The 72,089-nt window shown below is 48.3% G+C and overlaps 2 protein-coding genes across 4 annotated transcripts in view; one reads left to right on the top strand and one right to left on the bottom strand.

Moving 5' to 3' along the window:
- WDR25 (WD repeat domain 25) overlaps positions 1-7,338 on the top strand; it is a 17,474-nt gene extending 10,136 nt beyond the window's left edge. For 2 of the 3 annotated variants that reach the window (XM_078870410.1, XM_078870409.1), the window contains 2 exons: positions 1,138-1,278; positions 5,950-7,051. In XM_078870410.1, coding sequence (XP_078726536.1) covers positions 1,138-1,278; positions 5,950-6,174 — 366 coding nt within the window. In that variant the 3' untranslated portion in view covers positions 6,175-7,051. Of the gene's footprint in view, positions 1-1,137; positions 1,279-5,949; positions 7,052-7,272 lie in introns of those variants that run through there. The other variant, XR_013639466.1, reaches the window with a different exon arrangement.
- A 32,217-nt stretch (positions 7,339-39,555) lies between these two features.
- Positions 39,556-56,301, bottom strand: LOC144943358 (uncharacterized). The gene is made up of 7 exons (XM_078870732.1): positions 55,526-56,301; positions 54,962-55,149; positions 51,832-51,901; positions 46,990-47,063; positions 42,185-42,356; positions 39,777-39,917; positions 39,556-39,676 (listed from the first exon to the last, which is right to left on the bottom strand). The coding sequence occupies exons 1-7, from the start codon at positions 55,534-55,536 to the stop codon at positions 39,556-39,558; spliced, it is 777 nt and encodes a 258-aa protein (XP_078726858.1). The 5' UTR covers positions 55,537-56,301.
- Positions 56,302-72,089: the final 15,788 nt, after the last annotated feature.

Genomic DNA, 72,089 nt, shown 5'->3' with positions numbered 1-72,089 from the left:
GATGATATTGGTCGCGAAAACCTACGTGTTTAACCAACTCAAACATGTTTAAATACAATTATTTAAAAGATGTGTTTGTGTCAGCATTCCTGTCCCAGCAATCCTGATGTGATCTGGAACAGAGTTCCAGAGGCAGGCGAGCGCCTCCGATTAGCACGCTTGACGACGTATGTGTGACAGAAGTTCAACATACACACAGCTCACTTTCTGACGTGTCTGTGGCTTTCGATTTAAAGCTTTCGTGACTGCAGGGATTCATCTTCTTGGTTCTTTCGGTAAAGTCACGTAGAAGGAAAATAATAAAATAATAAAATAATAAAAATAAAACATAATAAAATAATTCTCACGACGTTTCGGCCACAACGCAAGCAGCCGTCTTCAGGTGGAGAACAGGTCTGTCGAGAAGGCAGAGTCATTCAGCCATGGATAACACTGGTCAACACACTTTTTCTGGCATAAGGTATTTCAACGGTTTTAAGGTAATTTTGGGGTGCTGATTCCAAATCTGGCATCAGATTTTGTCTATCACACCAGGTTTTTGAGATATAAAATATTGCATTTTCAATAAAAACTGCAGAAGAAAAAAATTAAATAAATGTGAATATCTACATAAAATGATAATATAAACACACTATCCTAAAAATACAGCACCATATTTTAACACTAAAGCAGTCACTGACTCGCAACAACTTGCAATCATAAGTGACAGAATTAATTTCGGGTAAAATCAATGAAAATGGGTTATGCCGATAGCATAAAAATGAGATGTGATTGAGCAAATCTGAGATCAGATTTGGAATCAGCACCCTGAAATTAGTCTAAAACAGCTGCAAAAGTCCAGGCGAGAATTTTTTTTTTTTTTGTTGACCAGTGTAATCAATAATGAACTGTAGGTAGAATGCACAATTTCAACATCAATGCTGCATTTTGCAGGAAGCCAGTGCAATGATCAAAGAGCCGGAGTAATGTGTTGGCATCTCTTGTTGTTAAGAATGGTGATGTTTCCTGAACTATCCCCCCCCCACCTTACCCCTGGCCTGGCCTGTGTGGACAGGGGTTAGGTGAACATCTGTGAAAAAAGCAACTTCATAGCTCATGGGATCCATCCAGTATAAATACATATTTTGATTCTGACAGGAAAGATACACGTGTCCCAGCCTCTGCCTCCACCCGCGCGAGCCGGTGTTTGCGGCGCAAACCAACGGCAACTACATCGCGGTGTTCTCCGCGCAGCGACCGTACAGCATGGACAAGAAGAAGCGCTTCGAAGGCCACACGGTTAGTTCTCTGGCTGGGGTGTGGGGGTCGTAGGTCAAAGGGCAAGGTGAATTTGGCGAAAGGGACATCGGTGTTCCTTGCGAGTCTCTTTTCTGCGTGAAGACATTTCTACTGCGTTGCTGTAATTTGTATGATTGTGTTAAGTGCGTTTGGTGAATTGTCACGCTACGCTGGCTGCAATTTAATTCTGCAGTTGATTATTCTGGTGTCGTCTTTACTCTCTCATTTATATCATCGCCCATATTTTTTTTCTCATTTGACTTTTTTATGCCATTAGCCAATATGTTTAATTTACATATCACACTATTTGCATACAATTTGCATAAGTATTGTACAAATTACACACAACATCAAGATGCATGTATCAGTTGACCATAGGCATTTACATATACCAAATAAACGACAATTCACCAGAAATCACCAATTAATGAAGATAACCAACTGTATTTTTTTATCACCCAATTCATTCATAAATGAATAAAAAAACTAATTTCAGACTCGGTCAAAATCACAACAAGCCCGGTAATAATCCCCTGCTTAGTATTCCAACGCTACCTCGGCCACGTCTTTTCTAATAATTTGCTGGCAATTTGGTGTCAAGGATGCATACTTGCCATGCTTGGCTTAACATATTAGCAAGCCGGCTGAGCAGGTATTTAAATTTTAATTGAACTGGACAGGTCTTTAGCGCGGGCCAGGATGCAGCCGCACAAACTGATAGATACTCGATGGCAGGCGTGGGACGTGCGGCCTCTTATCTTTAATGAGAATCATTCTCGCCAGAAATGAGTAAGAGTGATTGACGAGGCCCAGGTGCGCTGGAGGTAGTTATCGCGCGACGGGCTGTCACCCAGCGCTGTCATGTTGCCGTTGTCACGGTCAGCCACTTTTAATGGATTGCACAGTCTGCCTTTAAACCATCGCTTTGGGAATATTCTTTAAGGACCTCTTTGCCTCTGTCGGTGACCATAACAACTTATATTTTTCCCGCGTTTTGTTTTTTGTTTACGTAAAACTTCAGTACTTGTGCGTGTACAGTAATAGCTCGATGTACGAAGTCTATGGGTTCCTTGAGCTTCGCCCGGATAATGAAACTTCGTATATTGAATAACTTAGAACATTAGTGCATGAGAATGCGTTCCTACCCTTAGTAACTTACAATTTCACACTATAAACCCTTCATAACTTACCATTCATATTATAAATAAAGATAATTTACATTGAAAGTAATATTATATTTCATACTCTACATGATTAAAATGAAATAAAAAACTGACAAATAAAAGAAACATTGTGGAGAAACATAATTATATTCTTAATTATAGAGCACTATAGATCTGGTCCTGCCAACCCAGACTGACCTGCATGACGGTTGAACAACCCCCGTAACCAACATGGCTTGGGGTGGTGGTGGCCTTCATCCATTAGTGGATTGACAAAGGGCTGTATATTTTCTCTGATGTGTTTCGGATTTTTCCTGAATGTCTGAGAGACACATGAGACATCGTACTGAATAACGCATGGTATAACCCAATAGCAGAATCAGATTATTTATTTCCACTGGAGGAATCTGAAGAGCTCTTTTTTCTGGAGATGTTCAAGTACAGCATAGAGCTACACAGCGGAAAAACTGCAGCAACTTTTTATTTCGATGTTAGTGTTTATGAAGAAGAATTTAGTTTGTTTGTTATGATTTATACGTGCACAACAGTAAACCAGCAACCAAACAAATTAAAAACAGACGCACACGCCACGCAGAATCGGCATTTGCACGCATTAGGTCAACCGCAGCACCACTAAGGCGTAGAGTGGTGGGTGTTGCTGGGGGAGGTTTAATTTTCACGAGGTTGATGGGGTTGGGTCTGAACGTTTTTTAACGCACATGGTTGAGTACAGAAAGGGGGCGGGGGGGGTTGGGGGGGGGTGCAGGTTGAGAAGACGGTGGGAGGCGGAGAGCGAAGGGCACAAGATAGCCCTTGTACACCCCTCGCCCGCGCGGGGACACGGGAGACGCTCGGAAACTCGGAAGCTCTCGTGAGCCGCGCGATGAGCCCCGTGATTAAGAAAGCCGCCACTGCCATTAGCGTGACGGATGGGCGCGACAGGGACTTTGGGTGCTCGGTTATTCTGGCTACCGTCGTGATTGATGGCTCCCTTCGTACGCAAGAGAACAGTTCTGTGTCATCCTCCCAGGCTCTCTGGCTCGCTCCGACTCCCCCCGCCCTACCCTCGCCCGCCTCCGCCGCAGAGTCCCGCTTGCCTAATTGTGTTACCCCCTGCAGTGAAATGTAATATGTAAAATAAGAATTGTAAATGCACACGAAAATATACAATTGTTTTTTTGTTGTCGCTGCTGATGCTGCTGCTGCACGCGCCACTTTACTTCTGTTGTAGGCTGCTAGAGAAGTGTTGCGATGATCCGAATGGTTTAAGCGGTTCCAAGAATTGCGAGGGTCGTTGCCATTCAAGGGTGGCTCCACATTTTAGTGGAGCTGAAAAAGAGGATTACGCGCTCATCCAAAAGGAAATTAAATATTCATTAAAGTCTTGCACTTGGCTTGGGGGAAATAGATTTTGCCCTTTGAAAAATAAGCCTTTTAAGAGAATTAAATTGTGGCTTGGTAGACTTTTGAAATATAAATACACAGTGTGACCCAAAAGTCAGGGCACTATCGAGTTATTTTATTTCTTTTAATGCTGGCATTAAAACATTTAATTGTTTAAGTTAATATTTGATCTATTATCATTATTAACATATACATATATATATATATTTCTTCCTTTTCAGGTGACATTTACAAATGGAATTTTAAGTGACTAATGACGAACGAGTTCAATCCGTTTTTATGTATGCAAAAGAAGGCAGCTGTAATCTTCTTTTTTTAAGTCCTGCATTTATGTCAAAAGAGAATTCATGCATGCATTAATGTTCATGGAAGGCAGCTTGAATATTTGTTAAAATAAATGAAATCGCTTTATGTGAGTTGTTAAAATAAACATAATCACCCCATGTCCTCACTTTTGGACCACTGTGTATATATAGTCACGTGATATAATTTTCCACTTGTTCATGATACCTAAAGAACTAGGCAAGGGCCAAAGTTCTTACAATGTTACCACAAATTAAATTGCTGATTGCTTGACATAAATGTGAAATGGACCAAAAAATGTAATTCATTCATCCAAATTATAGCAGCGTGCAACAATTCTAGGGTGTTGCCTTCGTCTATACGGTTAGAGTAATGGACTTGCAGTCCAGAGGTTGTCGGTTCGATTCACTTGAAACAATCCCCAAATATCTTAAATGTCTGTCCGCCTCAGAGGTCGCAACGGGTACCCGATACCCGTACCCTACCCGTACCCGGCCGGGTACGGGTACGGCCGGGTACGGGTACCCATTTGCGACCCTGGTGCGGCCGGGTACGGGTAGACCGTGAGTCACTGGTGAGTAACCGTTTGTCACTCATTTCCCAACGTCTTGTCTCTTCTCACAATTCAAGTTCCTAGAATCAACCCACCCGCGCCTGCAACATGGCTTCATCCCAGAGGTCGCAATCAGGTACCCGAAACCCGTACCCTACCCGTACCCGGCCGGGTACGGGTAGGGTACGGGTACGGCCGGGTACGGGTACCCGTTTGCGGCCCTGGTGCGGCCGGGTACGGGTACGGGTAAGGAATCAAAACCCGTTTGTGACCTCTGGTCCGCCTTGAAGTATAAATAGATTACACCACAGTCGGTGATAGCAGGTTGCTTGTGATGGGGTAAACTGTGGGTACTCCCACCTTCCTCCACAATTCCTGGCCAGCATGGAAGGAGGCCATTCCGCCAGCAGTGGCATGAGCTAGTCATTGAAGAGTTGAACCTTTACGCATTCGTTTAGAAAGTATCGCGCACTGGGAATATTAAATGTGACGCCTTTTTGGCTTCAATCTTGTGTTTGCGTTTCTGTTGAGTTTGGGGCCATATGAAATAAAATAAATAAAATAATTCAGTTGATTTCATTGGGCGTGCAGTCCCACACGAATGTAAAGGAAAACACCTCGAAGTGGTGGAATGTCTGAAAGTTGCCAATTGTATATTTGCCAACAGAGGCATTTGGTGTCGAATCTACGAATGAAATCTGTTTGGGTGGCACTGCGGCAGAGCACCCAACTAACTTCAGAAGGTCACGGGTGTCAAATTCTAGATGTGTGGCTCAACTCGTTCCATCATTCCTCCAGGGTGGATAAACTAGGTGCATAATGAATGAGCCTTTAGGAGCGTTATCACTTTCCCCCTGTTATGGATGGACAGACATATCTAATTGAATAACGCTTTCAACGTGAGAAAGTGTTACTAAAAAGACACGTTAAAACATTTGTCAATTAAAAGCAACACTTTGCGTCCTCCCCCCGGCGGGTTTTCTGGTCGCACCGCGCGTTGTTCAGCGCGGCGTTCGACATTTGGCTCCATGCGCTTGGAGCTTCGGTAGCCGAAGGTGCTGCTCTCCAGCATGCGTTTGTCTTCGTCGGCACGATTTCATCGGCAGAGCAGACCTGAAGATGGAGCGAAGCGCGCGGACATCGAGCCGAACAACGACACGTGGGGCGCTACCCGAAAACACAGACCGCGGAGGCGCCACAACGCAACCGCATAATACAACATTTGCATTCTCGCCCGTCGCGTGCCAGGTGGAGGGCTACGGCGTGGCATGCGAGTACTCTCGCGATGGCTCCCTGCTGGGCACGGGCAGCGCCGACGGTTCCGCTCGCTTCTACTGCCCACGCTCGGGGCGCCTGCTGGCGTCGCTGGCGGCGCACGCCGGCGGGCCCTGCCTGGGCGCCACCTTCCACCCCGTGCTGCCCCGCACGCTCGCCACCGCCGGATGGGATGGCGGTGTTCGCGTCTGGAACTGAGACGGTGGCGAGAGAGAGGGAGGGAGGCAGCCGGACGGATGGCGGGGCAGCGGTGAATTCTTTATTTATTTGTTTGTTTTTATCCATGCGGAGCGCTGCCTGAGTGTTGTCCTCTTGCGTGGACCGTGGGTTTTTTCCCGACAACTACAAGCTCATCCTGTGTGTGAAATTGGCCGAACATCCCAATGCAGAACCCGACCTGAAGGAGAGTCCTGAGCCTCCGTGAGGCTGTTCTGGATAAAGAATTTGACACCTGTGACGTTCTGAAGCTAGTTGGACGCTCTGCCATAGTACTACCCAACGAGATTTAATTTACAGCTCTGACACCAATTGCCTCTGTTGGCAAATATACAATTGGAAACTTTCAGACATTCCACCAGTTCGAGGTGTTTTCGTTTACATTCGTGTTCGACATCACGCCCGATTAATTCAACTTTTTTTACGGCTCCAAAGCTGAAACAAACAAAACGCAGGATTCATGCCAACGAAGCGTCACATTTAAATGTGCATAGTGCGCGATGCTTTGGAAAGAATGGGCAAAGGTGCAGACCTGCAATTTATTTCTCAATCCACCGCTGGTGGAAGAGCCTCCACCAGAGGGAGCTCTGGAAAGCTCCTTCTCGTTGGGCACTTTTGGCCTTCTGTGCCATGCTGCGGGAAGAGGTGGAAAGTGCCCACACGGATAAAGGCGGAACGGTGACGGCGCATACGAACGGGGCATGAAAGTGATGATGAGCAATCTGAGATCCTTGCGTTCAAGATTTCCCGACTTTGTTGCATTTCAGAAGTAATCCTGATATGTTTACAAGCAATATCTGAACAAGTGTCTACAAGTGAAATGCAATCTTACATGTTGCCAATTTCATGAATAAACGTATTTAACTCATTATTTAAGGTTCTTTGTGAATTATGCGTGCTGACAAGCAGATCATTGATTAGATTATTATTGCTAAGATGTATTCCTGGATAGGTACATTTGCTACAAAAAGTAGCTTGTAATAAATGCTCCGACCATGTGCTAATCTGCAAGCTGAGTGAACAGATGGATGCTATTGTGTTGGATGCTGCTGGTTTAATGTTATTGTTTCACTGCTTTAGGATAACGATTGTGAAGCCGTTAGGGGATGGATGATGACAGAAGGATCGGCTGCACAGAATATGTGATGGTCTCCAAGGGTAGGTTTCTTACACCATGTATATTTCTGTGCACGTGACGATTATTTGAATCAGTCTTAGGCCTCCCCTAGGTCCATCAGCCTCAAATGAGTACCTGATGCAGTGTGTAAATATCGCCACTGTGGAGACAAAGGCGGCCGGGCGTGGTGCTGGCCACCCACCCCCTCGTGTGCTGTGCCAGCCTTCATATGTGCTCGCTAACAGCACTTGCCCCAACAGTCTGTTAAGGCTATGCGGGGGATCTTTGTCTTTGTTGCATAGCACTGTGCACAGTAGTTGGCACATTGCACTATTGAACATGGTGACCTCATTTTGATTCAACCTAATTATTTAGTGATGCTCCTGCTGCGTTGGCAGTGGTGCACAAGCGCAAAGAACAAAAAACAACGAAACACATTTGTCACTAACACTGCCTTAAAATACAAAAAATATATAAATAATATGCGACATCCTATGAAGAAGGGCTGTTGCCCAAAACGTCATGCATGGTTCCCTTTTAAAGCAGTGTTATTGGCAAATGCTTTGTTTTCATTCCGGGGCTTGATTAGCATTTTTGGCTAATTATATCTGAACTTTCCTTGACCTCCCCCTGGGGGTCAACTTAAGGGAGGTGGCACAGTGGCCCAGCGGTAGCGTATTTGCCGCTTGTTGCAGAGGTTCAATTCTATAAATATTGTAAAGCTCATTGGACAGCCTGGGAACAAGCAACCGTGACCCATCATGAACAACGATCTCCAGCGACAGTGAGGGCAGCTGGAGCAGCACCAACCAACTCTTAAGAGCAGCCAGGGACGCTGAGTCCATGGGCATCCTGAAGTGCCATTCCGGACCGGTCTTAATACAGTAGAACCTCGGAGATCGAATGCACCAGAACTCGAACAAATCGGTGTTCGAACGATATTTCCGAAAAAATGTTGCCCCGGAAACCGAACGAAATTCGGAGGTCGAATGGGCAATCGCGACTTGAAAGAACCTGTACGGCTGAGACGCGTATGGCCAGCGTGCATGACGCTTGCCCAGACAAATGTTTTGCCGTGTGAGAGGCTCAGTTAACACGTAGCTCTCACCCAGTGCAGACCCGCAAAACATCGTTCCTTAACTTTTTCGTTGATTTCCTTTACTTTAGTGTTTTTTGGTGTTTATCCATACACAATGTCTCCTAAGAAGGTTAGTGGTAGTGATAAGCCAATGATAATACAATGTGTCATTTTCGAAACATCCTAAAACGGAGGCAGAAACAAACCTATAAGTTTTTAGTCAGAAAGAGCTCAAGTGACTCACAGTTAGTGGCAGAAAAGAGGCACAAAAGAGAAAGAACCCCAGAAGGGCAGTTACCTGACGTTATTATGGAAGGGGACTCCCAAACAATAACACCACCACCTCCTCCTCCTCACCACCTTCCACTCAAGCCATAAACTCTCCTTACTACAGGTAAAGTGAAGTTCAATGTTCATTTATTTCATTTATTCCATATTTATTCCATTTTTTGTAATGCGTTTATGCATGTAATTACTGTAAACTTGTAAAATGCTTTATAATGAGCGATTTCTTGTGTCTGGGACCAATTAATGTATTTTACATTCATTCTTATGGGGAAAATCAATTCGCTGTTCGAACAAATCGGTGTTCGAATGGCCTTCTGGAACGAATTAAGTTCGATCTCTGGGGTACCACTGTAGATGCTCGCTAACAGCACTCGTCCCAGTCGTCCATGCAGGCTGTAATAAGTGGGATCTTTGTGTGTGAATATCTGCGCTTTTGTGTGAATAAAATACCAGTGTTTATGATTTTATGCAGGCAAAATGAAAAAAAATAATTGGCACAATATATCCTGCCACTGCAACGCATTGCAATGCTGCACTGCTCTTTTATGAGGGTTGCCTGACCTTGCAGTCGTGTTGGCTGAACCTCTGTGCCCTGAGCTAATGCTCATTTCAGAAAACGATCTTTGTCCGGGCGCAGTGCAAATTCTGTGATTTACATAATCTCAATTACTGGGGAAAACGCAGCGATTTCCGTCCCTTGAATGGGCCACAGTGGCAAGACGACAGTGGTGGTGCTACAAATAAAAGCTAAAATAGCAAAAGCGTTGACCCACAAGTAGCTCAAGTGGACCTATATTCATGAAAACTCTAGGGGTGAACCAAAAGTACATTGAAATGCCTGTGAACATGAATGCTAACCCCATCATTGCCTCTTGTTGACATCTGTCTCATTATCTCCCTTATGTCATCTTGCTACATCTCTTATTTATTGTTCAAAGCCTACGTGTTAAATCTATCACTTATGTGTCTAGATAAATATATTCTGTCATCTCTGCCCAGGCTCCCCCCCCCCCTCACCAAAGGGCCAGCACCACCAATGCAGGACTCAATGGACCTTAAGTAATTAAATCGTGGCACAACTGCTGTGCACGGGCGGGCAGGCAACCTAGCGTATGGGGCGTTGAGAATGCCGCGTGATTCCATTCAGCAAATGACGAGAAAAAACATGGGTGGAGTTTGCGTGGCGGGGGGGGGGGCAAAATAGGGGAAAGCCCCCCCCCCCCCCCAAACTGGACACCTTTATTATTTTAGTTTCAGTAAATATGGCTGTCGCCTGATGATGCTAGTTGTAATTACTGACTAAACGTCGTACTCGAATTGTAAATGTGGATTTACTCTCCAACACCGGTTAGTGCTGTACTAATAACCAATTGCCATGTTTTGTTTACGTGACAAACCTTACTAATTGGCTATGTCGGGTGGTGACGGGTTAACGACACATTTACCCCAAATATATAACTCAAACTCCGCCTATGGGGGAAAAAACAATCGCAGCAGAATACAAATAAAAACAGCACCGGCTGGAAAACCATGCAGTTAAAATAACAACAGCAACAACAACAGATGGGTACATAAAGCACACAGCCTTTGTGCAAACATATAATTATTGTCAGCAGTTCCTGAAGAAGTACACGGTGGTCGTCTTGTCTCTGGATCGTGATCTGACAAGAGCAAGCCCAGGACAAGGGGACCGCAGTGCACTTGATCAAGAAATGCTGACGGTTTTTCGCACGCGCACAATGGCTGTGTGCTTACTACGCGTGTTCGAGTTGTGTTTAAAACTTGATGTGTGATCCCCCCCCCCACTCTTTCCCGTCCCCCTTCCCTTTTATGTTAGTTATCTTCCCCCTTACCTCCCCCACCCCATATAATCTTTCACTTGTCTGCTGGAGACTCCCCAAACCAAACCCTGCCTTGCCAATCTCGGGGCTTTTGCTTTCGGGATTTATCCCCCCCCCCCGCACACTTCTTATTCTGTGATCGGTGCTATGTACCGGCCTCGCGTTGAGTTGAAATGAAAACAATTGAAAGCTTGCCATGTAGTGATTTTGACAACGCCATCAACTCACGAGCCAGCCGCAAGTCCCCGGGACAGGACGGCATCACACCTGAGGTACTGAAATGTGCGAAACCCGCCATCCTCACAAAACTCCACAAACTTCTCTGCCAGTGCTGGGAAGAAGGAGCAGTGCCTCAAGACATGAGAGACTCCAACATCATCACCCTGTATAAAAACAAGGGTGACCGTGGGGACTGCAATAACTACCGTGGCATCTCCCTGCTGAGCATCGTGGGGAAAACCTTTGCCCGAGTGGTCCTCAGCAGGTTACAGATACCAGCTGAGAGGACGTATCCTGAGGCTCAGTGTGGCTTCAGAACAGGAAGGTCCACGATTTACATGCTCTTCTTGCGTCAGCTACAGGAGAAATGTCGAGAACAGAGAATGCCCTTGTACTTGGCATTCATTGATCTTACAAAGGCCTTTGACCTCATCAATAGGGGAGGCCTCTTCAAACTCCTCAAAGTGATCGGCTGCCCACCGAAGTTGCTGGCAGTCATCTCCTCTTTCCATGACAACATGAAAGGAACAATACAGCACAGCGGCACCACCTCAGAGGAATTTCCCATACTCAGCGGTGTAAAGCAGGGGTGCGTGCTTGCCCCAACACTGTTTGGCATCTTTTTCTCACTTATGCTCATACATGCCTTTGGGACAGCAGAAGAGGGAGCCTTTCTCCATACAAGATCTGATAGCAAACTCTTCAACCTTGGCCGTCTCAGATCCAAAACCAAAGTCCGCAAAGTCCTCATCAGAGAACTATTCGCTGATGATGCCGCGCTGACAGCTCACACAGAACAAGGTCTGCAGACACTCAATGCCTGCAACAACTTTGGCCTGACATTCAGTTTGTAAAAGACCAATGTCATGGGCCAGGATGTCAGAGACACCCCTTCCGTAAACATTGGCAGCTACACCCTGGAAGCCGTTCAGGACTTCACCAACTTGGGTTCCACCATCACTTGCAATTTGTCCCTTGTCACAGAGATTGACAAGCGCATTGGGAAGGCGTCTACAGCGATGTTCAGGTTGACCAAAAGAGTGTGGGAGAACAAGTCCCTAATGCTCAACACCAAAGTACAGGTGTACCGGGCCTGTGTCCTTAGTCCTGAACAACATACGCCCATCAAGAACATCGACTAAATACATTCCACCTCTGATGTCTCAGGCGCATCATCGGTATCAGATGGCAAGATCGCATTCCCAACACATCAGTCCTCAACATGGCCAACATTCCCAGCATGTACTCTCTACTCAGTCATAGGCGCCTGAGATGGCTTGGGACACGTGCGCCACGTGCAGGATGGCAGAATACCCAAGGATGTCTTGTACGGCGAGGTGGCATCAGGCACACGGGCCACTGGTCGCCCAGTCCTGCACTTCAAAGATGTCTGTAAACGGGACATTAAGAGCTGCGACATCAACCCAGGTGACTGGGAGAAAACTGCCGGCGACCGACTCAGCTGGCAGCAGGCTGTGAAAACAGGCCTCAGGAGAGGCGAGAAGAAAATACACACTGATTGGCAGACCAAGAGGGAGCGATGTAAAGAAAAAACAATAAATACCTCTGGAGCTGCCACCGCATTCATTTGCAATTGCTGTGGCAAGGATTGCCACTCAAGGATTGGCCTACTAAGTCATTTTAGGCACTGCAAAACCTACAGCTGACCTCGTAAGGTGCAAACGAATTGCCTCTCAAGACACAGGCCTATTGATTGATTGAGTGATTTCGCTCTGTGCCTGCGTTTCGTGTCGTGGTGGGGGTGGTTGGTGGCGGTTGGTGGTGGCGGTTGGTGTTGGCCGTTGGTGGTGGCGGTTGGTGGTGGCGGTTGGTGGTGGCGGTTGGTGGTGGCGGTTGGTGGTGGCGGTTGGTGGTGGCGGTTGGAGGTGGCGGTTGGTGGTGGCGGTTGGTGGTGGCGGTTGGTGGTGGCGGTTGGTGGTGGCGGATTCAAGTCCCATTGTATGCCGCATTTTCATTTTTTAATGCTCGTCGACGCAACTCGAAAGCGTCCGTTGTTTATATGGTAATTCATGTAATTTTTTATTATGTGTTTCCAGCGCCCGTGTGTGTTATTGGAGAGAAAAAAAAAAGATGTCCATTTTGCCGAGCGATGGCGTTTCGTCGAATTTCTTTAACCGTGTCAGCCAGCGGAATGGTAATTGCATCGAGTGTTTGTACACATGCTCTCCATCGGTCCCTAAGGTAGACGTTTATCAATGCTGCCAGACAGCGGGGAACTCGGTCGCTTTAAGTAACACGCCAGCATCACGATGTCTGATGGACATTGCTTCTCCGGTGGATAAGAAAGCGAAATAAATAAAATGAATCAAGGCTATGCATTTCTTGCAAACAGGTGACATTGTATCGGCTGAGAGTATTTTGTAACAGTGTGTGCTTCTGTGTCTGGACATACGGTTGCATTAGCTGCTGCACAGATTTAAATTGCTCTTCTTGGTTCTATTATTTTATGAATCCCTGCAGTCACAAAAGCTTTAAATCTAAATTTAAATTGCTGTTGTACGGGTGTGTGTGTGTGCATGTCGTGTCGCAGTTCGCGCGCTGCCCTACAAACCCAACGGCCCGACTTCGATTCCCGCTCTCGGCCAACACCAGTGACGATTATTTGAACCGGTCCTGGGACTCCCCTAGGTCGACTCAGCCTCAAATAAGTACCTGGTGCAGTGTGTAAACATCGCCACTGGAGAGACGAAGGCGGCCGGGCGTGGTGCTGGCCACCTACCCCCGTGCCGGGCTTCATCGGTGCTGCCTCACTGCACATGACCCATCTATCTATGAATGGCTAACCGTGGCGTCTTATCCCCTGTACGCTTCAGAGAACAAACCCGTGAACGTGTGAAGCTTGTGCCTCACTTGTTATTTCCACACTGGTCACACCGCTGCTGCTGCTGCGCTGCTGCATCCATGATTTTTAAACTCTTGAATTTTTTTTTCAAAATTCCTAGGGCATAAATTGTTGTTATTAAATCCGTCCCCAGCATCGCAGCCACGTCTTCCTCTCACCTCTACCCCCCCCCCCCAGGCATGTGATTAATATGCATGAGAGCGCAGTGAAAACATTCCCAAGGCTTTCTGGTGTACGTGGCGCTGCAGCGGTTTGTGCAACTCGCGCCGTTAATTCGAACCCGGCGCCCTCCCCCAGATTCCGATTCCCGCTCACGAACAATGTCAATGGCAGTTCTTTTGAAAATGTTCTGGGTCTCCCCTAGATTGACTCAGCTTTAACAAATTTGTGCGGTGTTGTTAACCCACTTGTTTGCCGTGCCGGCCTTTATAGGTGCCCGATAACAGCTGTTTCCACAACAGTCAGATAAAGGCTACACGGGGATCTTCATCTTTGTGGGCACGACAGCGCGTCGTCTGCCCCGGCTGCATCAATTCACGAGTGAATTGATGCAGCGCAGGTGGGGAGGATGGAGCGGTGTCGCCGTGGCCAGCGCGCTGTTCGACGAGCGCAGCGGCCAGAGTTCGATTCCTGCTCACAGCGGACACCAGGGACGATTATCTGAACCGGTCCTGAGCCCCTCCCCGCATTGACCAGCAATGGTTGAAGTATGGGCAAGCAATCCACGTAACAGGGACGGCGTCGGGAGGCCTTCATCCAGCAGTGGCTTGACAAAGGGCCTGTGCATGGTAATGAACTGGAGGCAGGAGAGACGGGAGGAGGTGGCGTGTTGTCGTCATGACTTTATGGTGACAACTGTAATTTAATGAAAGTGGCACACACTTAACAGATTCATATAATTAACAGCGCCCCTAAAAATAAAAAAGGTAAACCTTTGCGGCCAATAGCCCTTCTTTATCGCAGGCAGATAAGAAGACGGGTCATGGCCTAAAACGTCGCCAATGATTTATTTATTTTGGTCTGATTTAGGGCTACGGCGTTCCTGACGAGTGCGTCGAAGTTTTTTTTAATTTTGCCAACGCTGATTGGACCGCACAAAACACGATGTGTTTAATCAACTTGAGTGGTTCTGACAGCAGCCATCGTGCAAACGGACGGCACAATCGGCTGAGCACACGTGGAGGGGAGCGGTGGTGGTGGGAGGGGTGACACACACGGAGGGAATCTCATCGGCGCTGCGAAATACATCTCAAAATCTCATAACGAAAACGCTTTATTAAACACATTCCTTCAAAGGTTTCAAGGCACTTCGTTAAAACACTCCGTGGGCGAGCGGGGGAAGCGTGATTGTTCGGATCCAACTCCCAATTTCTCAACGATCATCGCAGGGAACATATTTTATTCCTTGTGTCGCCACCGTCGCTGCCGTTAGGATTTGAACCGTGGAGCTCATAGCCCCATGGTTCGAATCCGAACCTCGCCGTTAGGATTTGAATCGTGGAGCCCATGATCCCACGGTTGAGCTATCATTTGGCCACATTTGGCCACAAATGATAGCTCAACGAATTGGCTTATCACGTGTTGATTCTAAATGTGGAGGGGAAACCCGGAGGATCCGGAGAAAAATCGACGCGACCACGGGAAGAACATGCACACTTCAAATATACAGCAGGCGTCAGGGTCGGGATCGAACCCACAATCTCCTGTATACCAGGCGAGGTAGTTAACATCTCGCCACCGTGGCGGAGAAAGCCCATGCAGAACAGGGGGCTAGAGAGAACACACAAACTCCACACGGAAGGGGCCGGAGGGGGGCATCAAACCCGATAAACTCTTAGCTATGAGGCTCCAGTCTCACCACTGCACCACCGTGTTATTCAGGATACAGTACATTTCATTACAGCTGAAGCCATTCGCTGTGGGCTGCTGCTTCTGCTGCTGCTGCTGTGAACACGGCCTCTGCATAATCCGATAACCCCGAGCGCGGTGCCCTGTGCTCCTCGTTCCCAGTCATAACTGAGACCCTGAGATGCGCGCGCGCGTTCGCTCGGGTTCCCAAATCCGTGCTCACTCCCCCACCTGGATGGACGGCAGACTGTCCCCACCCCCACACTCCAGCAGCATCATCATCAGCAGCAGCAGCAGAAGCCACCGGGTCGTGGCTCATGTCAAAGTGTTCACGCGTGTGTTCGTCGGTGTACAAGGATGTGACCTCTTTCAGATACACAAACTTGCGTGCGTGTGTGTCGGTGCCTCAACAGTGTTGTTGTCTCTGTCTCAGCCCGTACGTGTAGCGGGAGCGTAGCGGTCAGCACACTGCACTACGAACCCGGCGATCCAAGTTCGATTCCCGTTCACTGCTAACAGTGGTGACGATTATCAGAAACGGTCTTGGGCTTCCTCTAGATCGACTCAGTCTCAAATGAGTACCTGGTGCGGTGTGTGAACATCGCCACTGCGGAGACCAAATCGGTTGGGGGTGGTGCTGGCCATCCGCTTAGGGGCCGTCCATAAATGACGTCACGCACCTAGGGGGGGGGTCAGACATTTGTGACGATGTGTGACGGGGGGGGGGGTGAGAAATGTGACGTCACATCAAAATGCGCAACTTAAAATTAATGTTTTATCCTACAACATCAGAGTGCAGCGCCACATTAAATACGCACTACAATGCCAATAGTTTAAAGCGATTTGAAGCATGTTTTATTTTTTGTTGGGGGGGGGGGCAGAGCTTTGTGACGTCATATTTGAGGGGGGTCTGACTTCTTGTGACGCCGTGTGACGACGAGGGGGGGGGGGTCAAAAATCGTCCAAAATCGCGTGACGTCATTTATGGACGGCCGGGCTTCATAGGTCCTCGCTAACAGCACTGTTCCCATAAATATATTGCCCACGTCACAAATAACTCGCCGTGACGTGCCCTCATGTCATTGTTAACTCATTTCTTTTTAACTGCTTTTTTGTTGTTTGGTTTGTTGTCCTTCCCCCGCTTAGCACGAGGAATATAATACTAATACAGGGTTATTGTAGATAGGTGAAACTTTGTACTCTGGTGATATTGCCTTCTGCCGACAATATAATCCTTACTACAAGCCAAGCCTAAGGCCACATTGCGGAATATATCAAGTGAGGATTTAAGGCCTTGCTAGAGCCACATGAAATGTTGCCTCATGGCAGTTTGGCCCAGCGCCGTGTTGTTAATCGAATTAAAAGATCGAGGGTTTTGTGTTGACAGCGTTGTGCAAGCACAATAAACAACATGACCAAAAACGACAACTCTCGCGCTTGTGTCAGCTGTGGCAGGGAATTGAACTCAGGGTCGTCTCGCCCAGCGGCATGCATTTAACGGTTTGAATACATTTTTTTTTATAATATTATGTACTGCTATTTATTTCACGCTAACGACAGGAGCTACACGAACAATGCGCATGCATAATGTACGTAGATTACCATATGAATAACCCAACCTGCAATGGTTACCCATTGTAATTAAAATGCATTCACTAATCACCCCCCTCCCCTTCGCACGTGAAGGGCTCACAAGTGACGTCATCACATCTACGCCTCTATTCAAGGAACGAAACAGGTGGACTTCTCCACAAATCTGGCTGTCGCCTGATGAAGCTAGTTGTAATTACTGGCGAAACGTCGTACTCAGATTGTAAATGTTGTGGATTGGCTCTCCAACACACCGGTGTGCTGTACTTGTGACGAATTGGCCACGTTCTGTTTACGTGACAAACCTTGTTAATTGGCTGTGTCGGGTGGTGGCGGGTTTAACGACACATTTATATTTACGCGAACTAACCCCAAAATCCTATGTTATGGATGATATTGCTCGTGAAAGCCAACGTGTTAAATCATCTATCAACATGCCTACGCGTTCAGACGCCATCGATTTTTGTTTTACCTATAGGGCAAATTACACGCATAATTGGATTGCGAAAACAACAAAAACTTCAATGGATTATTTCAACGATGGCAATGATTTGAATTATTCCATCAGTTGGATCGTAATTGCCTGACCTTTGCTGATTTTTTTTCCGTTACATACTCGAACCTCCGTCACGAAAATCGCACGCAATTAAAAGGAAACCACGGGGAGAGTTGCATGGGGGGGGGGCGGGTTACGGGGTATTTAAGATTGTGGCGTCCTAATTAATGCGACAGCTCCTCTACAGATGATTGTCCGGCTGCTCCAGTGCGGTTAAGAGCGAGGGTAGCAACGTTTCACTGACATTTGTTTAATTGCTCCGTTATATCGACTCGTCGCTTCCACATTTTTTTACACCAAGAAATCGTACGCCGGTGGTCTACGCATCGGCGCTGGTTCGTGTGTTTTTTTTTCTGTTTCGATGGGATTTGTACACCGATTTATGCACGAGATAAGTCCGGTGCTCGAGACAGGATATCTAGCAAAACAGGATCAGTTTCATAGGGATAGGATTCATGTTGGACACGCACGATAAGTGTTCGCGATATAGGGAGCAATGATCGAAATTGGATTTCGTGTTAGGGATAGGATTTGTTGTTAGAGATAAAGCTCAGTGGTTGAGATGATACGACCCCCTCATTGGCTGCCGGGCCTGGGGAAATCCTCATCCAGCAGTGGAATTTCAAAGTGACGATGGACACGTTAGAGATATGCTCAGTGTTATGAATAGTATTAGTTTCACACAACTATTCAATTTATCCACTAGCCTAAACCAATCGTATATGTGCTGCAAAGTCCACCTATTTTTTACGGATGGCAATACGTTCAGGAGCTGAAAGCCAATATCCGTTTGTGTCTCGAATGAGGTATTCATTTTGGACATCCGTGTTGTTCCAATGTTCTCCAGCGTTCCTCCACATCTTTGAAATTTCGCAAGAGCTGCAGCTGATCTGCAGCTGATCTTGCGACCCATCTGGTGACTTGCGACTAAAACCTCGCCTCTCCGATGGGTCTTGGCAGCTGATCTGAGAGACAGCCGCCCGGTTCACGGTCGCGGGATTAAGGGGATAAATCCCCCCCCAAATCCCTCCCCCCCTGTCCCACTTCGCAAAGTCCCAATATCCAGGTGTAATCGAAGGGCTTGTGATTTTCCACAGGCGTCAGACTGGCCCATTGGCACGTGAAACCAGAGAGACAATGATTACGCAGTCGTACGAGATCTACCCTGGTAACACAACAACAACAACCGCCCTGCACCACTAAGTGGCAGTGACGTCACCACGGCGCTTTGTGCCATGCTAGGTGCACTTTGAAGCCGCGTGAAGTGTCAAAGGCCCGCTGGCAGGAGGTCACGGAACAGACCCAAGGTAGCATGGGTTGACTGACTGAGGTGACACAGACAAAGATCCCCCTTATAACCTAAACAGACTGCTCTGTCAAGTGCTGTTAGCGAGCACCTATGAAGGCCAGGACGGCACACGAGAGGGTGGGTGGCCAGCACCACGCCCGGCCGCCTTTGTCTCCCTAGTAGGGATGTTTACACACTGCACCATGTACTCATTTGAAATTGAGTCGACCTCGGGGAGGCCCATATAATAAAAATAATCGTCCCGTGCACATGAATATACAGGGTGTGTGAAACCTACACAATCCTTATGTCATCATCCATTCACAATCGCTATCCTAAAGCAACGAAACATTAACATTATTGTTACCAGCAGCAGTCGATCTCACAGGCCAACTAGTGTTGGCCTGTGAGCGGGAATCGAACCCGGGTCGCCGGGTTTGTAGCGAAGCGCGCTAGCCACTACACTACCGCTCCCCAGGTGACAAACGTCCACACACACACACATAACAAAGACACACACATGAAGAAGTGCTATGAAGGAGGGCCATTGCCCGAAACGTCGCTTTGCAAGTATTTATGTTAAGGGAATGTGTATTTTATTAAAGTTGTGCTTGTGCATCACTGCCATCGCAACAGAATAATCAAATAATTTGTCATAAATACACACACACACACGTGTTTTGCAAAAATATATATACACATCCACATGCCCACACGTTCACCTAGGACTCTCGTTTATCTGTCAGTCTTCTTGCCGCCTCCACAGCCGGCTTCTGCAACACCGCGCCAAGGATCGCGACAGCTCCTGGATGAATAATTCATGGCGTGAATTGGATGGAGGCAGCCATCCGATTCAAGCGAGTGCTGAAACGCGCACACCCACATACACGGGCGCGCGCACGCACATACCAAAGGCAAAGAAGACAGATGCTCCGAATAGCCTTGGAGACTGTTGGGTAGGGGGGAGGGCAAGTGGCTGTAAGCGAGCACCCATTAAGGCTGGCACGGGGCACGGGCGGGTGCGTTGTGTGGACAGCACCACGCACGGTCGCCTTTGAACTCACAGGATCAGTTCAGATATTACTCGCCATTGACGTGAGCCGTGGCCGGGAATCGGACCTGAGGTGGCTGGGTTCGTAGTAGCGCAGCACGCAAACCACTGCGCCACCGCTCCCCCACGGCGCCGCGCGTAGACACGCGCGCTCACCTGGCTGGAAGACAACGATCCCCCAGTAGGATTTAACACACGGCACACGATGGGGGTGATGCATGTATGGTGAACTTCTTTCGCACCTTCTTAGGTTTTTTCGGTAAAGTCACGTTGGTAAAAAATTAAAATTAATAAAAGTAAAATAAAATGATAAAATATTTTTATTTTATTTTACTTTTATTAATTTTAATTTTAATTTTTTACCTACGTGACTTTACCGAAAAAACCTAAGAATATGAATCCTTGCAGTCACGAAAGCTTCCAATCTAGAATTCTTTCGCACCGTACGTAGCCAACCGTCCTAATCGCATCGCTAGCACCACGCCGGACCGACGTTTTTTTTCTCCCCCAGTGCTGACGTTTGCGAACTCTGCACCCTGTACACGTCTAAGGCTGAGTTATGGAGGCCCTGGATCGGTTCTGGTATTCGTCACCGATGTTATCCGTGAGCAGGAATGGAACTCGAGTTGCCAGGTTCGTAGCACAGCGCACTACCACTCCACATACATTTGCCCAAGCGACACACATTCAACTACCAACATATGCATGGTCCACTCCCAGCACTCATACAAACACAACGATTCCCCCGATAGCCTCAACAGACCTTTGTGGCAAGTACTGTGAGCGAGTACTTATGAAGGCCGGCACGGCACACGAGGAGGGATGGTGACCATCACCACGCCCATCTGCCTTTGTCTCCTTCATCTCGATGCGTACACACCGGACCGGGTACTCATTTGAGGCTGAGTTCGATCCAGGGGAGGCTCACGACCGGAGCAATGAACAGCATCGAGAGGGCAGAGCTCTTTGTTGCAAGGCCCGTGGGCCATTGGCGGTCCCTGGTGGCCTTTAGTAAGCCCCCCACCACCCCCCCCCGCCCGACTTTCAGCACCCCGACAATACACAAGTGGTGAAAACACTCCCCATCATCATCATCGTGCTGCTGTCAAACCCCCCAATGGTTTCAAAAGCCCGGCGGCCGTCACACTGATGATGTCTTATCGACGAAAGTGCCCCCCCCGCCCCGCTCTGAAAATATAGCGAAGAACACTGCTCTCTACACGGTGTGCAGATGCCGGGTGAATTAGTGGATTGTTGAATTGCACGACCGTGAGAGGTGGTTGCGGCTAGGGTGAGGCTTTCATCTACCAGTGGATTGATCATGACTGGTGATGATGACAGACGTATCCACACACACACACCTGTCAGAGCCAAGTTAGAACGCACACACACAAGCATTATACGTACATTTACATCCCGTGTACACACACACACACTACTTCTCAGACCCGTGCTCGCTCGAGGTCACTGTGAGTAATTATGCGATGAGATTTGCATTGGGGCGTTTGAAAATATCACGAAACCAACGGGTTTGGAAGATGCGGAGAGGAGGAGGCGATGGCGGATGTGTGTGTGTGTGAGTTTCTGCAAGGATGGGTGGGTGAATGAATGAATGAGTGATCGGGTAGGGTGAGTGGGTGTGTGTGGGTGTGTTAGTGTGTGATTTGCAGCCCCTCCAGCCACTCATTGATGTGCTCCCAAGGTCCAATTGCCCCCTGCGACCCTTGGACGACTTCACTCCGCACGGCACCACTCACAGCTTTGACAAAGTGCGCGACAAGTGACTGCGGCTCCGAGCGAGTGAGCGTCACTGGCAGTGGTGGTGGTGGTGGTGGGGCCGGCCAATTTGGGGGCCCTAAGCAGGGACCCCTTCCCCCCACCCCCCTCTTAATTCCTCACATCCTAGTGAGATGACGGAAGAGATATAGACACGAGATTTTGTGAGATGAGAGACATGTAGACAAAAAAAGATATGGATGTTGTATGTATTCTGATTTTTTTTCGCATCGTGCATAGCCAACCGTGCTAATTGGAGGTGCTGCGAAGGGCGAACAACATATGTCGTTCGATGCGACGATAGAGATACAGACCAGATAAAGATGAGATAGGTTAATTGAGCGCATGTATATGTAGACATAAATAGAGATGTAGTGAGATGAGAGTTGAATTGGTGTTATACGTTAATTATCTCAAGTTTATTAATCTAAGCTAATTTTACGTTTTTGTAGCGCCTTCACTCAATGCGCTTGACAGAGTAAGAAACGGTGCCAAAATAGATTTAATTAAATTGGCAGGGAGGTGAATTCTGAGCCGATATTTGAAGAACCAATATTTTTTTCTCATTAGACCCCCCTCCCTTGTATCTCCTTGGGTGCCCTCAGCTTTTGCTTGGTTTCACTTGTGCCTAGCGCCGCAACTGAACACGGGAGCTGGCTACTTTGTTACATTTAAGCCCTTCATCTATTTCAATACATCGTTATAGTAGTACACTCATTGTTTAGTCAGTCAGCCTCAGGCCCTTTGCACAACAGAATGTAAACAGAGCCCAGGTGGTAAGACAATATTATTTTTGGAATGGTGTCCCCTATCGTCTCCGTTCCCAGATTCTCATTAGCCGTGGCTCAATCCGTGAACATGTTCCAACTCTTAACGATAACAACCATCAATCTTGAATATTGTTACTGGGCCCGTTTTGGGCATACGCTCAACAACAACAACAAAAGCCCAACCAAGGCCTGTAACTTTAAACCATGCATGCTGTGCCAGACGAGGAGCAACAAAAGCACCAATGGGTTAAGCTGCACTTGAGAAGTCTGTGTGTTTGCAAACACCCACCCAGAGGGGGGAAAATAATAATAGGAAGAAGAAAAAAACCCTCCCTGAGTGAAAGATTCAAATATCGTGCGACGGGTGTGCAATAAAACTGTGGCGATGTCTCGTGAAATGTGATTCTGGCCCCCCGCGTCACAGAGTCTTGTACTCGGGGCTGCTTCCCATCTCCCGAGGCTTCGTGTCCATGTGGAGCACTGGACGTGACGGACTTTTTCAGAATCAGAATATTTATTTATACTGGAGGAATCCGATGAGCTGCAAAGCTCTTTTTTTAAAAACACAGATCTCCAGAAGGGGCACGGGGTCAGAGCGTTGGAACAACAAGCGATACAAAACACGATAGTAGTACGAAGTATAGGAAAGGTAAACAAATCAATTAAAAATGTATACAAATACAACTAAACGATTTGTTTTAATCTTACCAACTAAAGCCCACTGAGCTATTAGATCATTTTTCGGAAGCGACCTGGCCACAAATGACAGCTCAACGAAGTGGCTTTTCACGTGGAAATTTACAGCAGAAAAATAATCTCAGATAATTTGGCTGTCAATCCTCACCTCGCACATCCTTGGTGCAATGTGAATTGACGTGGTTTGGCCGTCCACAAGATAGGCTCAGCCTAAAATGACGAGTCCAGCCCTGGTGCGCTGTAGTCAGTCGCCTGGGGTGTGTGTGTGCTAGCATTGACCTCCACGGACCATGTTTAATTCCAGCTCAAAGCCAACACCAATGATGATTATTTGAACCGGTCCTGAGCCTTCCCTAGGTCGACTCAGCCTCAAATGAGTACCTGGTGCGGTGTGTATGCATCGCCACTCGGGAGACAAAGGCGGCCGGGCGTGGTGCTCTCTCTCTCCACTCACCCCCCTCGTGTACCGTACCGGCCTTGATAGGTGCTCGCTAACAGCACTTTCCGCAACAGTCTGTTAAGGCTATACACGGGTGATCTTTGACCTTGTTTTTGCATTCACTCATAACCTTCTTGCATACTCCCGTGTCGGTTTTAATAGGCGCTCGCTAATGGTGCTCACCCTGGGCTGCCTGTGAAGCAAAGCACGTGGCATGTGTCTGTGTGTGCTGTCAGCCGACTCGTCTCGTGTGACATCGCGAATGCACGGCTCGCTTGTGATTATGAGTTGAGCGTTCAAGAGAGAGAGAGAGAGGCGGGGGTGGTGGGAGCGAGAGCGTAATCGTGACAAGGGGTTTGTAATTTCGCTGCCACCAGGGTCGCTCCTGTACAATTTTAAGTGTGAGGGAAAACTTGGGTAGCAATTATGCTCATAGAATGGTTCAATTAAATTCAACTTCCTTCATTATAAACCAGGTAAGGAGCGGGTGGGTGGCGTCGGTTTGAGCTCTGTGCTCAGGAGCACACGGTAACCTGAGTTCGAGTCCCAGCCATGGCTATAGCTGACATCAGTAGCGATTGGTGTTTAAATTCCAGCTGCAACAGTCCAGGAACAAAAATTCCGGGGAATTCTTTTCAGAATCAGAATACTGTATTTATTTATACTGGAGGAATCCGATGAGCTATGAAGCTGTCTAGATTCTAGCCACGCACGCATCCATCGCAACCCATTTTGTCCTTGCGACACAACATGGGAAGACATTCATCGCGTATAAATATTCATTTATTTTCCGAAAACATGTTAATGCATGGAGGACTGCAGAGCTTGGGCAATTGTTGGTAACGCCGACTCACCACCTGTGCTGCTGCCTTCCAGCTTTGCCTGCTGGTCCTCGGTGATTGTTGTGAGATGCTATGTGCTATATAAGAATAAACATTATTATTATTATCCAGCAGTGGAGTGACAAAGAACCGTCAATTGCAAAAATCCTGTGACTGATGTCAAGCAGTTTAACACGTCGGCTTAAAATGTGTCGTTAAACCCGCCACCACCCGACACATCCAATTAGTAAGGTTAGTCACGTGAACAAAGCATGGCAATTCGTTACTAGTACAGCACTAACCGGTGTGTTGGAGAGTAACGATTTGGTATGTTTTGTTTACGTAACAAACCTTAATAATCTTCTTGGTTCTTTCGGTAAAGTCACGTAGAATGGAAATAATAAAATAAAAATAATAAAACATAATAAAATAATTCTCACGACGTTTCGGCCACAACGCAAGCAGCCGTCCTCCGGTGAAGAACAGGTCTGACGAGAAGACAGAGTCTGAATTTCCGACAGACCTGTTCTTCACCTGAGGACGGCTGCTTGCGTTGTGGCCGAAACGTCGTGAAAATTATTTTATTATGTTTCATTTTTATTATTTTATTATTTTCATTATACGTGACTTTACCGAAAGAACCAAGAACATGATTCTCTGTAGTCACGAAAGCTTTAAATCGAAAAGAAACTTTAATAATTGTCGGGTGGTGGCGGGTTTAACGGCACATTTATATTTACGCAATCTAACGCCCATAAAAAACCTATATTACGGATAATATTGGTCGCGAAAGCCTAACTACGTGTTAGACTGATGTCCAGCAGTTCACTGCAGACACATTTAGCAACTGTGAAGCAAACACGAACCGAGATCATTCCGGGGGGTGGGGTGGAACAAATCGCGGTCGCAACATCTGTCACGCTGGCGCGCGCACGCGAGACGTCGCAATCGTTCACACACCGCACACAGCATACCACACACAGCACACCACACACAGCACCACCACACACAGCACACAGCACACAGCACCACCACACACAGCACACCACACACAGCACCACCACACACAGCACACAGCACACAGCACCACCACACACAGCACACAGCACACAGCACACCACACACCACACACAGCACACAGCACACAGCACCACCACACACAGCACACAGCACACAGCACACCACACACCACACACAGCACACAGCACACAGCACCACCACACACAGCACACAGCACACAGCACACCACACACCACACACCACACACCGCACACCACACACCGTGCACCACTCACCACACACCACACACCGCACACCGTGCACCACTCACCACACACCACACACCGCACACCGCACACAGCACACCACACACCACACACAGCACACAGCACACCACACACCGTGCACCACTCACCACACACCACACACCGCACACCGTGCACCACTCACCACACACCACACACCGCACACCGTGCACCACACACCACACACCACACACCGCACACAGCACACCACACACCACACACCACACACCACACACCGCACACAGCACACCACACACCACACACCACACCACACACCACACACAGCACACCGCACACCACACACCACACACAGCACACCACACACCACACACCACACACCACACACCACACCACACACCACACACAGCACACCACACACCACACACAGCACACCACACACCGCACACCGCACACAGCACACCGTGCACCACACACAGCACACCACACACAGCACACCGTGCACCACACACAGCACACCGCACACAGCACACCACACACAGCACACCGCACACCGCGCATCGCACACTGTGCACCGTGCACCACACACAGCACACCGCACCACGCACACCGCACACCACACACCACACACCGCACACCACACACCGCACACCGCACACCGCGTCCTCCTCGAGCGTGCGGGGTGTGCGGCGGCGGCGTTGTGGTGGTTAGCGCACCGCTCAACGAACCCCAGCGCCCCCGGAGTAAAATTTCACGGCGAACATTAGTGGCGATTATTTGAACCAGTTCTGTGCCTTCCCATAAATGAGGCCGACCCTGCCTTACATGACTCGACTCAGCACTGCTACGACTTAAAGAGTGCTGTTTGTTGCTGGCTGTTTGTACCTGGTGCGGTGTGTAATGCATCACCGCTGGGGGAGCAATATGGAGCCAGGCGAGGTGCTGACCACAGCACGTGGCAGCCGGCCTTCATAGGTGATCCCCTATAACAACACTTGCCCCGACGGTCTATGCAAGACTGCACGGGGGATCTTTGCCTGTTGTGTGTGTGTGTGTAATGTAAAGCATGAATGTGACGTGATGCGCCGTGTAATTGCTAGGACACGAGCGTCGCTCTCTCTCGAGCTCTTCGGTAAAGGGGGGAGGAGGGGGGAGGGGGACGTCGATGTGATTAGAATTCAGGGCAAAAGCTCGAGTCTCGGGGACAAGGGCTGAGTAAGTGATGTTTGCCATATTCTTAGGTTTTTTTCGGTAAAGTCACGTAGGTAAAACATCAAAATTAATGAAAATAAAATAAAATACATTATTTTATTTTCATTAATTTTGATGTTTTACCTACGTGACTTTACCGAAAAAACCTAAGAATATGATTCCTTGCAGTCACGAAAGCTTCAAATCTAGAATTGATGTTTACCAATTAATCATCGAGCTCTGGGCTGTATAATCTGAGCAGCTGCTACTGTTGCTGCGACTGCTGCTGCTCCTGTTGCTGCTGCTGCTGCTCTTGTTGTTATTCTAATAAAGTTGCCTTTAGTGGGGACCATACATCATAGCGTTCGTTTGTGTAACGAGGCGAGCCCATAAGCAGAACATTGCATGAAGCGCTGTCGTGGCGGAGTATAATGAAATGCAATATCGGTTCTAATCTCTGGGCCGATGGGACGTGTAGATTACCCTTCGGTCGAGACGCGGAGCAAGGCCAATTTGTTGCGTTATTGTATTACTCTGGTGCTTCACATGTGGCATGTACGTGTGTTGTATTTACGTATGTATGGTGAACTTCCTTTGCACCGTACGTAGCCAACCGTGCTAATAATGTGGCGTGACTGGCATGTGGCCTGACTCAAGCCTACTGAGCTTCCGAGATCTCAAGCGACTCAGTTGCATTGCGGGTGATTAGGTAACAGGCAAAACAATATAATTTCTAGATGAATATTTAAACATTATTTGGTGGTGCTGCTGGTTCTGCTGCGTTGGCAGTGGTGCACACGCACAATGGACAACAACAACACTCAACTGATTCGTCCACAGCCCTTTTGCCTTGAAAAGAAAACGTATATAATCGGTGACGTTTCGGGAAATGGCCCTTATTCACATCGCACAGAAAGAGGTCTGAGAGGTAGAGGCAAGAGTAGATAATCGGCTTTTGAAGCGGATGATTTAATCATTCCGGTGGCCAAAGGGTGCTAACCAGCAAAGTCGCGCCATAGCATTTAAAATTTCACTGAGAGCTCCTGCGATTTCGGCAGAGGTGATGGTGGTGCATACCTGTCAAGAGAAGCTTTTGAGGCAGAAAGGGGGTTGGTGGATCAGGAAAGGGATTCTCTTGCGTGTCCTGAGAGAGTTCCAAACCTACCGATGAGTTGTGCGACCGGCGCTGCCAGCATACGACAGCAGAGCGAGTGTGTGTCACGAGCCTCTCTGTGCGGACCTTTGACTTCGATGGTTTCATATTATAATGATTATTTTCTGAACGAAAAAAAAACCGGGGAAGTTGGAAAGTGAAAATTTGCGAGGGGGTCTGGAGGTGGGGCATGCTCGGGATGGCACTGAAAGGGAACTGGGGACATAGGGTCAGCGAGCAAATGCGAGTTGAAGAAGGCAGCATTCGAACATTGCGCCAAGACGACAAGTTGGAACAGCGTTGAGTCGAGAACACACACAGCAGCTTCGAGATGACAACTTGCAGCTCAGCACACGGCAGATGCCTGCGCAGCGCGACTCACGACCTCCTCTTGATACCAAGATCCAGGATGGTCATGTCTATGCGCCGCTTCTCGGTGGCAGCCCCAACAGTCTGGAACGCCGTCATCCCTCTGCACATTCGCAGCATCACCTCAATCGCCTCCTTCAAGAGAGACTTAAAAACTCACCTCTATAACCACGCTTTCGAGCGACTCTGAGCTTGGCTCCGCGCCTCTGAGTTGCGGCCACTACGTCTGCACATTTGCGCGCGTTATAAATGGAACTATTATTATTATCTTCTTGGTTCTTTCGGTAAAGTCACGTAGAATGGAAGTAATACAATAATAAAAATAAAACATAATAAAATGAAATAATTTGATTTTATTATGTTTTGTTTTTATTATTTTATTACTTCCCTTCTACGTGACTTTACCGAAAGAACCAAGAAGATGAATCCCTGCAGTCACGAAAGCTTTAAATCGAAATATTATTATTATGTCACGGTGACTGCCAAGAGGAGTAAGCAGGCCTCGGGCGGGACGCGTCACTCGCATGGATGATGACGACGATGACGACGGTCGAGACTAACTGCGGACAGGCAAGCAAAGTCGAGAACACGTCCTGCCCCAGAGGACGCTCATCGCAGATCGTTGCGGTAGGCCATCATCCAGCAGTGGATAGGTCATGGCCGAGAATCATTATGAATTTAACAACGACATTGTCTTAAATTAGTCAAAGTGAAACAAAGCGATGTTTCACGAGATGTGGCCTCTAAGGTGCTACGGCATCGGTTACCAGCCCACTCCGACGTGAATCGTGGCCGGATAATCCAACTCAGATGGCCGGGTTCGTATCGCAGTGCCGCTAACCACTGTGCCACCGCTCCAAAGGCAAACATGCCCCCACCCCGACCGCCCTCGTGTGCCGTGCCGGCCTTCAAACGTGCTCGCGAACAACACTTGCCCCAACAGTCTGTTGAGGCTATATGGGGGGAGCAGTGTCTTCGTGTGCATACTTGAAATGTGTATGTTTAACACGTGTGAGGCTTTCGCGACCAATAGTATTCATAATCAACGTTTTTGGGTTTAGATCGCGTTATTTATAAATGTGTCGTAACCCTCCACCACCCGACACGGCCAATCAGTAAAAAAGTGTCACGTTGACAAAAAACAAATAGTTCACTGCTTTAGCCCACCGGTGTGTTGAAGCGTGAAACCACAACATTTACAATTTGAGTACGACGTTTCGCTGGTAATTGCATCCAGCATCATCGGGCAATTCGTCGTACTCAAATTGTAAATGTTGTGGTTTCACGCTTCAACACACCGGTGGGCTAAAGCAGTGAATTATTTGTCTTTTGTCAACGTGACACTTTTTTACTGATTGGCCGTGTCGGGTGATGGAGGGTTACGACACATTTATAAATAACGCGAACTAAACCCAAAAACGTTGATCTTGAAATGTGTATGTTGTAAGCGCACGGGCAATACACAAAGACAGAGATCACCCCGTATAGCCTTCAACAGACTCTTGGGGCGAGTGCTGTCAGCGTGCACCGATTTGAATGAAGGCCAACACGCCACACAAGGGGGGCGACTGGCCAGCACCACGCCCTGCGGCAAGTTACCGCACCAGCAACTCATTCGAGGCTGAGTCAACCTAGGGGATGGCCACGACCGCGTAAATCACCAGGAATCGATATCGTTAGCCTAAACACAGTTGGACACTCAACGCTGTTAGAAAATCGAAGCTGTCTGGCTCTGCGTAATGGCCCGCGAATGATGCAGGTGGGACCTCGCCTCTCGTTACTGGGAGCTGTTGACTTCATTGCAGCTTATGCAGACCGTTAGGCTAGGCCAGGGGTCGGGAACCTTTTTGACTGGGAGAGCCATAAAAGCCAAATATTTCTAAATATATTTCATTGAGAGCCATATAGTATTTTTAACGTATAATAAATTTAATATGTCTTACTTTTAATGCGACTTCTGGTCACGGGACCCGTGACCCGAGAAATTTTATCTTCAAAACTAATTTCTGTTTACTTTAAAATGACACAGTAGTATTAAGCAATATCGCAAGTATTTTAAAATCAGTTCCAAACTGATTTTATTTTATTATTATTATTATTTTCAACTCAAAATTGTCTGGGAGCCATATGCCGTCACCGGAAGAGCCATATATGGCTCGCGAGCCATAGGTTCCCGACCGCTGGGCTAGGCTGTAAATAAATATACATGCAGTATGTGAGTGCGTGTGCTGTGGGGAGAGTTATGTGTAGTGTAGCGGTTAGCGCGCTGTGCTACGAACCTGGCCACCCGAGTTCGATTCCAGTTCACAGCCAACACCGGTGACGATTATTTGAACTGGTCTTGAGCCTTCCTTAGGGAGACTCAGCCTCAAATGAGCACCTGGTGTGCTGTGTAAACATCACCACTGGGGAGACAAAGGCGGTCGTGCGTGGTGCTGGCCACCCACCCCCTCGTGTACTGCTCCGGCCTTCATAGGTGCTCGCTAACAGCACTTGCCCCAATATTCTGTTCAGGCTATATAGGGGATCTTTGTCTTTTTTGTGCGCCTACTATTGATCTCAAGCCAAATCGGCAGATTTCCAAAAAATAGTCTTAAGACTCAGTGAGGCCATCCTAATTAAGCGTGCGTTATAATAATCATCATGATATAACAAAAAAATGAATACGTAACGTTGCGTCTCATTTTGCACGTCTCCCACCGCGTTGCGTAGGTCCGATAAGTAAACGTTTTAGCATATGAAACGCATATTATTTACACGTCATTTGCATTAAAAACACACACACACAGTCACGTGCCATCGTTTCATTGCACACATCTATCGTTTGGGTCAACCCTCTAGCATCTATGTGTGTGACAGAGTGACAGATTGTAACGGGAGGGTGTGAAGCTGAGTGGACTTGTCGACGACCGGTACCAGCGGTGTCAAGATCGGCCTTTGTGGAGGAGGCTCGTGAAGGACGCTGCTGCTACTGCTGCTGCTGGGCAGTTGGAGGCAGTCGCCCCATCCAACAACAACGGAGGGCAGAGGAGCGACGCTCACAATAACGTGCGGAGCGCCGGGTGGGGAAACACAGCATGTAGGGGGTACAGCTGGTGTGCATCTACCAGTCGTCTCAGTCAGCCAGCCCATGGCACCTGAGTCTGTCCCGAGACCTCCTGTCGGCAGCGAGTCATCGACACTCCACGTGGCCTCTAAGTGCACCTGGCCTGGCACAGGCGCCGTGGTGACGTCACCGTCACTGAGTGGCGAATGGCCGGGTGTGTATTGTTATTGATTGTAACATGTGTGTCCAATTGTGTGCGCTGTGAACCCGACGACTTAGTATCAGTTTTCAGTTTCATGTATTAGGTATATAACCCTGTAAGCCATGCGGCTCTTGATTCGGGTGCAACCGCAACAAACAAAAACATGAACAAGAAACATCTTGAAGTGACTACGCTCAAAATAAAAATCCAGGAAAAAACAGCAAGACTCGAGTTCGATTCCCGCTCACGGCCAACGCCGGTGACGATTGTCTCAATCAGTCTTGGGCCTCCACTATTAGGTCGACGCAGCCTCTGATGAAGTACCTGTCGCGGTGTGTAAACGTCAGCACTGAGGAAACAAAGGCGGTCGGACGGGGTGCCGGTCACTACCCTACTTGTGAACAGCACTTGCCTCAACAGCTAAAGACTATAGGGGGCGGGGCGGGGGGTGATCTTTGTGTACGCGTGTGTAATTTAAACTATGCTGTGCGTCTTCTTGGTTCTTTCGGTAAAGTCACGTAGAATGGAAATAACAAAAATAATAAAAAATAAAACATATTTTGTTATGTTTTATTTTTATTATTTTATTATAACAAAAATAATAAAAAATAAACATATTTTGTTATTTTTATTTTTATTATTTTATTATTTCCATTCTACGAACCAATAAGATGAATCCCTGCAGTCACGAAAGCTTGAAATCGAAATTTATGCTGTGCGTGTTTGTGCCTGCGTGAGTATGTATGTGTGTATGCTTCTGTCTATGTCCGTGTAAAGTGTTCAACCTGGCCATTGTGCGTTCCCAATAGAAGCACCCTGTTCTTCTTGGCCCAGTGAAAGCGTCAGGTCGACGAACGGTGAACTCTCTCGCACTCACGCACCCCGCATCTCTCACCTTCGCACTCTCGCGCTGTCTCACTGGATCTTATTAGGAGCAGTTCGTGGTACAACGTCCAGAGAAAGAGAACATTGAGAATCACCAGCCCCACCGAATGTTCCAAGCAAAATTACTTTTTATATATCTAAAAAAACACAAGTCATCCACGAGTCGGTGTATTTCGGCATGCGACGACTTGCAATAGATTGATAATAATGTCAACTCGTAACACTGCGCTGCGGCATGTGAATCGCTCGCTCTCGTAGAGAGAGAGAGAGGACGACTCAGAGGCGTCAGGAGGAGGAAGTACATATGAGCTGGAAGGCAGCAAGCAGCAGCAGCAGCAGCCACGCGGTGAGCTACAGACAACAATTGCCCACGCTCTGCGGTCCTCTATATATTGAGGTGTTATCAGCCAGAGGAAACCCACGCGTGCGAGGGGCCAACACTCTATCCCATACAGACTTTATCCAGCAGTGGATTGATCTAGTTATATAAATTATACAATTGTTGTTTTATAGTTATCATTATCACCAATAATTTCATTCTTTGTTTTTATATAAATACTGTATGTAAATATGACACTAATCTTGAGTGAGGTAACTGTGTCTGATGCCATGCATTATATATATATCTATCCTATTAATTTTCCCAACTCATTACGAGAATATACAGCATGCATTTTAAACAAGCAGGCAAGCCAACTGCCTAGCCGGGGAGTTGTGATATTAGACAAAAAACTTGAGCTGTGAGACTGTGTGCAGGGGAAATTGATTTTGTCATAAACGTTGGCATTTGACGGAACAAAATGTTATTTACGAGCATCCTTCAATTATATTACACTGGCACGTTGAGTCGAACAATCCGCTCGGTGACGTGCTGATGATATTGCAGAGAAATAAATCACGATGTATACGGACCGTGAGCGCCAGCGCGTTGGTGTTAATATGCACATTTAGTCCTGGATGTGTGCAATCATTCTATTATTGAGTGTGATGGCAATTTGCTCGGGATCTACAATAAATGCCAATGTCGAGCTCTGCTAGCCACGAGAGGGCTTCCGTAGAGAGTTCGTGTCGTGTTGCTATTCCTCCGTTGAAGGAGCACAACCCGCAGTGGTTTAGTGGGACAATGACATTACATTTCAAGCACGTTGCTGTATCCGCAGAGGCAAGTGATAATCACCATGACCCATGAATGGAGGCCTTCCAAAATCCGTCGCTGTCTCTCACGGTGTTTATTTTTGTGTGTTCGTATCGTGATGTAACGATCCGTCCAGCACCGAAGCACGAGCCGATTTCATCGCTCCATCTCTCTCCCGATTGAGCGTCCACTCGAACGCGTTCCGTTCCTTGGCTGCTACGCTGTCACCATTCTTAGCCACCGGCAATGGTCTCCTCTGGCCATGACGTGTCCCCCGCCTGCAGGTCGCTCGACTTTCGTTCGCAGTCTTAACGATGTGCTGGATTCGTGTGCGAATTTAAAATTACGCACGTGCAGAGGTGTCTTCAACAGCAAACGAAATGGAATTTCCCAGCATTCCTTGCGCGTGTCAAGGTGACACCGAAGTTCTGGAGCACGTGCTACCACACAGACACGTGACCGATCGCCTGCTTTGTTTTTTTAGTTTCCTTTAAGGCGAATGTTTTTTTTTATCAGATTTATTGACGAAAGAACAAACGGAACAAAAGATGAAAAATGGGCAAAGAAGCGTGGAGAGGCGCGCCCTTGGGACTTGCACTTCGAGACGGGAAGAGGAGCACGTGGATTTTATGCATGCATGTTGAAAAACACAAAAACTCACAATGCATATTATTCTCGCATTTTATCGCAAAAAATAGCAGATTACTTTGAGTGCTCCGAGTACGGGAGGGTTATGAGAAGAGCAGGAAAATGACAGCTCTCTGATTTTCAATTGCAGAGCAATGAGTCATCGACTCGCGATGATGATTATTAGTGAACACTGTATTTATGTATGTTGAACTTCTTTCGCACCGTAGGACAACGAACTAAACACAAAAGGCAACAGGCAAGATTTCAAAGAACATAGGCTGTTGGGGGGACATCATCCTGACTCTTGAGAAGAGTGCGTGGAGTTTTCGGCGAGACGCTCGAAGGGGCCGTGACCCACGGTCAAGACGAATGTCGTCGAGGTGGCGGCCAAACGACAGAACAGGCCCCCGAGATGACGTTCGCCCTGGAGACGGAGCGTCGAAATTAATCACTTCGCGTTCTACTGTCGTGGGCAAACAAAAATGAAACTTGCTTGCATGCTCGTGAGGTGCGAATCGAAAGCAGTGGGACGGCGAGGTAGGTTATTGAGCTGACTGTGGGAGGCTTTGAGTGCTGACTGTCCAAGAGCGTTTGCGTGGGTTTACCACCAGGCCCAAATAAATAAATTGAGAGCAAAAAAAACAATTCGATATTTGCCGTGATATGTTGTGAGTGTGTGTCTGCGTGCCTGCGTGCTCGCGCGCTTGTGTTTGTGCGAGGGAATGTGTGGTGTGTTTACTAACAGCACTTGTCCCAATAGTCGGTTGAGGTTATACATACGGGAGATCTTTTGTCTTTGTGTGCACAGCCGGTAAGGTTGCGGTGAGCGCGCTGCACTTCGAACCCGGCGACCCGAGTTCGATTCCCCCTCACGACCAATAACAGTGGCGATTATCTGAACCGGTTCTGGGCCTCCCCTCGGTCGACTCAGCATCAAATGAGTAGCTGGTGCGGGGTGTAAACATCTCCTCTAGGGAGACAAAGGCGGCCGGGCGTGGTGCTGGCCACCCACCCCCTCGTGTGCCGTACCGGCCTTCATAGGTGCTCGCTAACAGCACTTGGCCCAACAGTCTGCTAAAGGCCATACGGGGGTTCTTTGTTTGTTGTTGTTGGTAGACGTTGCGTGAGCTTGTGAAGGAATTGGCGCATCCCGTGCCAAAGCAAAAAAAAACACTCCATTCTCCCGCTGGTACCCACGGGACCTCCGCTCGATCAATGTTTCCCCTCCAAAGAAGAAGATGAAGGAGATCGCACAGGTGCAGACCAGCGGATTAGCAACGGTTGGCTACGTACGGTGCGAAAGACTTTCTACGTACATACATCTCCTCTTGCTTTCCTGTGAACTGCTTTTGGTGATTCGTTTGTCGTGCTTCGCCCGCACCCCCCACACGTCCGATTAGCACGGTTGGTTATGTACGGTGCGAAAGAAGTTCAACAACATATGAACATTCACTTCGCGCGTGCATGCATGGACGTGGGACAGATTTAGTTTTGCGTTCAGCGCTAGATACTTTGGAGAAAAAAAACACTCCTGCTCTTAATAACACCACTTGCCACAAAAGAATTAATCAGAGAGTTTGCGTTGAGGGGGTAAAATTTGCCTCCCCCCCCTCTCTCCCCAACAACAGCAACAGTTTACATTGATAATGCGCCCATAACCTGACAGCGACAGGTCACGCGGCCGCCGAGGGTGGCGCGTTCGCCCCCTTGTTGCAGAGGTTCGCGGTTCGGATCCCGGTGGCCGCCCCGATTAATGCTGCAGGCGTAATAATCGCCTGCTGCAAAGTGAACGTTAAAGAACCCGTGGCGTCATTTGCCAGCGTAGGCCATTGTGTTGCGGCGTCATGGTTCAATCGTTGTCACATTTCAAATATTACCCGCAAATGTTTCGGCAGTGAAAAGGTTTCAGTTTGGTGTTTTAACATCTTAACACCTGTTTTGTTGCCAGAAAAAAGGGGACAAACCTATTATCATATTTTGGTACTGGCAAAGGAGGTCCCATGATGGAGATATCTAGTGCGTTTGATACTTCATAAGTAAACAGACGGTGGTCTCTGACCGATACGAAGGCCAGAAGGGAAGGTGATAAAACAAGGTGCTCGAAGCATGAGGTTGAAAACGAAGGAAAGGAACGTAGCAGAGGCCTGACATCAGAGGCAGATTTGACCACAGGTGGATTTGCCTGGGGAGGGAATTCTTAAAATTCGTTTGACGTCAGACACAAGGATCTGGTTAGGGATCAGCAGGATAAGGAGAGAGAAAATATGTTTTTTTTATCATCTTTCGAGGTATTTTGCTTCAGTGATCCATGGCTAAATTTCGATTTAAAGCTTTCGTGACTGCAGGGATTCATCTCCTTGGTTCTTTCGGTAAAGTCACGTCGTGAGAATTATTTTATTATGTTTTATTTTTATTATTTTATTATTTCCCTTCTACGTGACTTTACCGAAAGAACCAAGAAGACGATCCATGGCTGTACATGACCAACATGACGATGAGCATATCCGATCTCGGCAGAGAATGATCTCAGAAGCCAGGCCGACTTGAACCGGGCTATCTGTATTGGTGTGCATCGTGCATGACAGGTTGTTATAGGAAGGATACTTGGTAGGCAGCAGTGCAGTTGGACTCTACTTCTATGGCTCCCGCGGCGTTTCTTCCTCCATTCACAAATGCGCACCGGCCACGACCGTCATGGTGCTGGATAGATGATGGCTGCTGCTGCTGCTGATGATGATGATGATGATATCGATGGGGTAACACGACGCTAACTGGCTGTGACGGTCCCACCTGATGACGGAGACTTGTGTTGCCTCCGAAACGTCGTGATTTTTGTTTTTATTTTATTTTATTTTCATTAATTTTGATGTTTTACCTACGTGACTTTACCGAAAAAACCTAAGAATATGATGATAACACTATGGGAACCTCATTTGCCAGTAAAAATATGATAATTGGTTTTTTACCCTTCTATCTGGCAACAAAACTGACACCTTTTTACAAGGAGTCATTTTTGCATAGACCGCAATACCTGCAGTCATAATACAAACAAAAGAACATAACTCTGATAATGTGCACTGTCCTTGAAGTTGATTGGTCCACACCCGAGACAGCTTTCCTTAGAGCCTAGTCTCATATGGGTTGGACCAGATGACCAGATGACGCCAAAATGCCTTTTGGCGTCAAGTTGATTGTTGCCAGATAGAAGGGTAAAAAACCAATTATCATATTTTTACTGGCAAATGAGGTTCCCATAGTGTAGATGCTTGCCCCGAGCTCTCATACTCTGATGGTGCATTGTCTTTGAGTTGTGCGCCTTTTGGCGTCATCTGGTCCAACCCATGTGAGACTAGGCTCTAAGGAAAGCTGTCTCGGGTGTGGACCAATCAACTTCAAGGACAGTGCACATTATCAGAGTTATGTTCTTTTGTTTGTATTATGACTGCAGGTATTGCGGTCTATGCAAACATGACTCCTTGTAAAAAGGTGTCAGTTTTGTTGCCAGATAGAAGGGTAAAAAACCAATTATCATGATGATAACACTCAATGGGACACGTCCTGACTACAGGCCAAAGTGCCGTGAGGCAACACGTGGCAGCACAACAGCGGCTCTGTGCACACACAGTGGTATAGACAAGACACATGCGTCATGAGTTCCGTTGTTTATTTCCCTACACGAGTCATATATCAAACACAATCTCTAGTGGGGCTGTGGAACTCACTCACACACGTATACAATTGACGTGTATTTATACACCGCCGTGTAATAAATAGCGAATCGTAGGGGCCGTCCATAAATGACGTCCCGCGATTTTGGACGATTTTTTACCCCCCCCCCCCTTCGTCACTCGGCGTCACAAAAAGTCAGACCCCCATTCAAATATGACGTCACAAAGCTCTGCCCCCCCCCCCCCCCCAAAAAAAAATATAAAACATGCTTAAAATCGCTTTAAACTATCGTCATTGTAGTGCGTATTTAATGTGGCGCTGCACTCTGATGTTGTAGGAGAAAACATTTATCAAAAAGTCTATTTAATTAAGTAGAACGTGTTGTCAATGTTTATTTAACGTTGCGCATATTGATGTGACGTCACATTTCTCAACCCCCCCCCACCCTCGTCACAAATCGTCACAAATGTCTGACCCCCCCCCCAGGTGCGTGACGTCATTTATGGACGGCCCCGTACAACATTCTCGTTATACCCAGATATGATGTAGTTCTCGCGGCGTGCTTCCCGGGTCGCTGGTCGACTGTGGTAGGCGCAGTCATGGCGATAGGTGGACTGGATGTGGTGTGCCGGGTGGACGACCTGCACGGACTCGACGGAAGTGAATCTCTGGTTGGACCACGGGTTCCAACTCTCAGTTTAGCACGCTTCGTCTTGTATCGAGCTTCCCCCCCCCCCATCAGTTTGTCTACTTACAAATTGAAATGTAAGGCGTTACACGCTAAACGCGCCTAATGATTGGTAAACACGTCACGCGTTACTCAGTGCGTACTCCGTGTCACGTCTGACATAAAGACAAAGATCCCCCGTATAGCCTTATCAAACTGTTGGGGAAAGTGTTGTCATCGAGCACCTATGATGGCCGACACCGCACACGAAGGGGTGGGTGGTCAACACCACGCCCGGCCGCCTTTGTCTCCCCAGCATCGATGTTCACACATCGCACCAGGTACTCATTTTAGTCAGAGTCGACGTGCTATAGGCGAGGCCCAACAGCGTTTCAGATAATCGTCACTGGCGTTGGCCCTGAATCGAACTCGGGTCCACCGAGTTCATAGCACAGTGCGCTAACCACTGCGCCACCGCTCCCCGTCACGCGCACGCACGCACGCCGACACACCGCGCGGAGACGACCCCCAACATCTCTCCCCTCTCCCTCCATAGACGATCACGCGCACGACCCCAGAAGCCGAGCGCTCTCCCCTTCGTCCGAACGCTTTCCTCCTCTCGGTGTCGCCGCCGCCGCCTCCTCCTCCTCGATGTGCCACGTGGAGCCGTCCCTAGCGGCCCGGCCCCGGTGTCTCTCGATGAGGCGGCGGTGGCGAACGTTGGCCGCCCACGTCTCCCATCGCGGCTTGAACACCAGGGCGATGCTGCCGAGGAGCACGAGCGACGTGAACGAGGCGAGCGCTCCCACGCACGCCCAGCGGCGTTGCCAGTCCGACATCGAGCCGGAGCCGGAGTCGGAGTCGAACCCGGCAACGGCGGGGACGCGGGCGGTGGATCTGCGTTGAGCCATCGTCACCTCGCGGCGGCGGAGGAGCGCGGTCGGAGGTCCGAGAGATACGAGCGGCAGCGGTGGCGTGAGATGCTGCTGGGCTGCTCGATGTTCGACTCTCGGATGTTGAAGTTGCCGTTCGTTCTGTTGGCGGTGGTGGTGCTGAAGTGAGTGTTGCAGATGTGGATGTGGTTGTGACTGCTGCTGCTGCTGGTGCTGCTGCTGTTGTAGCAGTAATAGTTGCTGTGGTTGTTGTTGTTGTTGTGGCGGTGGTTGTTGTTGTTGTTGTGGCTGGTGGCTGGGTGTTTGAGATGTGAATGTTGTCAGCGGAGAGACGTGTGGTTGCTGGCAGCCACGCGTGGAAGTCGTGACCTCGCGCGGGGAACTGGGGTTAGAATGACACAAACAACGAATGCTCATCATCACAAGGCCATCACAACACAATCGCTACAGAAAATGCCAGCATTGCGACATAGCAACGTGAAATATCGTCAAGGTCAGTCTACTACAGTTTACTCTCCCACATTCTGCTGTTAGATTCTGCACGGTTGGCTACGTACGGTGCGGAAGACGTTCAGCATACACAAACACACATTTAGCAAACGCTCATTAATGGCATTGGACATGCAACCGCAGGACTCTCTTTAACAAAAACAACCGTAAGATTTCAGGAAAGGGAATTATCACTGGTATTATTATGATACCAGTGGATTCGAGCGGGATAGATCTGCTGGACGAGATCATGGCCAGCTTGACGAGACTCGTGGCGTAATGGTAGCCAAAGGAGAGAACGCATCCAAGGGGACGCGGGAGATGGAGCCATGCTATTGGGTTGACGTGCAAGCAGGACGGGAGGTGGATGATTGAAGCAACACTGGAGAGCGAGCGGATGGCCACGGCGTAGGTAAAGGACTTCAGCCGGCAGTAGATAGACAATGACTGATGATTGTGATGATCTAATCAAATGTGAGACGGATTAAAAATAAAAACTCTGAACGGTTACAAATGATATATAATGGGTAAACAGTCAACGTGTCTTCTCCTTCACATATAATCCATCTCTCCGCATACAAAAACTAACTAAAGTATTTCTCACTTGACTCATCAGCCGCACGTGCTTTCTGGGAGGACATCATATCAGTAGCATTGATTCAGGATAAGCAATCAATGCTGCTGGATTTCTGCACTACCAGACGGCCGTTGTGTAAGAAATACTTGTTTTAATCGTTGTGTAAGAAGATATTTTTATTTGTTTACGCGGAGAGACCGATTATATGTGAAGGAGACATTTAGCTATTATTTCCACTAGATTTGAAGCTTTCGTGACTGCAAGGACTCATATTCTTAGGTTTTTTTCTGTAAAGTCACGTAGGTAAAAAATTGAAATGAAAATTAATAAAAGTAAAATAAAAAAATAAATAAAAATCACGACGTTTCGGAGGCAACACAAGCTTCCGTCTTCAGGTGGAACCGTCACAGCCACGACAGCTGTATCAAGTAAATGAGAGATTACAAGAGCTACCACTCCGTATATATAATGGTTGAGGGGGGAAGGGCCCGGAAAGGCACACTTTTTTATTAATATATTATCTCCACTCCTGTCCGTCTCGTTTTCCCTGTCGCGTTGATTGCTCGTCTTTCTCACGTCTGCCCCAATTAAAATCGTCTCGCTCGCCCCCCATTTGGCTCTCCACTAAATTGGGTTAATTTATGCCACGCGTGCGCGCACCCAGTGTTTGTGAGGAATCATCCCAAAGACATCATCATCATCACTCGCTCGGTCAAACCGCGGCTCTGTCTCCAATTCTCTCGCTTGTTGCCTAATGGGGCGCGTGTCGTGTTGATTAATTAGGGGTGGAAGGGGTGGAAGGGGTGGGGGCCCGGGGGGAGCGAGGATGAGGATTGGGGAGGGGCTGGCAGGGACAATAAAAATCGTTGTGTCAAATGTGTTGGGATACTTGCAGCGAGTGTGATGTGTGTGATAAGAACAAATACACTCAACGCATTTTTCAATGACGCTCAAGCCTTTTATGGCCCTTTTTCATATCACAGACAAAAAAGCCGGACGGGGGGTATTGGCCACCCACTGCCCACGTGTGCCGAGCCGGCCTTCAAAGGTGCACGCGAACAGCACTTGCCCCAACAGTCTGTTAAGGCTACATGGGGCAGCAGTGTCTTTGTATGCATAATTGAAATGTGCATGTTGTAAACGCGCGGCCATACACGAAAACAAATATCCTCCGTATAGCCTGCGACAGGCCACTAGGGCAAGTGCTGTTAGCGAGCACCTATGAATGTCGGCATGACATACGAGTTCTAGATTTGAAGCTTTCATGACTGCAAGGATTCATATTCTTAGGTTTTTTTCGGTAAAGTCTTGTAGGTAAAAAAACTAAAAGTAATAAAAGTAAAATAAAAATAAAATAAAAATCACGACGTTTCGGAGGCAACACAAGCTTACGTCTTCAGGTGGAACCGTCACAGCACGATAGCTGTATCAAGTGATACAGCTATCGTGCTGTAACGGTTATTTTATTTTACTTTTATTAATTTAAAATGTTTTACCTACGTGACTTTACCGAAAAAAACCTAAGAATATGACATACGAGGTTGTGGGTGGCCAGTCACACACAAACCCACGCACGTACATACCCGGGCGTGGAGCAGGGATCTTCGCGGGGAGGACAACCCGACTCTCCGGGGCCCCCCGCGACACACGGAGAGCCGTGACCGGGGCAGAGAGGTTGATCCCCCATGCTGGTGGTCATAGTGGTGGTGGTGGTGGTCGTGGTGGTGGTGGTGTCCGTGTTACAGCGGTGGGCACCTGTACACACGCGTTTGCGGCAGGTAGAACATGGTGTGAGTGTTGGGACGGGCGAGTGGATTAATGAGTGAGTAATTGGGTGGGTGAGTGAGCTCGTGGGCGGATCAGTGGGTGGGTAAGTGAGTAGGTGGGTCAGCGGGCGGATAGATGATGAATGGGTAAGTATGCAAATGGGTGCGTGAACATGGGTAAGTTCGAAGTGGAGCGGTTCACTCCAAAACCATTGACGATTATCTGCACCGGTCCTCGGCCTCCCCTAGGTCTACTCAACCTCAAATGAGTAACTGTTGCAGTGTGTAAATGTCGCCACTGGAAAGACAAAGGCGGCTGGGCGTGGTGCTGGCTAACAGCACTTGCCCCAACAGTATGTTAAGGTTATATGGGGGATCTTTGTCTTCGTAGGTTCGTCAGCTTGTGGGTGAATGAGCGGATAAGTGAATGCGTGAGTGTGTAGGCTAATGGGTGGGTGACTGAGTCGGTGCTTGGATAAGTGGGCGAGTGAGTGAGAGAAAGAGTCGAGTAGTAAGAGTGTGAGTAGTTATCTTCGTGCAGTCAGTGGACGGGCCATTGAGGGAGGCAGTGAGCGAGTGATTGGGTGTTGGTGAGTGAGCGTGTGGGTGAGTGGGGTACGAGAACAACGCGATCGTGCGTGCGAGCGAGCGAGCGCGTATGAATTAGTGAATGGGTGTACATATAATCGCGTGGATGGGTTAATGAATCGGTTACAATGCACGAGTCGGTGGGTGACTCAGTGAACGAGAGTTGAAGCATCATTTTTTTTTATAACCATCTCATTGAGATGGATATCAGTTCCAAATAAAAGTGTTTTTTTGTTATGTTAATGTCCGTCGCTGTGCCTTACAGCGGAAAACAAAGCCTGGTCTTCGTGTTTCATCTGTTCACGTCCGGCTACACCACACATGAATCAGCATCAGATTATTTAATTACCCTGGAGGAATCCGATCAGCTATAAAGCTCTTTTTTCACAGATTTCTAGTACGCGATCAGAACGTTGTAACAACAATCAATACAAAAACACGATAGCGTGCAAAGTACGGGAAAGGTAAACGAATCGTTTAACAAATATACAAATAAAACGAAACTATTTTTTCATCTTACCAGAAACGACCTGGCCACAAATTATATCTCAACGAAGTGGCTTATCAAGTGGTAATTTATAGCACGGGGACTCGTTACCACAATCATTATCACAATCTTCATCACAATCATCATCATCACAATCATCATCATATGCATCATCACCACAAACATTACAATCATCACCACAATCATCACCACAATCATCACAATCATCATCACCACAATCATCATCACCACAATCATCATCATCACAATCATCACAATCATCATCACAATCATCATCACAATCATCATCATCACCACAATCATCATCATCACAATCGTCATCACCACAATCATCACCACAATCATCACCATCATCATCATCATCATCACAATCATCATCACAATCATCATCACCACAATCATCATCACCACAATAATCATCATCATCATCACAATCATCATCACCACAATCATCACAATCATCATCATCACAATCATCATCATCACAATCATCATCACAATCATCATCACAATCATCATCATATGCATCATCACCACAAGCATCACAATCATCATCACAATCATTATCATCATCACAATCATCATCATCATCACAATCATCATCATCACAATCATCATCATCACAATCATCATCACAATCATCATCACAATCATCATCATATGCATCATCACCACAAGCATCACAATCATCATCACAATCATTATCATCATCACAATCATCATCATCACCATCATCATCACCACAATCATCATCACAATCATCATCATCATCACAATCATCATCATCACAACCATAATCATCACAATCATCATCATCACAATCATCATCATCACAATCATCATCACAATCATCATCATCATCATCATCACAATCATCATCATCACAATCATCATCATCATCACAATCATCATCATCACAATCATCACATCCACGCGAGGGTGTTGCGTGACTGTTGGTGGATCACGTAATGGCCCTTTCTTCATACCACAATAAATAATGTATGTGCTATGAAGGCTCATTGCCCGAAACGTTGCCTAAAATATATTTCATATTCTTTGGGTCTTTCGGTAAAGTCACATAGATAGGTTCAAAGAAAATAACAAAAAAACTACGACGTTTCGATCGCAACACAAGCGTTCGTCATCTACGTGACTTTACCGAAAATACCCAAAGAATATTAATTCATGCAGTCACGAAATCTTTAAGTCAAGATAAAACATAGTAATTGTTTTACTTTTAAGGCCACACTGCTGTAACCGAATATGTTGAGCGTTTCGTTTAAACATTGAGATTAGTCGCTTATCATGTTTTCGTTGCTGCTGTTGTAAGGGCAGTGCTACTGAGTGTGTTGTTGTTGTTTTGTTGTCGTGTTATCTCTCTCCCGCGCTCTGTGGTTCACACCGCCGGTGGTGAGAGGCGAAGAGTGACAGCGCCCAGCGCGTTATCGCGCGACTCACGAATTCAATTAACACAACTCCCCCCCCCCCCCCAACAGCCCCCCACAGCCCCCCCCCCCCAACTCCCCCCGAACCCCCCCCCCAACTCCCCCCGCAGCCCCTCCCCCCAACTCCCCCGAACCCCCCCCCCCAACTCCCCCCGCAGCCCCTCCCCCCAACTCCCCCCGCAGCCCCCCCAACTCCCCCCGCACCCCCCCCCAACAGCCCCTCCCCCCAACAGCCCCCGCAGCCTCTCCCCCCAACTCCCCCCGCAGCCCCCCAACTCCCCCCGCACCCCCCCCCCAACTCCCCCCGCAGCCCCTCCCCCCAACAGCCCCCGCAGCCTCTCCCCCCAACTCCCCCCGCAGCCCCCCCAACTCCCCCCGCACCCCCCCCAACAGCCCCCGCAGCCCCTCCCCCCAACAGCTCCCGCAGCCCCTCCCCCCAACAGCCCCCGCAGCCCCTCCCCCCAACAGCCCCCGCAGCCCCTTCCCCCAACAGCCACGCAGCCCCTCCCCCCAACAGCCCCACCCCCACGCCCACGCGTGTATCAATTAAAGCAAAGCGCGCGAGTGGGCAGGGTGATGACCCACGGGTGACAAACACGCAGAGAACGCCCGCGCCGCCCGGCGTCTCTCTGCACGATGCAGGCGCGTGTGCTTGGGGGCAGCCAGGTGGGGAGCGGTAGTGCAGCGGTTAGCGCGCCGCGCTACGGGCCCGGCAGAAACCCCAGTTCGATTCCCCGCTCAAGGCCAACAACACCCAGTGACGATTAATTGAACCGGTCCTGGGATCCCCCTAGGTCGACTCAGCCTCAAATGAGTACCTGACGCGGTGTGTAAAAACATCGCCACTGGGGAGACAAAGGCGGTCGGGCGTAGTGCTGGCCACCCACCCCCTCGTGTGTCAGTGTCGACCCAGGTCATTGCTACTCGCTCACAGCACTTGCCCCAACAGTTTGTTATTGGCTCTATACGTGAATCCACGGTTCCCATTGTGAGAGATGGAGAGGGTGACACACAGAGGTAGAGGGGGTTACAGAGGTTGTAGGAGAGAGAAACGGAAATAATGAATGAGTGGGAGAGGAGAGGCAGAGAGAGTGAGTCACTGAGAGAGACATTCAGGCAGATAGAGATGGAGAAAGTTGGCGAGAGAAGGGTGATAGAGAGAGAGAGAGACAGAGTGGATGAGATAGCGACAGAAAGAGAGAGTGTGACAGAGAGACAGGGTAGGGGCGAGAGAGACAGAGAGATATAGATAGTGGGCGATGAGAGAATGGTGATATACAACCACATGGTGGGTGCGTGAGAGGCGTAGAGAGCGCGAGAAAGAGTGGGCGAGAGAGAGAGAGAGGGTGAAATACATCAGACGGAGAGAGAGAGAATGAGTTGGCGAGAGAGAGGGTGAAATACATCAGACGGAGAGAGAGAGAGAATGAGTGGGCGAGAGAGAGAGTGACATAGAGAGACATGGAGGGGTCAATCCTCGCTGCGCCCCCCCCCCCCCACACATCCCAAGACGCCCATCAATTACAGACGCACAATCGAGTGCGACGTTCACTGCGCTCGCGTAATTAACTCCCTCGATGGATCCCCAAGTGGCGTCACGGTGCAGCGCGGGCAGGCGGAGTCGCTAGAATCGCCGCTCCGTCCGTCCCTTCGCGTTCATCCCCCGTCAGGGTTACAGCGAGGTTGGTTGGCATGGGCCTCGGTGCAGGGAATTAAAAAATAAAATAAGCAGCAGGATGAGCAACCAACAGGGAAATTTAAAGTGTGTTGTTATTGTTGTTGGTGTTGTTCGGGAAAATGGAAGGAAACGGAAAGAGAGGAAGACCTACCAGAAAATAGCTTGATGACGACGACGTAAGAAAGTGGTGCCAGAAAGATGTGGCACTAAATGAGCATATTGGCACAAGACATAGTAAAGTGGAAACAAATGACGAGATGTGCAGTGGACGGACTATTTGCCCATGATGATGATGTTGATGCTCATCAGGTGGTGCTCAGAGAACTCAAGAGAATGTCGCCCCATCAGAGGCGTGCCAACGCCAAACCAACACCAGCACCCGTTCCTCAACCCTGCTTCTCACCTGGAGTGGGACTCGAACTCAGAGGCCGTGGCCTCCGTGTGTCGCACAGCGCTCCCGTCCAGCCTGGCCGGCACCTGTGTGCAAACAGAAACGAGCCCGCGAGTCGCTCACAGCTCCGGCTACAATACTCCACTCCGGGTTTTTCAGTCTCAGTTGCATGACGCGTGCAGGTGGATTCCACGATGTATTGGATTGCGCTGGCAGTGGCTGCATTATCAGTGCTGCTTACTCACGCAGAGACCATTACACTCACATCGAGGCGCATAGACTCACAAAGAGACCGTAGATTCAAATTGAGACCCACAGACTCATAGCAACCCATCGACTCACGGATAACCCCATATATTATACTCTTAGGTTTTTTTGTTAAAGTCACGTAGGTAAAAATAACAATAATAAAATTATAAAAAATGAAAATAACTCAATTAAATCACGACGTTTCGGAAGCAACACAAGTCTCCGTCTTCAGGTGAGACCGTCACAGGTAAATTTACTGTATCAGTAAACGGAGACTTGTGTTGCCTCCGAAACGTCGTGATTTAATTGAGTTATTTTCATTTAATATTATAAAAAAAAATTTACCTACGTAACTTTACCGAAAAAATCTAAGAGTATGAATCCTTGCAGTCACGAAAGCTTCCAATCTAGAACCCCAAAGATTCACACAGAGATCCAGAGGCTCACAGAGACTCATAGACTCGGAAAGAGACCCACAGCCTTACATAGAGGCCCATAAACTCACATCGAGGTCCTATAGACTTTCATGCGGATTCACAGACTCACACGGAGACCCATATTCTCACACGAAGAAGCACACACACAACCTGAGTGCTTATTCTTTGGGTCTTTCGGTAAAGTGACGGAAATAAGTTCAAAGAAAATATAACAAAACAACAACAAAAAACTACGACGTTTTGATCACAACACGATCGCTTGTGTTGTGATCGAAACGTCGTAGCCTTTTGCTATTTTTGTTATGTTTTCTTTGAACCTATTTATGTGACTCACCGAAAGACCCAAAGAATATGAATTCCTGCTGTCACAAGCTTTAAGTCAAAACTTGAGTGCTTCTCAGACGGGAACTAGGAGATGAGTGTACAGCAAGTGGGTTCATGAACCCGTCTGCATTGACGACTGAGTGTTAAACTCCTCTGCATGCTTGTTGGTTGTCCGGGTACTCTGATCTCCTAGCACACAAAGCGAAACTCTCATTAATGGATTTGGCCCCAATGTCCCAATGTATCAGCCTGCGGACAATAAAACATACACACACACTCTTGAGATTCAGCAAGGCTCTCCGAATAAAATAAAGTGTACATACTCTTTGGTTTTTCGGTAAAGTCACGTAGGTAAATAAAAACAAAATCACGACGTTTCGGGCGCAACACAAGCGTCCTCCTTCAGGTGGGGACAACTTAGCGAAAGTACAACCGCTTAAATTTCGATTTAAAGCTTTCGTGACTGCAGGGATTCATCTTCTTGGTTCTTTCGGTAAAGTCACGTAGAAGGGAAATAATAAAATAACAAAAATAAAACATAATAAAATAATTCTCACGACGTTTCGTCCACAACGCAAGCAGTCGTCCTCAGGTGAAGAACAGGTCTGTCGGGAAGACAGCGTCTGAATGGGCACCACCAGGCTTGGCAGCGTATATTTAAGCTGGGTTGGAGGGGGGAAGGGGCGCCTTGACAAAGGAATTTGCATATCAAGAGGAATTTAGCATATTTATGGGAAATGCAGATATGGGATTAGTCACTACTTGTGGAATGCGTAGGAGGTGGGGGGGGGGGTTTCAAAGTCATATTACACACCGCTTAAGTGTGTCGACACACACGCGCCCGAAACGTCGTGATTGAATTTCTTTTAATTTTTTACCTACGTGACTTTACCGAAAAAACAAAAGTGTATGAATCCTTGCAGTCACGAAAACTTCAAATCTAGAACTAAAGTGTACAATGAAGAAATTTTTCTCTGTTGAAAAAAAAGAATTGTTCCATAAAAAAATAATAACGATTTGAAGGGAAAGGGTTCGAAGTGACCTCAATATTGGACAGGTACCTCGAGACAATGATTGGGCAGAGGAGTAAGGAGGAATATCGTTCTTTGATCAATTAAGCATTGCAAAACCCCGTATATTTGTGTATGAATTTAATTCGAGGTGACTGGGTACAACTGAATTATTCACCCGGCGCCCCACCGAGTCAGTTACGCGGCATTCATATGATGATATTCACTATGTTCAATAGTAATTTGTTTCTTGTTAGCAAAGTACATTGTCTGCTTTGTCCAGCACAGGCGTTAAACATTACGCGACGTCATCCTCGTGAGGATACAATTGTGTGCCTCTGTAATGAGCAGCCTGGATTTCGGAAAAATACACGGCTCGCGATTTTTAAATAAAAATCAAAGCGGGCCCATCGGTCCCTAGGCAACACGGGGTGACGGAGTCGTGCGGGCAACAAAAAATTGGGACGCTGAATTTTTCAAGGATTGTCACCAAATCAACGGTGGTCTTTGAAGTCGAGAGAGGAGGGTGGTATATAGGAGGGTGGTACCCGTTCACACAATTCCGGGCAGCTTGAGACGTAAAGAGAGTCGCGAATCGAAGACCATGCTGCAGCGGTGAAGTGGTACAGAGGCGAAAAAACACCCCCCAAAATAAATACTAAATACAATTCTAACATTGTTCTTAAAGGGGGGGGGGGCGTATAAGTGACGTTTCGGGAAATGGCCCTTCTTCATAGCGTACAAATTAGAGTCTCGCATACGCTGCTACTGTTTCCGAAATCCTGCGCCGAAACTGTTGAGTTGTAATATTGGGTTTGAACCGTTGGGTTTAGTTGGAGCTGGGTCGAAATTGTGTTGCAATGGATGAAAGGCTGGATAAAAAAGGCTTCAGAAGGCTTCCTGTGATTACATCGTCCGCGCGACTTTTCTACCGAGTCAAGATGCTCTCTCGCAGCGGGATTTGAGAATGGGAATTTGTGGAGCGATTTTAATATAATTGGAGTGAACATGTAAAAATAAATGACATGGAAATTGATAGGATCCTTGGCGCGAGACTAATTTGCTCACCCTCCAATTACCTCTGTTGACAACGTATTCTGTCAGCAAATCTAGACTCTCTGTAGCTACACGGTCATGAAAGCCTTGTGGGGTCCTGGGGAGATGGGAGCTGATTGAAGCTCGGAGGGAGAGCAGAGGCAGAGCTGGGAGAAAGAGAGGGGGGAGTTGGGGGAGATAGGAGAGAGAAGGAGGAAATGGAATGTAGGGCGAGAGGGGAGCTGGGAAAGAGGGAACAGCTGGAAAAGAGAGAGAGGAGAGGTGAGAGAGAGAGAGGAGAGAGCTGGGATAGAAAAAGGGAGCGAGGAGAGAGAGAGTGAAAAAGATCCGGCAGGGTGCTTGGTGTGGGAACATTCGAATGGTCTGTCGAGGAGCCTCGTTATTGAAGGGGATTTAAGGGCTGGCTCCCTGCTAATGGACTTCGATTGAAGTCGGCAGTGAAAGAGACAGATCGAGTTCATGTGTTCGCACATCTCGACACTGCGATGCATTTCAAGTGTACGGGAAAATGCACCTCCTGCTTAAAAAGAAAAAAACTACATTACCGATCTTAATTTTAGAACTTTCGTGACTGCAGGAATTATTATTTGGTTCTTTCGGTTAAGTCACGTCTAAAGATAAAATAATAAATTAAATTAAATAATAGAATACGACGTTTCGATTGCAACACAAGCAATCATCATCAGGTGATGATGATTAAATAATAGAATACGACGTTTCGATTGCAACACAAGCAATCATCATCAGGTGAAACAGCACACGTGCTTGGAGCTGTTTCATTCAGACGCTGTCGCCTCGACGGACCTGGTTTTCACCTGAGGACGGCTGCTTACGTTGTGGCCGAAACGTCGTGAGAATTATTTTATTATGTTTTATTTTTATTATTTTATTACTTCCCTTCTACGTGACTTTACCGAAAGAACCAAGAAGATGAATCCCTGCAGTCACGAAAACTTTAAATCGAGAGTTAAGGGTTTCAGAACGCGTTGCGCTAACTGCTGCGCCACCGCCCCCTTCCCCCCCCCAAAAAAAATCCGTAATCTGTGTATGAGTACACAATACTATATAACATACATGGGACGCGGTAGTGCAGTTGTTATTGCACTGCGCTACGAACCCGGAGACCCGACTATTATTCCCGCTTACGCTCAATCTAAACCGGTGACGAATATCTGAACTGGTTCTGATCCTCCCCTAGGTGCCTGGTGCGATGTGATTATCATCACTACTGGGGAGACAAAAACTGCCGGGGTGGTGTTGCCCCCCCCCCAAAACCTTTCGTGTGCCGCTGCGGCCTTCACACGTGCTCGCGAACAGCACTTGCCCTAACAACCCGCTAAAGGCTATAAGGCGCGAGCTTTATCTTTGTATCTATATAACACGAGCACACTGCGTGAGCAGCCAACTGCGCGTTTATAATGAGTTTAAATGCTCGTCTCACACAGACAATAGCCCTGCACGTGACGAGCAATTGACCCACCACGCACGTTCATCTCGTGACAGCCACGCTCTTTGCACTTTGTGCTGATCGATGTCATCATCATCATAATCAGTCATGATCAATCCCCTGCTGCAGCAAAGAGCCCCCGTGTTGGCTTTAACAGGGCTGTTGTGGCAAGTGCTGTTATTACAAATTAAAGCATTCCAGACCCAGACATTGTGAGCAGCAGAAGATAGGGAGCGACCTCCTAAATCAAGCAGGGCTTCTAGATTACCCAGAGCGTGATGTTACTGATGTTTTGAAAGTGAAATTTGAGTACGGATTCGGGGTCTCTCACCTGCATCCTCCGCTGGGTCCACAGTAGCCGCCTACGATATTACATCCTGGATGGCACGGGACGGAGGCAGCTGGCGAGGAGACACGGGGAGACACAGGGGGTGGGGGCAGAGGGAAGGGGGACACATGGAAGACACGGAGAGACGCCGTGAGACACGGACAGAGGGAAGGAGACACAGGGGAGCCACGAGGATACACAGTTAGACGCAGACGGTCAGAGGAAATGTTGTGGATTTACTCTTCAAACACACCGGTGGGCTGAAGAAGTAACTAATTGGTGTTTTGTAAACGTGACACATTTTTACATATTAGCCATGTCGGGTGGTGGAGGTTTGCGACACATTTATAACAACGCGATCTAACCCACAAAACCTTTATTATGAATGACGAAAGGAGACATGGGGAAATAGGAAGAGACACTGGAAGACGCAGGAGGACAGAGAGGAGGCATTGGGGGACGTGAGCAGGCACGGGGAGACACGTTGGGGAGACACGTTGGGACGCACAGCCAAAAGAGACACGAGGAGGCGAGTGGGCGAGATACGGGTAAGGAGACGCGTTCGGGGAAACGTTAAGAGAACCGAGCCGCAGGAGAGGGAGACACTTGGAGCCCCGGATAGATAGGGAAGGCACGTACAGAAGACACGTGGCTGCGGGAGACGCGACATATCTGTAATGGTGAATTGAACCTCATAAATCACACTGGGTCCACAATTAGCGAGCAAGGGAAATATCCAGAGTCTCCCGAATTGCGCGGCTAAACACACAGGCACGTGTTCTACTTATCTCTGCATTCAAAATTGTACGGCGGAAGCTGGTATATAAGCACACCTGATATAATAAACAACCAAAACAACTCAACACATCCGTCGATAACACTGCCCCAGAAGTAAACAAATGTATAATCGGTGACGTTATGGACAATGTGCTTTGAAGGAGGGGGGCATTGCCCGAAACGTCGCCCATGATATATTTTGTATTTGTAGGCCACTGCTGTTGACGAACGTGTTCCGTTTAAAACGTCTGACACTGCTGATGAGACCCAGAATGTCAAAACCGGACCAGAGTTCACATACAATTCTTACATCCTGCTTCATATCATCGGTCTGTAAAGCCAAAGGGCCGAAGGATTAAAACACGTTTCTATTTATGTGGAGGTACAGAATGGAGTTCTGCTTACGTTTGCTAATATAAGCACTGGTCGGTTATTTAAAAATACACATCCCTACATTGTACTGGTGGGGGTGGGGGTGGGGGGGGTGAAATGCAAAGGGAGCCCGTTTAATACGAGCACACTTCAGATATCCGCACACGTGGACATGCTCGCAATGGGTGTGCTTATGGCCAGCTTTTGATGAATAATATTGCAAGTGCTAAGGTCGTGCGTTTAATAATGCATTTACTCAGCGAAAACCAGGCATGCAACACTTTGCAGGTCCGTGTTTGTATATACAGTACAGTGTAATCGTGTGCGTATGTATGTATGTTGAACTTCTTTCGGACCGTTCGGAGCCAAACGTGCTAATCGGAGGTGCTGAAACGCCCACGCACACGTTTCTGTGATTCTCCCACTGCAGTTCGACTCCCGCTCGCGGATGTCATCAGCTCTGAGCTTGCCTTGGACATATTCTAGCTTTACTCTGCTTCAAACGAGTGGACACGTACCCGTTGCGTTAACATCAACACGGGAGAGAGAGAGACAGACAAAGGTGGCCGATTGTGGTGCTTTCATGCCACTCCTCCACCACTCCCCCCTCCTGGTGTACGTCGTGGCGACCTTAATCGGTGCTCGCTAACACCACGTGCCGCTACAGTCTACAAGCCTATAGAGATGCTCTTCATCATCTTGCGTCTGTGTGTTGTCTTTGTGTCTCACGTGACGTAGTGGTTAGCCACACTGCACTTGCGAACCCGGCGACCTGGATTCGATTTCCAGCCACGGCTAACATCAGTAGCGAGTGATATTCGAACCGATCCTCTGGTCAAACCACCTCCTCGTGCGTCACGCGGGTCCTAATAGGCGCTCGCTTACCAGCACATGCCTCAACAGTTTATTTAGAGGCTCTCCAGTATATGGGTTGGTTATTTTCTATCATGCTTGTGCGCTGCAAAACTTGCCCTTACGGTCTATAATCCAGCACGAGGGATATTTGTCCGTGCATGTAGCAGCTGCTTGTGCAGAATCCATTGAATTTGCGGGGATGCAGACACGCGCGCTACTCCGAGTGTGCAATGTGCACGCAGCGTAGGCGCACAGACACGAGTGCACGCACCCACGCACGCACGCACACACACACGCACGCACGCTGTAGCGTAGCGCTTCCCCTGTACACAGTCACGCAGCATGTACGAAACTCATCTATTGACAACTATTCCTTGCATCATCATCAACAGCAGCAGCAGCAGCCATGCTCAATCCACTGCTGGATGAAGGCCTCCCGCGCCCCTCTCCTACAAGCTGTCGTCATCACGGTCATGCGTTGTTAATTAATTATCCACCGAGCAGCTGCACGTGAGCTGATTCAATCGCTCCATCTCCTCGACGGGTGGACGTCCTCTCTCGGACGCGTTCCGCTCCTTATTTGCTGCCACTCCGTCATTATTCTTGACCATCGGCGATCATCATCACCGTCGTTATCGTCACCATCATCCTCATTATCGTTGTCATTATCATCCCTTCCAGCTGTAACGTGTCCTGCTAAAACATTCCCCAATTTACTTTTCTTTCCACGGCTTCGAACATTCGTTACGAATCCGCGCGCCCGTCATCCGTGTATATAAATGTACGTGTTGAACTTATTTCGCGCCGTATGTAGCCAACCGTGCTAATCGGAGCTGCGGGGTTAAGCGTGTATCCACAATGCATCGCATCGCGGTGGAGCGACCGCATTAACTTAACGCACCCTTCCCTACGATCACAGCACAAGCGGAAGAGCCTCGACGACAGAATATACCACAGCGCCTGCTCTCTCTCTCTCTTTGCTTTGCGTACAACCATGTACACGCAATGTGTCACACAGCCAATAATACACATTCATCCCGAACAATGCAATACAATGCAGCGAAACAATGCACGCTCGAACTCCTAACTAGGTGAACGCAACGAGGGACGAAGCAGAGCCGGCGGGTACCTGATGATGTTGTTGTTGTGAGCCCCACGCTCACGCAAATCGCCACGAGCCACGACGCATGGACACCCCGCCGGGTGCGCGACTCCAGCATTGCCGAGCGTTCCCGGCCCGGCCGCGACTCGGCCGATGTACAGACGGGGAGAAGAGCTCTGACTCTGGGTGGGCTAAAGCTGGGCGAGAGCCTGCGACTTTAAGAGGGAGAGAGAGAGAGGGAGGAGTGGGGAGGGGACGAACTAGGAGATGAATCCGTGGTGGATACTATGATGACTCGAGGCTGAATTCACCCCTAGACCCAGAATCAAAATGTTGATTTAGACTGGAGGAGAAATCCGATGAGCTGTGAAACTCTTTTTCACAGATGTTCAGCACGGCGGCTGCTCAGTGCGACGGAACGCGCGATAGAGGTTGCTGAATTAATGTCCCCTGCTCTAAGCGGCCGATTACATTTATATACGTGTGGCTGTGAATATAGTTTACATGATTGGAGCGCCAAGTAATAACACTAATAATGTAATTGTTATTGCGTATTATTGTTCTTCAACTAATACCGCTGTGCTACGTTACCTTGATTGCATTTGTGCAAATTGTACGTAGCCAAGACAGATGATATATATATAGGGTTGTAAGAAAAACAAATCACAGGGACAAATTTAACTCCAGCGTCGAGCTCGCAGGAGACAAGCAAGCGATTTGGATTATCTGCTCCCCGTCCGCCGTTGTCCCCTAGCCCAGCCGAGAACTCCGCTGGCTACACACACTCACTCGCGCTGCCGTGCAGTGGATATCACAAGACAGAGGCGAACGTAACTACAAGGTGGGGTTTAATTTGCAAATGCGATGCCCCTCCTGCCCTGCAGGAAAACTCGGTAGGTAACCGCCAAGCACGCGATGACTATTGTGACATCGTGGGGCCCAGAGCTGTGACAAGAACACAGGGCCCACTCGTTTATATTGTTAATTATAATTAGGATTTGTTCTTCCTCGATATTTAAATTCAAGCCAGTATAAGGGATCCTTTCTTAAACTTAACTAATAAAAGAACCCCTGCAGCGGAGTGGAGTCAAAGGGTTAATTACATCTTCGCTCACTCATCATATGAGCTGGCGATCTCCCACTGTTCATGCCGATGAAGCTGATGTTGCTACTGATGATGATGATGTTGACGATGATGCTGTTGATGATGATGATGCTGTGAAGGTAACCAGCAACCGCGTCCTCGGTTCGCCGCGTCTCGCTCTGCGCGAGCCGCGGCTGCTGCGCTCGCTGTCCGTGGTGCTGGAGTGACGTCACGCACTCGCCCTCTCGCTCGTGCCGAGCCCTGGCCCCGCCTGAAACATTCTCCGTTATGTTCCCACAGAGTTTAGCGTTCAGACAGGGATCGATATCTTAAAGAGAGGGCCCTTGCCGATAACGTCTGGCAGTTCGCCAGCATTGATTTAAACGTGAGCCTGAGTGCTGCTGATGAGAGGCTGTTTGTGGAGACCGGTCCAGTCTTACTGCTGCTGTGTGTTTGTATGTTGCACTTGTTTTGTAGCCAAGCGTGCTAATAATCGGAGGTCTCTGCTGACGAGACTTCTCACCCGTGTGTGGAAACTGGTCCAGAGTGTTGCTTGTCTTGCATCAAAGCTGCTGAGATTATGCACGACAAAAAAGCCGTGGGGCGGATAGGTTGTGTCCAGAATGTTTTTTTTGTATGTTGAGAAGATACAAAGATGCGTAAAGGTGACACATTGTCAACTTATCTATTTCCTTCCGATAATTATTTTTTGAATAACATGTTACGCTTAAATATCACTGGATGATATTGAATTACTATTTCAATTATTATGATCTGTATAATTACTACTGCAGTATTAGTACTCCATCAACATTTGTCAAATATCTCTTAATTCATTAGTTAGGTGTCCATGTATACGGTTGTATGGGTGTGATATTCGGTGTATACTGTATAAGCTATAGATTAAAAATGATTGTGCACGTGCCCTTACGTGTTTGGTTTGTGTGTGCGTGTACAGTGTTCGTGTGCACCCAGCGAGCCGAGTTTAATTCCCGCTCACGGCCAACACCACTGACGATTATATTAACCAGTCCTGAGCCGCCCCTAGTTCGACTCAGCCTCTAAATAGTAGTTCGGGATTCTAACAAAACGTGGGCACTTGCAGAGCGCATAAATAGTATGGTACTGTATCGCTTGAACCTCACGATATATTGTGATCTCTGCGTGATCCACCAACCCCATGAGACAGGGCCGCGAAACACGCCGCTTAGTTACAAATGTCCCGAAACGCAGCCATGCTGCCATCTCACCGCATTCGTCCGCACGTGGAATTTTGAACCGTTTCGCGTGGGGGAGACCTCGGTGAATTCGCGACCCGAAGTGAAACCGCACAACACCCATCGCATTTACACCGCTCTCCTCTTCCTTCTCTTTCCACAGGAGACCCTCACTGGCTTTCGCCCAAAACCTTCCACGACCATACCCCCCCACCCCCGCCACCGCAATCACCAAACCCTCCACGAAGACACCACTTTCAACACCGTAATCACCACACCCTCCCAGCCCGCCACTCGCCAGAATCATCATCACCATCCATACACTCGCCAAATCCACCCACACACGCACACATCACCATCATTGCCACCACCACCGCACTCGCCAAAACCACTCCCCCACTCCATAGGGCCACTCACCCCACCGTGCCCTTCCGTCTCTTTGTCAACAGATGCTTAATTTGCATCAGAATCCCATTTCGCATCCTTGGATGTTTGTGCTGGGTTTTTTCTCCTCCTAAACCATTGGCCGCGTTGACAAACAGATTATGCGTGGTTGCTCTGGGTCACACGAACAGATGCTGGACATTCCGTTCACGAGACATTGTATTTTTTGTTGAGTCGAATTTTATTAAATAATGTCCTTTTACTCTGTCATCTTGTCTTCATCATTTGCCGATCTTTCATTAAGACTGCAAATGCCATGTGTTTTATGTCTCGCTGCGTTTATTAGTGGAAAATGTAACAACAATCATAATTTAAATTTCGATTTAAAGCTTTCGTGACTGCAGGATTCATCATTCAGACGCTGTCTTTCCGACAGACCTGTTCTTCACCTGAGGACGGCTGCTTGCGTTGTGGCCGAAACGTCGTGAGAATTATTTTATAATGTTTCATTTTTATTATTTTATTATTTCCCTTCGACGTGACTTTACCGAAAGAACCAAGAAGAAGAATCATCATTTAGTAAATGAATACATGCACACCATTACCATCACGTTGCTACCCGTGTGACCTCTTGCATTGACACAAACTGCTCTTGCTGCCATTGCAGTGTCGCGAGCAATGTGTCTGCTCCACGGAGGACGCTCCGTGCACCACGGGGAGCATATAAGGGGGAGCAAAGTGGAGTACAACAATGGATACTTGATACTTGATACAGCTATCGTGCTGTGACGGTTCCACCTGAAGACGGAAGCTTGTGTTGCCTCCGAAACGTCGTGATTTTTATTTTATTTTACTTTTATTAATTAAAATTTTTTTACCTACGTGACTTTACCGAAAAAAACTAAGAAAATGGATTTCTGCTCAGCTGCCCTCTGCTGTTGCTGCTGCTGGCCCCGTGGTTGCTTCGTCCCCGGGCTGTGGCACAGAAGCACTGCTCTCTCATCTCTCCCCGCTCTCTCCTCTCTGTCCCCTCTCTCTCTCCAGTGTTTCCCTGCCATGACTGACCTCCCTTCCCCTCCACGTCCCTTTGTGCCCTAATGTTTTTTGTTTGTTTAAAGCATCTGGAGATGACATTGGATTTCATTGAGACGCGTCAGAAATTAGAATTATTATTCTTGTTGGTGGTGTGTGGAGCTTGACATCTTGCATCGGCGTGGGGCTAACACGTCACCAGCATCCTCATCATCATCAAAAGCGCGTAGATCACGAAGGTGCACGTTGCATCAATCCGAGTGGTGCCGTGATGCCGACGGTCGAGATCCAACTCCTTTGCCTGGATGGATGCCGCCGAGTATGGCAACGCAGCGCAGCAACACGCTACCGGATGCGATCGCAGCCCATGTTCCCCGTGCCTTGAGTGCGAGGCATCAACGTTGGGTTGACTTGATCTTCTCCCGGTGCCAGTGGCCCCTTGAGTGGGGAGGTCAAGCGTGGAGCGAGATGGAAGCATTTGCGTTACACTGATAAATTGAAGACCCTTAAATAAAGTTGTCATCATCATCATCATGAGTTAGCCATCACTCATTAAATCTGGATGAAGGCCTCTCTCAATTCGTCGTGTACCTGCTAATTTTCATCGCTCCATCTCCTGCTTTCTCTGATACTCCGTCGCTCGTCTCGAGCATCGATCACCGTCCCATCCAAGCCCCCCCCCTCCCCCCCCCCCCACGTACTGTTCGTTACACGTGTCTGCCTCCTAATCCATGGAACTTGCTGATATTGTCAAGCAGCATAAACCATTATGCGACCTCTGGTCATCCTCGCAGCAGCGGGTTTTGGCTGGCCATCGGAAAAACGCCGTCACCCAATCGCGCGCTTTCAGACGCGCTTCCGATTTTATGAAGCCACTGGAGCTATGTACTTCTAAATCTAGATTGAAAACTAGTTTCTTTAGAACTGGTTTTTGTGTTTATTTTGTTGTCCTTCCCCCGCACTTCCAATAAGCACGGTTGACTACGTAGGGTGCGAAAGAAGTTCAACATACATATAGTACATACATATACATGCAAATCACTACTGACCCATGACCACGTAAAATTGGCATATGCAGAGTTACATTTTCACTGAATATTTTCCATATCGCTGGTAGACTGGAGTCTGACTTGTAGATTAATACTGAATGTGGTGCACCGGGTACGAATATTTTCCGGGTCGCCGACCCGTAAAGTTGTTAAACATTAAGCCCCTGGCTTTATGCATAGACATAATAATACGTGTTTGACGCAGGGACTTTAATTTATTAAAGTTACATGTAATCCACGAACTACATACATTTTACACACAATCCAACGTCTGAATGTTGTCATCCGTTCGTCCGGCTGTCTGAGCAAGCACTGCCATTGGCTAAGCAATTGGCCCGCCACAGCCAATCAGAGTGCAGTTGCTCCAAAATAGAAAGATGGCGGCTCTAAACATGTGAAGCACGTGGCTCGCCCTTCGAAGACAAAGGTAAGGATCCCCCCGTCCGTTCAGCCGTCACTGCGCACGAGGGGTTGATGTGGGCCAACGCCATGCCTGTCCGTCTTTCTCTCCCCAGTGCTTAGTGTTTGCACCCCGGACAAGGCCCAGTACTTCAGGCCGAGTCAATGTAGGAGAGGCCCAAGGCCGTGATGGTTGAGACTGTGTAGTCTGCGCGTGGTATACAGTACGTGTGTATTTCTCCGCCACGGATAGATGGGCTAGAATGTTAGAGCTGCTTAATAGATTGTTGGGGGAGGGGGGGGTGTGAGAATTCTCAACGTTGAAATGCATTGGACAGTTTGCTACTTACAACACTTTACTTGATCCACTGCCGGATGATGGCCTCCCCATACCATGTCGTGCAAGGTCGGTTTATTTGTCCGCAACTGAAGTTGTAGGGGTGAGGAACGCTTCAGATGTCACTTGCCACTGATGTTCGCCGTACGTGGCCGAGAATCAACACTCGGGCCCGCCCAGGGTTTGCAGTGTGGTGAGCCTAACCACTGCGCCACCACTCCTCTTCCCACTTGCACAAGAAGTGGTCGGCAACCCGCGGCTCTTTGGCTTCGCCCCTGCGGCTCTTTGGTTGCCCCCCCCTCTCCTTCCCTTGCGGGCAGCAGTTTAAAAACAAATCTTGAACGTAATTAAACGGATAGATAATTGATTAATTATGGCAGTGAATGGGTCACTATGGAATGTACTCTTGCCAACAAAAAAATCATAGGCGGAGTTTGCCGGGGGGTGGGGGGGGCAATGCCCCTCCCAAACTGGACACCTTTTATTTATTTACATTAGTTTACTATTAAGATTAAATTCATACATTAAATGCACATGCGATTCCTCATGTGATGGACAAAGCGAAACCCTTGCCCCCCCCCCCCCAAACTCCGCCTCTGAACAAAATGTAAAAAGAACGTATTAATCTTGATTTGAAGCTTTCGTGACTGCAGGAATCCGGTAAAGTCACGTAGGTATAAAATCAAATAAATCACGACGTTTCGGGCGCAACACAAGCGTCCGTCATCAGGTGGGAAAGCATGGTCTGCTGCTGAGAACGTATTATTGAAGAATAACAAAGGGGGGCTAATAAACTAAAGAGACGCAGTTTATTCCATCACCTATTTTATTTCACTCAGAATGTGTGGTGTCATCTGTATATCTGCTGCTGTGTCTCTGTACAAGTAGCTCTGCGTGTGATGTCGCTCTCGAACTATTATGGTCAAGGACCAAAAAAACCGGCTCTTCTTCTTTGCCAAGGTTGCCCAACACCAGAGGTCGCAAACGGGTACCCGATACCCATACCCTACCCGATACCCGGCTACCCGTACCCAGCCGGATACGGGTACCCGTTTGCGACCCTGGTACGGCCGGGTACGGGTAGACCGTGAGTCACTGGTGAGTAACTGTTTGTCACTCATTTCCCAACGTCTCGTCTCTTCTCACAATTCAAGTTCCTAGAATCAACCCACCCACGCCTGCAACATGGCTTCATCCCAGAGGTCGCAATCAGGTACCCGATACCTGTACCCTACCCGTACCCAGCCGGGTACGGGTAGGGTACGGGTACGGCCGGGTACGGGTACCCGTTTGCGACCCTGGTGCGGCCGGGTACGGGTAAGGAATCAAAACCCGTTTGCGACCTCTGCCCAACACTAATCACCCCGCTACGATTCGGACGCATTCCGCTGTGACCCCGTGTCTTGCGTGGTGATTCCAATCGGCGCTTCCTCTCGACTTCTCACACACAAACAGAAACGTGGGGTTGTAAACGCATGGTATTGTTCTCTCTCTCTCTCAAATGTCTCCAGCCACTCGCACTTAATTAACTCGCGTGGCCTTTACACAGGAATCAATGAGCAGCCTAGGGAGAATGTGTCGCGTACTTAATGAACACAGTCGGGGTATATACAGTTTATTTTTTTTAAACTGAAGATATTTTTAATCGAGGCAAAAGAGTCCACTGTGCGACCGGGACTCAAACACGGGTCACTCGATTCATAATGATCATAATGTTGTATATATAGCGTCACTCATGCAAACGCATGCTGTCATATAACAGCGTGCTAACCACTATGCCACCACACCACTATAGAAATGAAATCATTATCAGTGACACATATTTTGTTATTATCACTACTGCCAGGGATGTTTTGTTATCATTGGCAGTAATGGTGTACGGATTCACTGAACAAATTCCTGCGGAGGGAGCTGGTAGGAACGTTGGGTTGCTCGGTCAATGGCCAGGGTCAACGGCGGCGTGGTGTATTCCGCAAATATGGCCGACTGTGAGGGCGGGCACAAGCCGGCGTGAGTAGGTTAAACGTTGAGTTTTATAAGGGCACCACGGGGTAACCAGCCCCTCCCCTCCCCACCCAGCCCCACCCCTCCCCACCCAGCCCACCCTCCCCACCCAGCCCCTCCCCACCCTCCCCATCCAGCCCCTCCCCACCCTCCCCTACCCACCCAACCCCACCCTCCCCACCCAGCCCCTCCCCACCCTCCGCTCCACACCCAGCTCCTCCCTCCCCACCCAGCCCCTTCCTGCAGGATGGACGGACGGACACAATAATCCCCTGTGGGCTGGTGTAACCAGGAGGTTCCAACCAGTATTAATGTACATTCGTAAAATCACAACAGTGCATACAAATGTATTTGTAAAACACAATCTAAAGCCAATTTCATATATGTTGTATGTAATGGGTTCACGTCATCCCTGGCACCACTGTTGGCCGATACAACCACCACGATTGACTTTTCGAATCAAATCGTGACGACAAATTCCCGACGATTTGGGGGGCCTGTTAGGAGAGCGGGAGGAGGGGGTTGGAGGCAGTGTGCTACAGGCCTCAGATCTGTGTTGGGGGGGGGGGTCCCACAAAAGGGGCAGAATGCACGAGAGACAGGGCAGTGGGGGGGGCGCAGAGGGGGCTCGATCTTGCATTTTGCCCCGGGCCTCCCAAAATCCTTCTGGACGGCCCTTGGCCAATTCATGGAATCGCTTGGGTGGGAAGGGGAGGTGGAAACAGTGGCTCAACTCTCTCTCACCCCTACTTCTCTCCCCCCCACCCCCGCATTTTGCCTTGCTCGTCTCCAATTCCTCTAGCAACGTTCCACTCCCCCTACCCCACACCCCCCTCTCTATCTCTCCTCCCTGGCTCCCCCCCCTCTCTTAACTATATAGCCTCTTGTCACGGCAGCCCTTTAGCCCACTTCAGCAATTGTTTCTTGCTGTGGTTGTCCCACCTGATGACGGGCGCTTGTGTTGCGCCCGAGACGTCGTGATTTAATTTATTTTATTTTCTACCGACGTGACTTTACCGAAATAACCAAAGAGTATGGATCCCTGCAGTCACGAAAACTTCAAATCTAGATTATTCTCTCACCCCTGTTCAGTATGCAAGTGTACCTACAGGCTGGTCCAGATGTCGTGTGACCCCAAATATATTGACCCTAACACATTTTTTTTTCTCCTGTGCATATTAATTTCTGTTTAAAATAAACCTGACTTAATAAGTTTTAGAGAATTATATAGAGGTCACAAGACATCTGGATCACCCTGTAGACATGGAACGTGTCCACCTTTATGAGTGCAGTCTTATTCAGGGACAAATACACAAATACTGTACACAGCTGTTAAGGCAGCTGTTGATTGCCACTTCACGTCTTTCAAATGAAACCACCACAAACACATGACAATGCGAGCTAAATTTTGTATTTTCTTCCTATAAGTGTCTGCAATTTCTCTATGAATGAGGGCCTCCCTACGCCGTGCCGGTTATTGGCCTTACTTGACCACGCCGGTCAGTGCAGGTTTGCGAAATGGGGACGGCCCAACGATTGATTCGAATATCACTCCCCGCCGATGTTATCCGTGGCTGGGTAACCAAACTCAAGTCGACAGCTTTGCAGCGCGTTAACCACTGCGCCTCTGCACCTCCTATTCTGCTGTCGTTCAACGGGGAATGATGATTGTTTTATAACAACCCTGTTTTATCACGAACCAAAGCGGTTGTCCACAATTTTGACGCCTTTTTAAATCCTTTATATTAAGTTCACTTGCTTGATTGCGCGCTTACGACCGTGCAAATCTTTCAGTCGTTTTTTAACCCACTTCCCGTGATCCAATCGAGCTGACATTTTGCACACAGACTCGTTGTGCGTGACAATTTATTTTCGTGAAAAAAAATTCCAAAATTTTCCACTTTTTAGGAAAAAAAAAATGTCATTTAATTTAAAATACCAATGTGATAAAAATGAAACTCTTACTCAAGAAAAACAGAAATGAATAATAAAATAAAACCGATGCCACGCATATAAAGGATTTATAGTGAAAAACTTTGTTTTTACGGGTTAATTTTTTTTCTCCTCCTCGGAGGGGTTTTATATTTTTTTCTGTTTTGCTCGCCTGGCCAACGCTCAACAATCGCGAGTTATTTTCTGTGTTGAGAGCAACGATGTTTACTCCGGATTCTGTCAGCCCCCCCCCCGGTCAGACGAGTGGGCGGGCATGGGAAACAGCTCGTTACGTCAACGGCTTTTGTTCCCGTTACCAGGAGAGGGACGCGTTGAGAAGAGGGCGTTGGGAGTTTAAAACCACGCTGACAAGAGATGGCCACTTCAGAATCGAAAAACAACTGGAGTTTTTATTTAGGCGGGGCGCCGGATGGTGGGCGGGGTAAAATTATCAATTTATTTTGGAAGCCGATGGAGAGGGGGGGAGAAAGGCAAACATAAAATGAGACAGTGGGATACGAATAGAATATCTGGAGGAGCCCAAAGGATGGAAGTGGCTTTATTTGTGCACATGATGGCAGCAGAAATACATTCAGGAGCCAAATGGCAATGTCGAGGCCTGCTGCTGGTCACAACGAGGGGGCTTAAGGAGATCATTTCGTGGAGTTTTGCTGTTCCTTCTCTGTTGAAGGAGCACAGACTACATTGGGGTTCGATTTAAAGCTTTCGTGACTGCAGGGATTCATCTTCTTGGCCGAAACGTCGTGAGAATTATTTTATTATGTTTGATTTTTATTACTTTATTATTTCCCTTCTACGTGACTTTACCGAAAGAACCAAGAAGATACATTGGGTTTATTGTGCGGTCCGTAGCTGTTGGTGGTAAGAGATCACGAAGGCTGGGAGACATTGCCCAGCAGTGGGATGTGAATGGTGAAGAGAGAAGAGAATGTCTGGACCCATTGGGGCCTGTGACGGTGCGACCGGCTGGAGCAAAGCATGCACAGCATCATTTGCATGTCAAGAGGACATATCAATTATCCGCGGTTTTAAACATTGCAGTGGATATGGCGGCCTCTAGTGGTTGCAGGGATCGCAGGAACCCATTGCCTGCGAGTCTTAACACGGCGTCTCTTACACATGCAATTTGACGTTTGCTTCGCGATCTTTAAAAACAAATCCATATATGCCCGTGAAGCGGTGTTTCGTCATCAATAATGCCCCCCCCCCGCCTAGGGAACTGCCCCACAGCTAGAGATGAGGCAGCTAACAGCTCAGGAAGTGGGCTCTCACTGGGAGCTGTTGCTCGCTGCCTGGGGTTGTCAAGCTCAAACGCGCAGCCTGACCTTGTGGAGCCAGGGCAAGTTTTAGTTGTTGCGTGACAGTGAGTGGTTGAGACTCAACGACGTTGCTTTAATTGGTTAACAAACCAATGAATAGCAAGCACGGACAAGTCACCATCATCTCGGTTATCGTGGAAACGAATGACGAAACGTGCAGTGGACACCTATGGGCTACCTGCCCACGGATTGTGACGATAGTGATGATGACAGTCATCGTCAGTCACGATCAATCAACCGCTGAACGAGGGCTCTCCCCCAAAAAGCCATCACCATCGAGCACAGTCCTGCCACGGGCTCGTTCTACGCGAGTCCTTGCCGAAGGCTGACTGGCTTCACCAGAGTGGAGGGACTTGCCTTTCGCATCTTTCTTATTATTTATTTTCGCGGTGCTGCGACGTGTAATCTGCCCCGGGCCCGCCTTCAATAATTTCTCAGGGCGCTGCCAGCTCCTGTTCGTCTGGGCTCGGCACAGCGGGTGGGTGTGATCGCTCTCTGAACTATGGTCTGGCACGTGGAATGATATTCTGTTACTCTTTTGGCTTTCATCAGTTCGCCGTGGAAGAGCACTCGCCAAGAGCGTCGCGGGAAATGCGGGGAAGGCGGCAGGTGCATCATCCTCTTGATTGCGTCGCCGCTCTGCCCGCGTGCTGGCATTCTTTTGCTGTTGCTGATGTCATTTGTTAATACGAGCGGGCAGCGGTGGCACATCGATTGGTGCACTGTGCTGCACACCCGACTCAGCCTCAAATGAGTACCCGGTGCAATATGTGCAAACTTCGCCACTCGGGAGACAAAGGCGGCCGGGCGTGGTGCTGGTTCCCCAAACCTGCTCGCTAACAGCACTTTCTCTTCCAGCGGTCCGTTAAGGCTACACGGGAGATCTTTGTCTTTGATCCTGTTGAATGCTTTATAAAGGATGCAAGATTTACTGAAGCGCCCCCACCCCCCAACTTCCCTCCCCGCTTCATGCGACTGATTGGCCGTCACGGCGTCTCTCTTAAATTGCTCTCAATCGTTCCACGTCCGCTCACCGGTGCACGCTCCGGCATCGTAAGCGAATTCACCGATCACGTCGCCGCACCTGTTGCCGCCGGAGCGACGACGCCGCGCGGGCGAAGGAACCTCGACCTCCTTCGAAATTCCTCCGGTCGGCTGAATTTCGCTGCCAGTCGGCGTGTACGTGTCATCTTTCTGTGCATTTGTGGCTTTGGTAACCTGGGTGGGGGGGGGCCGGGGGGGAGGTGGGGAGGCACGGGAGCCCAGTAGTCTTGAATGAGTTTGGGTCTGCCATTACCAAACAGGTTGAGAAGCCGCTGCCTTTAGCGCCTTGCGCAGGGAGATGTCCCCACGGGTGCCGTGAGCGGCGCTATCAAGGGGCCCGGTGTCGCTCCGTGTTGGTGAAGCATTGCGCCGGGTCCCTCGAGCGGAGACCGGTGGCTGGGAGAGAGGACGTTTATTTATTCGGCTCATCGAGGCAGCTGCCTGACGATGGTAGCACAGCCACCTCCCACCAGCTCCATTACCTCCCGACCATCTGTGCACGACCCCTGGGACCACAGACACCTGTGCAGGCGGTGAAAGCTCTCCGGAGATGAGAGGCAATGGAACGCACCGTGCATGTGTGAGTGCGTGTGTGAGTGTGTGCGTGTATGTATGGCGACACGATTTCGTTTCCCTCTCACGGCCAACACCAGTGACGATAATCTGAACCGGTCCCGGGCCTCCCCTAGGTCGACTCAGCCTCAAATGAGTACCTGGTGCGGTGTGTAAACGTTGCCACTAGGGAGACAAAGGCGGTCGGGCGTGGTGCTGGCCACCCACCCCCTCGTGTACCATTTGGACCTTCATAGGTGCTCGCTAACAGCACTTTCCCCACTATTTTGTCAAGGTTATACAGGTGATCTTTGTGTTTGCGTGTGAGAGTGGCGATGGGAGATTGATGATGTTAAACATAGGGAGACAAAGGCGGCCGGGCGTGGTGCTGGACACTCACCGCCTCGGGTGCCGTGCCAGCCTTCCTAGGTGCTGCTTTATAACAACACTTGCCCCAGCAGTCCATGAAGGCTATACGGGGGATCTTGATCTTTGTTGCGATGAGGAATTGTTTCCTAAACGATTGCAGAAGAGAACACAATTGATAAACATTGAAGAACTGCTACCAAATAAGATTTTAAAAATAAACTATGTCAATATAAATGTTTACCTTTCAAAAAACATTATTTAATTACAGTTCGTGAATGTATTTACTGTTGGTATGTGCCCTAATGATGCTGGCGGCATAAATGATTATCACCACGTGACCGTTGTATATATTAATCATGCAATGAAGATGATACAATTGATCATCATGCTCTGCATCGTTCTGTATTCAGGGTGAAATATAAGGTCTAATTTCATGAGCGTATTCTAAACTCTTGTGACCTTTGAAAAGAATGCAAGTATCATATTACATTGTCTTCTTTTGCTCAAATCTCTGCAGGCAGGCAGGCGGGCAGCTTATAGAAAGAGGTGGTTTCAAGGGGTTAAACCAGCTCTCCGATGTGTGTTCGTTTCGTTCTGAATGAAATCTGACGTTTCTAAACGACCCACGCACTGGGAGCTTCTTCAGGTCAACGTGCTGGCACCTTCACGACGTGGAGCTGTTGAAACTCGCGGCACTTGGTGCGAAACGTCGGACGTCGTTCCGAACAACACGGTGCAACCCATAAATTCGTCGGCCGATCTGCCGCGGCACAGCGGCAAAAAACCCACGCGGTGAAGAGTTAACCGTATTGCAGCTCCCTTATTTTAATCTCGGTGTCCCGAAGCCAAAACACAAGTATCATAATGCATGGCCTGTGTGTGTGTTGAAGCTACTTTACAGGGCCATTACATCCACAGAGTCAGAGATACCTCCGGAGCCGTTGTGAGAGCGTAGGAACACAATGAACCAAGTTGTTCTCCAGAAACTTTTTATGTTATTTCAAGTCCTCGTGGGGCATTAGTAATTTCACAAAGACGCATATCCTCAGAATAGCCTTCACACACTGTTGGGGCCAGTGCTGTGAGCGAGCACCTATGAAGGCCAGTACAGGACACGAGGCGGTGTGTCCAGCACCACGCCCAACCGCCTTTGTTTCGCCCAGTGGCGATGTTTACACACCACACCAGGTACTCACTTTCGGCTGAGTTGACCTAGGGGAGGCCCAACACCGGTTCAGATAATCGCCACTGGTGGTAGCCGTGAGTGGGAATCGAATTCGGTTCGCTGGGTTTTGTAGCGCAGCGCGTTAACCTCTGCACGTACACATATGTAGACACGTGTGTACGCATTCATACACGTGTGTGTGTGTGTGTACACAAAATGTCAATATGGGGCCACAAGCGATGGAAGGAACACGAGTCGTGGACGTGCCCATGGACAGAGAACTCGAGGCACCAAGATGAGTGTGTGCTAAGGATGTGATTCCTGTATTTTATTATTACTATGATGCCTGTTTATCTTATTTTTATGTATATTGTGCCTTAACTACGGCGCTGGACAAAGAATTAACTATTTGTCCAGCGCGATAGTGTGACGGGATGAGATGAGTTGACGAGAAGGATGGTAGTGCACGATGAATATGACGATGCGTGAAATAAACGATGAAAGTGACAGCGAGTGGTTGATGATGAGTGAATGCGATGGATGGGTCGGGAAATTGGGAAGAGCGATGGAGTTAGTGATGGGGAAGGGAGGGGGAAGGGGAGTTTGGGTAAGCGAGGGAATATCGGTGAATTTTAAGGAAAGAACGAAAAATGGAGAGGGTAGTGGATTTTTTCTTTTGACGTATTTACCAAGGAAGGCCTTACTGCTGACACTTTTCCAGGTGGGCCCTGCTAAGTTTTTACAGTAGGGGGCGATAATTGCTCTGCTTTTTTCCCCAATTAAGTAATTTCCAAGCCATTTTTCATATTAGAAAATAAAAATGATTGACCTGTCCCGAAATTTTGGAATAACATATTTGAAAATCGGGGGTTCCAAGCCCAAATTTTTGGGTGATCTGAAATGACAAAAAAGTTTTCCTTTGGATCTGTCTGAAATCTCAGGAAATCTGCTTTTACCCCCCCCCCCCCACCAAAGTGGTGTCACGAGGCAATCGGGCGACATAACCCTTGCAACGAAGATGCATAAAATAATTACACGATGTGAATTATCCCAAAAAATTAAAGATACGTCAAATAACAAAAAATGTAATACAGAAAAGAAAATCCGAAAATCCTTCAAATGATGAAACAAAAAATCCCGAGCTCGTACAGACACACGACAGGTTCCGGCTCGTGATTTCCACACCAAGACCTTCCGCTGCCTCGCTCGCTGCCCGTCAATTTAACATCGCTTGCGAGCGGTTTATATACGTGAAGCACGGGCAGTGGCATTTTGTTAGGAGAGGCCTCAACCTTTCGGGGAGAGCCGTTATTTCCCTGGGAGAGGTTGCACGGGAGGTGCAACGTCTGCGAATATCTCATTTGGGGGGGGGAAGGGGGGCCTTAGCCAAAGCCCATTAAGACACCATCGGTATTGCAGCGAGCGTCCCTCCGTGGGTTTAGCGGGCTTACACGCGTAACCGCGCACGCCACTAGCGCAAAGCGGGGATTTGCACGCGAAAGGGTGCAACGTTCATTATTGTTTTTTAGCGGCAACACCAATATCTAGATCTGACGGCCGCGTGGTGTGGAATGTCTCGATTTGCAGCGGGAAGTTACGTGAGATCTATTGGCAGTAAAATGAGTAACACTTTGTGTTAAGTGAGTGCGCAAGGGTTATCGGATCAATCGTAGGAATTGGGGATGTGTTCCAGATTTTGAGATTTTAAAAAAGTCACAGTGATATTTTGCTCAAGTGAGCATTGAGGTGGTGCTTATATTTAGAGCCGTGAATCAGTGGAAGAAACTCCACATTCCCATGGCAGGGGTGAGACATCCACTGTTGACTTCCCCACAAAGTGGTACTCATTGTATCAACCCTGGTGGGATTATGAGCCAAGTGAACTCCCAACCAGGATGTGAACTTGCAACCTTTCAACTACGAGCCACTCGTTTTTGCCTGGCAGGATGACTTCGGATTAATCCCCCCCAAAAAAAATCTGAAAATATTCAGCGGGGAATCACGCCTTGGCTCTGCTCATTTATATTCTTAGTTTTTTTCGGTAAAGTCACGTAGGTAAAAAATGAAATTAAAATTAATAAAAATAAAATAATAAAAATCACGACGTTTATTTGTGTCACTGCCCCTTGATTGTGATCAGGAGGGCAGAGGTGGAGAGGGAGCAGCTGGGGTGAGTAAGACGGGGTGAGCAAGGGAGTGCCTGATTCTCACTGCTTGCACTGGTAGAAGAATAATCGAGGCCTCTGTGTCTGCACTTGGCTCACCACGACCACGCAGCTCACACGAGTCAAGAGATTCAAAACATTTCGAAACTGCGGCACTGACTGCTTTTGGGATTTTTTCGAAAAACGTTAACTTTTCTTCAATTGCATATCTTTTCGTGTAACGAGAGGGCCCTTTTGCGACCGTGGCTGCATCAGCAGTTGTAGCTGCGATGAGACGTTGGCCTTGCCAGTGTGCCATTGTTCCCTAGATCATACGAACATTTTTTCGCAATCCCTCAAACTGTGGCCCGGTCACATGGGATGAATGGCGCCGACACGAGCAGCGACCGCCCGCTAAAATCGATTGTTTTGACAACCTCCCCCCACCACCCACCAGCAGGCTCCCCGCCACCCCCGAACCACGGTCAACCCCACCTCCCCAATCCGGTGACCTTTGCCTCGCTCATCATGAGCGCACACACACACACGCGTGCCCGTGCGCATCCGCCGATAAAGATCCCAAACACCAGGGCGCAACCTCTGCTCCCCCACGTTTGCGTGGAAGAAGAAAAAAAGAAATGTGTTGTCCGACAACCTTGACTTGACTTACCCATCAAAGAGAGTCCTGCACGGATGGCTTTTTTCGTTGTTGTTACTTTCCTCACGTGTAGTGTTTGTGTTTCTGTCCCGCGTGGCTGGTGCGCTTGGTTGGCCCCTGGCAAGGCTCGCCGCGCTTAGTTAGGAGCCGCATCCGTTGGGGGGGGGGGTTTTGCGCGGTCGAATCTCTACCCGTTCGCCGCCCCGTTGCATGTACGCGCGTGCGTGCGTGCGTTGGACCTCTACCGTGCCGTACGTAGTCAAACCGTGCTTAATCGGAGGTGCGCGCGTTATTTTGACAAGACGCGTCGGCCGCTGCGAACGGGATTTCGAAACACGACCGTGGCTTTGTCTTTTTTTGTTACGTGAAATCGACCAATTTCGTGACGACGTCTTGGCCAAAGTTTGCCCCGCTTGAAAATAAATAGATACATAAATAAACTGTG

The sequence above is a fragment of the Lampetra fluviatilis genome, chromosome 30 (genome assembly GCF_964198595.1).
Source record: "Lampetra fluviatilis chromosome 30, kcLamFluv1.1, whole genome shotgun sequence".
NCBI lineage: Eukaryota > Metazoa > Chordata > Hyperoartia > Petromyzontiformes > Petromyzontidae > Lampetra > Lampetra fluviatilis.
This window is presented reverse-complemented; position numbering and strand designations above follow the sequence as displayed.

Coding starts and splice junctions, on each gene's coding strand:
- LOC144943358 (XM_078870732.1), bottom strand. Junction 42,357..46,989: donor GAGTTCGAGTCCCACTCCAG/GTGAGAAGCAGG, acceptor GCGTGTGTACAG/GTGCCCACCGCTGTAACACG. Junction 39,677..39,776: donor CAACAACAACAACAACCACA/GCAACTATTACT, acceptor CACCGCCAACAG/AACGAACGGCAACTTCAACA.